Source organism: Scyliorhinus canicula, chromosome 4 (genome assembly GCF_902713615.1).
Source record: "Scyliorhinus canicula chromosome 4, sScyCan1.1, whole genome shotgun sequence".
In the NCBI taxonomy this organism is placed as follows: Eukaryota; Metazoa; Chordata; class Chondrichthyes; order Carcharhiniformes; family Scyliorhinidae; genus Scyliorhinus; species Scyliorhinus canicula.
This window is the reverse complement of record NC_052149.1, coordinates 151762328-151834416: the sequence shown is the minus strand read 5'-3', so window position 1 is coordinate 151834416 and position 72089 is coordinate 151762328. Positions and strand designations below refer to the sequence as shown.

The 72089-nt window shown below is 48.1% G+C and overlaps 1 protein-coding gene across 2 annotated transcripts; it reads right to left on the bottom strand.

Annotated features, from left to right (window-relative positions):
- Window positions 1-30224: 30224 nt before the first annotated feature.
- On the bottom strand, window positions 30225-70292 carry LOC119965081 (GDNF family receptor alpha-4-like). 2 transcript variants are annotated; one of them, XM_038795359.1, is made up of 8 exons: window positions 69785-70292; window positions 50213-50494; window positions 48861-48953; window positions 45648-45993; window positions 36940-37049; window positions 35527-35661; window positions 32091-32242; window positions 30225-30827 (listed from the first exon to the last, which is right to left on the bottom strand). In XM_038795359.1, exons 1-8 carry the CDS (start codon window positions 69822-69824, stop codon window positions 30657-30659), a joined length of 1329 nt encoding a protein of 442 aa, XP_038651287.1. In that variant the 5' UTR covers window positions 69825-70292; the 3' UTR covers window positions 30225-30656. The 2 variants fall into 2 exon arrangements, with proteins under 2 accessions (XP_038651287.1, XP_038651288.1); XM_038795360.1 differs by having other exon boundaries at window positions 45648-45990.
- Window positions 70293-72089: the final 1797 nt, after the last annotated feature.

Below are 72089 nucleotides of genomic sequence, written 5' to 3'. Positions count from 1 at the left end.
GGGAACCCCCACAGGGACCTCCATAGACCCGCCACACATAGACATCACCCTAAACAGACACTGCACCCTAGAAAATGACCCCTGTCTAGAAGCTGGAGAGCAGTTCAGACAGGGGCAGTGGGAAGCTGTAATACTTACCTTGCATCTCCAGGTGTCCATTCCTCGAAGGAGAGCAGCTGGTTCCCACAGATCCACTATCTGCAAGCCATTCATAGCTTTCATTGACAGCTCGTACAAACCATCTGCAGCTTTGATTCATTCATATCCTTTCGCTTCAGTGGTCTCAGTGGTGAAACTGAAATGTTTGTACTATTGACCATATCAGTGTTACGGGGAGGGGACCCTGTGGGGGATCTCTTCACCAGGGCTCCCTGTGGGGGTGTCCCTATCACAGGGGTCCCTGTGGGTGCTGTTCAAGGGGGCAGGCTTGAGTCTGCAGCTCACACTGGGGAAGAGGGTGTCCCTCGTTCCTCACTGCCGACCGGTGGCGGGGAATGGGCCAAGCAGTGAGCAGAGCAGCAGCAAGAGAGCGGAGCTCCAAGCTGGGGCCACCACTGTTTGCCCACATGAACGCCCATCAGCCCCTGTACCCACCCCTCCGTGCGCGTGCCGTGACCAGCACACAGGCCAGCCTCATGCCACCCGCCCCCTGAAACACCGCAACAAATCGGGAACTGCCCGCGGCCGGCAATCTTAGCAACCAGTCGCAGCCATTGGGGACATCTTCCTGCGATCAGGAACGCCACAACCAATCGCTGCATGACCCTCCCAACACCCGCCTGTGACTTACCCACGGGTCGCGACCCTCAGTTTGAAAAACCCTGGTCTAACTAGTGCCTTGTTCAGTTTTAGAAAGACTTCACTATTTTTATACTCCATTCCCTTTGAAATAAAGTCCAACATTTAATTTGCCTCCCCTCTTACCTGCTTAACTTGCATGCTAGCTTTTTGTAGTTTATGCATGCAGACCCCCAAATCCCTCTGAGCTGAAGCTTTCTGCTGTCTTTCTCCATTTAAATAACATTCAACTCCTTTATTCTCCCTTCTAAAATGCACAACTTCCCATTTTCCTACATTATATTCCATTTCCCAAGATTTTGCCCACTTAATTAACCTGCAAGTTCTCCTCCAAGTCAGAGACCATCCTGACTTGGCAATATATCACTGTTCCTTTACTGTCACTGGGTCAAAACCCTGGTACACCCTCCCTAACAGCACTATGGGTGCACCTACACCACATGGACTGCAGCGGATCAAGAAAGCAACTCACCACCACCTTCTCATGGGCAATTAGGAATGGACAATCAAAATGCTGGCCTAGTCAGCAAGGCTCACGACCCATGAAAGAATAATTAAGAATAAACAAGATCTCTTCTGAGTGCAAATGGTTGTTAATCACATATTAGGGAAGCTGACATCCGCATTGCGATTTTTAATGCCTACTTAATAAAGGAGGTGCTGGATTAGGCTGAACCAAGGAGAATTATGCCATGTGCTGGCGTTGGGTGAACCTGCAAAGTTTAAGTATCTGACCCCCCGACCCTGAATTATTTTACATTTGCCATATTATGGTCCATTTTAGACTCTGACTATCAAGCAGATATTGATGCATTGAGCTGATACTGAAGCTGGGGTATTTACATTCTGAAGCGAGGTTTGTGGATTTGAACTTGGAGAAGAAGAGGTCGAGAATTTAAGATTCGGGTTGTTAAAATGGTTGAGCTGCTTAAATGGTTTAAGCAGCTATTTGGATTACATTTTGATTGAATTGGATGACTCAGATGAAAGATTGCTATCCATTGAAGAATGGGTAACCATGGGTAACTCGTGGAGATGTACTGTATAGATACTATGGACATTGGCTTGATTACCTTTTAAGGATGAAGGGCTATTTACTCAGAACTCAAGACTTAAGAAGTAATGTTGTTCGTGCATGGCCTGGGGAGGCAATGGAGTTGGTGAGCAAAAGGACCATTTCCAATCCTGTGCTCCCTTCTGTTCCGGGGTGTTTTCGCCCCAGTCGATTAAAATGCTCTGAACAGAACCAGAGGGAAGTTTTCAGCAGCCGTCCTAATGTTGTTTCTAACTGAGATTGCCACTTCAGTATTATCAGATACCAAAGTCAGAGCATTTTGTGCTGAACACATGGAGCTGGATTGAAACTGTTGATTCATTACACATGTAACTCTTATGGCTGATGGAGATATTTCATCCTGTATCTTGAATTTGACCCATGTCTCAGATGAAAGGATAGTGTTCAGCATATTGTGCTAATCTGGCCTTCCGACAATCTGAAAAATGCTTCACCAGAAATGATTGCATTTTCAATATTTTAAACTGAAGTGCTATTTCTTTTTCACAGTTGCTGCTTCCTTGGCAGTCCAATCAGAGCTAGCAACTTTCATGCATTTTCTTCACTTCACATGGACTAAGAGGCTCTGGTGTGATACTCTATGCCTGTCTGAACATATTTGTGTGCAGGAGCAACCATCACTAAAACAGTGCTCAAACCAGGAGGCCTGTCAAATTATTTTTGCAGCTAAAACTGCCACACGGACAGCCGCAACTGTGAGATACAGTATTCACAGTGGAATCTCAGTCTGGTCGCAATGAAAGAAAGAAGATTCACGGTGTGAGTTCATATTATGTGCAGTTCGATCCAGAATAATGATCATTGCATTTTTGAAAGTGCGCAGAAGCCCAGCAGCCTAGCCTGAGCCGTATCCTGAGCTGTGTGATTGGTTCGTGCACTGCGCATGTTTGTCCAAATTCGCTGTGATGTGTTGGGTAAGCTGAGTCTACGAGGACTGCGTTTACTGCAGTAGTGAGAGAGACAGGGGGCGGAATTCTCCGACCCCCCGCAGAGTCAGGGAATCGCCCGGGGCAGGCGGAAATCTCACCCCCTCTGTGGCCGGAATTCTCCGCCACCCGGGAATCGGCGGGAGCGGGAATCACGCCCCGCCGGTCGGCGTGCCCCCCGCGGCGATTCTCCGGCCCGCGATGGGCCAAAGTCCCACCGCTGACAGCCCAATCCCGCCGATGTGGTTTAAACCACCTCTGTGCCGGCGGGATTAGCAGTGCGAGCGGGCCCGCGGTGTCCTGGGGGGGGACGCGGGGCGATCGGACCCCGGGGGGTGCCCCCACGGTGGCCTGGCCCGCGATCGGGGCCCACCGATCGGCAGGCGGGCCAGTGCCGTGGGGGCACTCTTTTTCTTTCGCCGCCGCCACGGTCTCCACCATGGCGGAGGCGGAAGAGACCCCCCCTACCGCGCATGCGCCGGTGGTGACGTCAGCGGCCCCTGCTGCTCCGGAGCATGCGCGGACTCACGCCGGCTGGCGAAGGCCTTTCGGCCAGCCCCGATGCCGGCCGGCGTCGCGCCAAAGGCCGCTGGCGCCAGTCGGCGGAGCAGGAGCCACTCCGGCGCTGGCCTGGCCCCTAAAGGTGCGGAGAATTCTGCACCTTTGGGGAGGCCCGATGCCAGAGTGGTTGGTGCTCCTCCGCTACGCCGGGGCCCCCTGCCCCGCCGGGTAAGGGAGAAGTTTGCCCAGGCTTCCAACACTTGAAGAGGGGCAACTCGATTTTATTGAACACTTAACTATAATACATGCTTTAACTATGGGTTGATACTATGCTGACTTACTGGAGTCCTGAGGCTAACCTGACCAGACTATCTTACTACCACATGGTGTTTGTTCTAGTTGCTGCTCACGAGCTCTGACTGTCTCAGAGGCTGGATCCCGAGGGAGCGGGAAAACTGGTGCCCTCTGGCTTTATAGTGGTCGTGTCCTCTCTGGTGATTGGCTGCTGTCTTCTGTGTGCTCACTGGTCATCCTGTGTGTCAATCACTGCCTGTCTGCACACCATCATATACCTGGATGTATATTATGACACGCTGTACTAAACGAGAGCTCAGAACATTGGTCCCAATGTCACTTTATCTCTGAGATATCCATTAAAATCCAGCTCAGACTGGATGATGTGGAAAGTGCCTTTGTGTTGCCAGCTGCAAGGGGACCTCTCACAAAATGTTCTCAGTTGGGGGTGGGGGGGGGGGGGGGGCGGGTCACGTGCAAAGATGGTAGATTTAAAGCATTGTGCTAAAGTGTTGTAGGCTTATCTCTGACCCATGTTCATTCCTTACAAACCTCTTGACACACCACCCTCCGTTATCTCACACCAATTAGTACTGACGTACTAATTCCTACTAAAAACTTACTGAATTAGCAGCCTCCCTGGAAGAAACTGTACAGTTGCTGTGAGAGAAAAGGAAAGAGGTAATCTCCTACAATGGAGCATCAGGCACATTGTCTGTTAAAGTTGACCTTGTCTATTTATTCATTAATGAGATGTGGGCATTACTGGTAAAGCCAGCATTTATTGTCCACCCCTAACTACCCTGAGAAAGGAGTGATCTGCCTTCTTGAACTGCTGCTGCCCAGATGGAAAAGGTACCTCCACAGTACTGCTATGTAGGGAGTTCCATTGATGATGAGGGGAACGGCGATATATTCCAAATCAAGATGGTGTGTGACATGGTGGGGGAACTGGAGGTGGTGGTAATCCCATGTGCCTACTGTCCTTCCTTGTTAGGTGGCAGGGGGCAAGGGTTTGGGAGATCATGTCAAAGCAAGCTTGGAGAGTTGCTGCAATGTAGATGGTTCTCACTGCAGCCATGATGGTGGAGGGAATGGGTGTTTAAGATGGTGGACAGGGTGCTGATCAAGCGGGTTGTTTTATCAGAGATGGTGTTGAGCTTCAAGTGCTGTTGAAGCTGCGCTCATCCAGGCAAGTGGGGTCCAGAGTCAATGCTGAGGACGCCCAGGGCCACTCCCTTCCAACTGTGCAGTCCAGAGATGTGCAGGTTAGGTGGGGTTATGGGGTTACGGGCATGAGGTGGGGCAGTGGGTCTAGGTAGGGTGCTCTTGCAGAGGATTGGTGCAGACTTGATGAGCCGAATGGCCTCTTTCTACACTGTAGGAACTCTATGGTTCTATAGTTCTGCCACATCTGGTGAGACAGCACTTCAGAATGCTGATAGGTTTAGTATTTCTAATGATTCTATTGGCAAAAGTATTGCTTGTTTAATTGGATTGGAATCATGTAACTGTGAATCTCCACAATGAGTATGTGAAATTGAAGAATCCATAATAACTTCCAGTCACAGCAACACTGAGGCACGCATCAACCTCTCTGGGTCTTTGTGGCTGCTGTTCTGTAACCAGTCTTATTCAGTACAATTGAGTTGATCTTTAGTTACATGCAATCGGATTCCCCCCTGTGCTTTTGAGACTGTGGAGTAAATCAAATCATTCAATAATTCATAATGGACACCAGCAATTTTGTCAGTAATTGAAGCATCGTAACATAGAAGCTGGTAGGAAAATGAAATGGCTGGGAGGTGGTCTACTGACTATTTCCGAATGGGCAGAGGAAGAGCTGCTGGAGAATTGTAATCCATCTGACAACGTATTACTCAGGAGAAGGGTTTTCCTGTCTGTGGACAGCATTGGTTCTCATGTCCTGTGGAATTCTGTGGTGCGTTTTGGTAAATAATGTGGCAAATGTTTGGTCAAATCTGCAGGACAATTTGACAACATTCCTGAGTATGTTTAATTTTACAACCTTCCCAGTGACAAAATTCAGCTCATTCAATATTCAATTTGTGCCATTTTCACTTCTAAATCAGTAATACAAATTTTTATTTTAAACCCAAAAAGCCTTTAGATATGTATTTTGGCAATGATTTCTGGACAGCTGTTTTCAAGAGAAAATCATTAATTTCATGGGAGATTTTGGTTGAAATGCTGATTGCTTTAATTTTGAAAAATTTATTCTTATATTTTCATGTGGAATCTTACAGAATACAATACAGCTAACTGGAATCATAGAATTTTACAGCACAGAAGGAGGCCATTCGGCCCATCGTGTCTGCACCGGCTCCTGAAAGAGCTACCTAGTTAGTTCCATTTCCCAGCCCTATCTCCATAGCCCTCGAAATTCAAATATATATCCAACTCTCTTCTGAAACCTCCTATGGAATCTGCCTCCACCACTCTCCCAGGCAGCACATTCCAAATCCCAACATCTCTCTGAGTAAAGACGTTTCTCCTCATCTCACTCCTAGCTCTCTTGCTGACCATCTTGAAATTGTGACCTTGAGTCACTGACGTACCAACTAGTGGAAACAGAATTTCCTTCTTTAACCTGTCAAAATTGTTCACAATTAATAACATCTTAATAAGGTCACCTCTTAATCTTCACTGCTCCAAGGAGAGGAAGCCCAATTTCTCTAACCTTTCCTTGGATCTAAAATTCCTTGTTCCTGGTATCATTCCAGTGAATCTCCTCTGCACTCTCTCTAGGACTTTAACCTTCTTCCTTAAATAATGTGCCCAGAATGGGAAACAATGGGCTGGATTCTCCGAATACATTCCCCGATGGGACGGAGAATAGGATGTCGGGGCAAAATGGGGAACGGCGCAGGCCGCTAAATGTGATGCTCCGACACCTGGAGGAGACATCTTGTGATCCGGAGGGGTGGGGTTGTTGGTGAGGCCTCTGCCCTGTGAAGAGCAGAGAACCAGGGAGGGTTCCAAAGGCCATGGTGCAGGAGCCCTCTGGTTGGGATGAGCTCTGCTGATCCCCTTCATCCTCTGCAGTGGGGCAGCACTTCTTAGGAGTGCCACAACCTAGAGGGCCATTGATTGTGCTTGTCCACACCCGTCCCCTTGATGATACAGCTGGGGTATGAGGGTTTCCAGAAGGGCAGTCTGGGTGGGCACCCAGTTAACCAGAGGCTCCCTGAGTATTGAAAGGACAAGCAGCACTCAGCAGTGACCAGCCAGAAGCCTGTCGGGGTGCATTCAAAACACATACTGCAGCAATGGCGGTCTGAGCCAGATCATTCTGATCCTGAGGGAGACATCCCGTGTCTGCTGATTTGGCACCAAGTTGCTCATTGCCACTGCTCCTGGTCCCAGGCATCCACTCCCCAGCAAGCTGGACAATCTTGAACCAGCCTCCCCGAACAGGTGCCGGAATGTGGTGACTAGGGGCTTGTCACAGTAGCTTCATTTGAAGCCTACTTGTGACAATAAGCGATTTTCATTTTTCATTTTCATCTTTTAGGGTTTTTGAGAGGTTTTATCCTCCTGCTCCCCCTTTGCAGCCACGATGCCCAGGCTCCCACTTGTAAATACTTGCATTAATCGTGCCCATGAGACTTCCACTTCAGAGGGGTTCAGCATCGCAGAGAGGTGGAGCATGAAGTGTCTAAGCCATGGGGTGGCACGATGGTTAGCACTGCTGCCTCACAGTGCCAGTGATCCGGGTTCAATACCAGCCTTGGGTGACTGTGTGGAGTTTGCACTTTTTCCTCATGCCTGCGTGGGTTTCTTCCAGGTACTCCGGTTTCCTCCCACAGTCCAATTTGTGTAGGTTAGATGGATTGGCAATGCTAAATTGCCCTTAGTGTCCAAAAGGCTAAGTGGGGTTACTGAGTTAGGGGGTGGTCTCGGGGTGTGGGCCAAGATAAGGTGCTCTTTCAGAGGGTTGGTGCAGACTTGATGGGCCAAATGACCTCCTTCTGCACGGTTGGGATCTAATTTTATTCTATTCTAAAATCCATGCAAATGACGGTTCTGCATGGACCGCCGGTGGGGGGCACAAAAATCGATATCGCCATCAGGGAGGGACCGGTGCATGATATCCGAATCAGCGCTGGGCACAAAACAGAATTTTTCCATTTTGCGCAATCCGCCGCCCAACAGCGATTCTCGCTTTAGGTATCGCAAAGTGTAAAATCCAAACCCAGATCTTATCAGAACAGACTCGATGGGCCGAATGGACTTCTCCTGCTCCTATGATCATGTGATCCTATTAAAATATGGGCAGCAGAATTCTGGCTGAACTCATGGTTATGGATGACACATCGAAAGAGGCTGGCAAGGGGAGCTTTTGATATTTGAGTCTGGAGTAATAAATGCATAAATGAAGGTTTCAGCCGTAAATGGGAGGAAAGCAAAAAATACCCTTTGGGACTTGGTTGTCTTGATAATAGAGATCTGTTTGCTAGCTCAGCTCAGGGTCAAATAGGAATCGGGATACAACAAACCCCCATTGCTTTCTCAGGGCATGATTTAACGGAAAAGGAACAGAGTCCCACATTTAGCTGGGCGTTTCCCGGTGTTGGCCGAGAATGACCCTGCTATTAAATGGGACTTTTTGGGTAGCACGGTGGCACAGTGGTTAGCACTACTGTCTCACGGTGCTGAGGTCCCAGGTTCAATCCGGGTCACTGTCCGTGTGGAGTTTGCACATTCTCCCCGTGTTTGCCTGGGTCTCACCCCTCCAACCCAAAGATGTGCAGGGGAGGTGAATTTATTTTTTAAAATTTCTTTTCACAAATATTTTATTGAGGCATTTATGGTTTGATAACAACAAAAAGTACAATACAAATGTAAACATAATTCAGTACCTAACACTCCACACCCTCCATCTCTCACCAGGGTAAGTGAATTGACCATGCTAAATTGCCCCTTAATTGGAAAAAATAAATAATTGGGTACTCTAAATTTATAAAGAAAAAAAAAGTGGTCTCTGCTTCATTTGCAGTCCTTGGCGTGGAACACTCCGCCAAGGCCTCACTTAGCCCCATTTCCTGCACTAACGAGCTACACTCACCAGTGCAGGAAGAGATCAAATGGCACCCCAGTCTCTGAACACCCCCACTGCAGCCTCTAGACCAGTGGTTTTCAAACTCAACGTCGCGACCCGCCGCAGGGTTGCGGGCAGGTTTCAGGGGGGTTGCGGCGCTCGGTCGAGGTGGTGTGTGCATGTATGCTGGATCAACCAATGCGCAGGCCTGGAACCCAGAGGGGCGGACCACCTCCTCTGATGTCAGCGCACTGTCCAGGGCCAGTTTCTTTTCAGCAAACAGCGGAGTCCTCTCACCAGAAGTGGTGACAGAAAGCTGATCACATGCCCCGTACGCTGCCATCATGTGTTTTTTGCATGCGAGAGAGATTCCTTAATTTTGCAGCTATCAGCAGTGCTGGTGTGAACTCCTGGGCCTCTGGTGAACAACACATGAAGAAGAAGCTGAAAACAGGAACTACCCAAGGGCCCCCTATTGCCTGGGAGATCGCCCAAGTGCTGGCGAACATCTGGTTCACTTTGGTGGAGACCAGTGTTAAACAGCACTCGCTCGGGGACTCCAAGGCACAGGACGAAGATACTGCACCTTGGGTAACTCCGACGAGAGCATATTCAAGTGAGTCTGACTGCACACTTGAATATGCAAATCAGGATCCCACCCATTGAGGTCGGCATCTAGATCGTGATGCCTCGCGAGATCTCGTTACATCTCATTAGATCTCATGAGGCGTGACGAGGCCGGTAAATCTCTCTAGAGGCCTCTTGCAAGATCTTGGGGTGCAATGACGCCGGTAGACCATGGCCTCATTCTAATCTCTTGCCTTTACACTCATCTCTTTATTGAAAGCTGTATTGGTGCTGTCACTTGTTTTCCTGAAGTCATCAGCTTTAAAAATTGCACAGTAAGAAGTCTTACAACACCAGGTTAAAGTCCAACAGGTTTGTTTCAATCACTAGCTTTCGGAGCACTGCTCCTTCCTCAGGTGAATGGCGAGGTATGTTCTAGAAACATTTATATAGACAAAGTCAGAGATGCTGGACAATGCTTGGAATGCGAGCATTTGCAGGTAATCAAATCATTACAGATCCAGGGAGAGGGATAATCACAGGTTAAAGAGGTGTGAATTATCTCAAGCCAGAACAGTTGGTAGGATTTTGCAAGTCCAGGCCAGATGGTGGGGGGTGGATGTAATGCGACATGAATCCAAGATCCCTGTTGAGGCCGCACTCATGCGTGCGGAACTTAGCTATAAGTTTGTACTCGGCAATTCTGCGTTGTCGCGTGTCCTGAAGACCGCCTTGGAGAACGCTTACCCGGAGATCAGAGGCTGAATGCCCTTGACTGCTGAAGTATTCCCCGACTGGAAGGGAACATTCCTGCCTGGTGATTGTCGCACGATGCCCGTTCATTCGTTGTCGCAGTGTCTGCATGGTCTCGCCAATGTATCACGCTTCGGGACATCCTTTCCTGCAGCGTAAGAGGTAGACTACATTGGTCGAGTCGCACGAGTATGTGCCGCGTACCTGGTGGGTGGTGTTACCACGTGTAATGGTGGTATCCAAGTCGATGATCTGGCATGTCTTGCAGAGATTGCCCTGGCAGGGTTGTGTGGTGTCGTGGTCACTGTTCTGAAGGCTGGGTAATTTGCTGCAAACAATGGTTTGTTTGAGGTTGCGCGGTTGTTTGAAGGCCAGTAGTGGGGGTGTGGGGATGACCTTGGCAAGATGTTCATCTTCATTGATGATGCGTTGAAGGCTGCGAAGAAGATGTCGTAGTTTCTCCGCCCCAGGAAAGTACTGGACGACGAAGGGTACTCTGTCAGTGGTGTCCCGTGTTTGTCTTCTGAGGAGGTCGGTGCGGTTTTTTGCTGTGGCGCGTTGGAACTGTCGATCGATGAGTCGAGCGCCATATCCCGTTCGTACAAGGGCATCTTTCAGCATCTGTAGGTGTCTGTTACGCTCCTCCTCGTCTGAGCAGATCCTGTGTATACGGAGGCTTGTCCCTGGATCTGTAATGATTTGATTACCTGCAAATGCTCGCATTCCAAGCATTGTCCAGCATCTCTGACTTTGTCTATATAAATGTTTCTGGAACATACCTCACCATTCACCTGAGGAAGGAGCTGCGCTCCGAAAGCTCGTATTTGAAACAAACCTGTTGGACTTTAACCTTGTGTTGTAAGACTTCTTACTGTGCTCACCCCAGTCCAACGCCGGCATCTCCACATCTTAAAATTTGCAGTGTGGAATGCGCACTGTCAGCTTCAGGAATAGCCCAGCTCCTGTTTATGTGTTTGTGAACCTGGAAGAATGCCCTGAACATTAGCATATAATTACCATTCCCATTACAAGGCCATTAGCTGTTCAATGTTAGGGACTCTTGTACACGTCTTTAATTAACAGGTAGTAGTATCGTTATCTCGAAGCACTCAGCTAACTTTACTCCCCCTTCACCCACTCGCCAATAATTCATCAGCTTCGAGCTAATGAGATACCACAGACAACAGGCAATGGAAAGCAGTCTTTATGTAGAGAAGTAATTGCACAATCTGATGTCTCTGCAGCACTCTCTCCCTTCCTGGACGAGTATGAGAGTCGTCGCACAGCATATGAAATGAAAATGAAAAATAAAAATCGCTTATTGTCACGAGTAGGCTTCAATTAAGTTACTGTGAAAAGCCCCTAGTCGCCACATTCCGGCGCCTGTCCGGGGTGTCTGGTACGGGAATCGAACCGTGCTGCTGGCCTGCTTGGTCTGCTTTAAAAGCCAGCGATTTAGCCAAGTGAGCTAAACCAGCCCCTAGAGAAACAGTGAGAAACAATGCCGACCACTTAAAACCCAGAGTGCAACTGGGGTAAGAATATCTTAATAACGTGGAGCCCAGAGTCCACTCAGGTAGTTTCAATCACATTTTATTAGAAAATATTGCATTGAAGTAGCCAAAGGAGAGGATGGTTGTGACTGCTGCCTCACAAGAGGCTTTTTACAACTGTAGGAATTACTGAAATGCTTCACGTCAGATATTTCAGTTCACCCCACCCCTCAATAAACATAAAACACATACTTCTGAACAACTTGGCAGTCTCGTTAAACCAGAGCAAGAGCTTCGAACATCTTTCATGACTTCAATGCTTCTCAGAGGAAGACCTTTTGAAGTTCAGTAAGAAGTCTTACAACACCAGGTTAAAGTCCAACACATTTGTTTCAAATCACCACACTCGTGAGAGCATCAGAAACGTACAACAACAAATTATTCAGACAGGGACACCTTATGCTCTTTAACCGCCCCCTCAATACCTCTCCACTCTCCTGATGATCTGAGCATGATAGCTAATGGCTCAAAAAAAAATTGACCACATTCCCATGTTCTAAAGAATGACTCCAGGTACTGTGCAAAACTCTTTGCTAGATTTGTGGTGGAGTCTTCAACATTGATCATAGGCTTTCTTATCAGAACGTTCATTTTGACCGTATGTACTCTACCTGCCAATGAAAGCGGGAGAGCAGCCCACCTCTTCAAGTTCCCCTTCACCTCTTCTGCCAGACTGGCCAAGTTCAGTTTATGTGACAGAGCCCAGTCATGCACCAGCTGAATCCCTAAATACTTAAACCTCGTCTTGGTCAGTTTAAACAGTAGCTTTCCCAGATCTGCCCTCCTCCCCAGGGAATTCCCCGAGAAGATTTTGCTCATGCTCATATTTAATCTGTACCCTGAGGAGAATCGGAGCTTCTTTAACAGCTCCATAATTCCTCCCACACCTGTGAGTGCATTCACTGTGGGTCGACACTATGTTAGATTAACTGAAGACCTATGCCTATCCTGACCAGTCTAAACTGTTAGCACATGGTGGATGTTTGTGCTACAAGCTGTGAGCTCTGTCCTTCTCAGAGGCTGCATCCCGAATGAGCGGGAAAATTAGTGCCCTCTGGCTTTATAGTGACCGTGCCCTAACTGGTGATTGGCTGCTGTGTTGTGTGTGTTGATTGGTCTTGCAGTGTGTCAGTCAGTGTGTGTCTGCACCATTATATACTGATGTATATATTATGACAGTATTTACATTTTTTGAAGGATAAATGTTGGTCAGGACATGGGGCAGGGTTAGAGGGGAGGCCAGAATTGGAAGAACTCATAGTTCTCGCAGGGTTGCAAGGCCGAAGAATGTCGCAGGAATGAGGTTCTGGTGGAATTTGAACATGAGGATGAGAACTTTCAAATTGGGGCATTGGTAGACTTTTATTTTGGGGGCTGGGGCACTGTCCAGGGCGGTCCAGGGCGTGTGAGCCGACCGAAGGCGGGGGACTATTTTTGCAGCCGCCGCAGTGCACATGCATGGCCACAGACCCGACAACGCTCCGGGCCATATCGGCAGCTAGCGCTGAGAGCTCTACGCTGCCTGGCTGCTAGTCTCCCCCCTCCATCGGAGCAGGGAATCGGTGGCTGTTTTGCGCCAGTTTTCCTGGCGTAAAATGCCACCGTTTTCACGCTGGCGTGGGGACTTAGTCTCCCAAAAGGAGAATCCAGCCCAGAGTATTCAGCGAGCATAAGGGCGAGGATTGAAGGGAACTGATGTGATTTAGGATGTTGACAACCAAGTTTAAATTGAGTCATGAATGGTGGAAACCACGCCCTGGCTTTACAATCACAGCTCCAGTTTTGAACCCCTATTGGGTGATGACCATTGCACAACAAAGCAAAACATTTACAGTAACCACACAGCATAGCACTCACTACATCATATTCCAAGACCTCAGAAATCACTTTGATATCACGCATTGCTCCAGTCTCTTCCTCTAAATGTAAATATTGTAATTTTTGCATCTTACTGATCAATTAGTTTAATGTTTATTGATCAGACAGAGTGTTGTAGTTTAATGCATGGCATTAGGGCTACAACAGTTACAACTGGAATCTCACCAGCGCATAATCAGTCCTGTATTTTGGTTTAGATAGTAAGCAAGATGAACATTCTGAAGCAGTGAAACCAAAATCTTCAGGTGCTCCAGGGGCGGCACGGTAGCACAGTGGTTAGCACTATTGCTTCACAGCGCCAGGAACCCGGGTTCAATTCCCGGCTTGGGTCACTCTGTCTGGAGTCTGTATGTTCTCCCCATGTCTGCGTGGGATTCCTCCGGGTGCCCCGGTTTCCTCCCACAAGTCCCGAAAGACGTGCTTGTTAGGTGAATTGGACATCCTGAATTCTCCCTCTGTGTACCCAAACAGGCGCCGGAGTGTGGTGACTACGGGATTTTCACAGGAACTTCATTGCAATGTAAGCCTACTTTTGACACTAATAAAGACTATTATTATGGAAAGATTCAGCATTAAAATATTGGCCAGTGCGTAAAATAGTCATGCACTGTCCCACTGCCACCAATTTTGTTCCCTAACCACTGACTCCATCCCTCTCCCTGGTCACTGACTAAGCCTGCACCAAGCTGTCCACAATCTTAAAGTTGTATTTGACTCTGATTTCAGCTTCTGAGTGCCTATCAGTTCCATCACCAAACCTGTCCACTTGCACTCCTGGCTCAGCTCATGTGCTGCTGAAACCCCCATCCATGCTTTTGTTACCTCTAGATGTAACTATTTTGATACACTCCTAATTGGCCTGCCGTCTACCATACTCAGTAAACTTGAGCTGAAGGGAACCTTGGCTGCCCATCTCCTAGCTCAAGTCCTGTTCACCCATCACCCTTGCACAGGGCGAGTGCTAGGAATTGCGGGCCCAATTAGAAAAGTGATGGCGGGGTCCCTACTCTACAAAAGTAAAAATTTATGTATGTTTATATTTCGTGTAGTATGCTCGTCTTTAACCAAAAAAAAACATTAAATGCTTGATATACTAAAATTTTGAAACTTACTTACCCGGGCGGAAGGATTTGGCGGCGCAGGGCTGAAGGATTTGTCGACGGTAATGCGGTGCGTTCCCCAAAAGTAAAAACTACCCTATAGTTCCTCTTAGAATACAGAAAACGCTTCAAACGGTAACTCTGTCGCCGCTGGCGCGGGGCCCCCTTAAGGTGCGGGGCCCAATTTGATGAAATTGGTCAAATAGGCTTAGAACCGGCCCTGCCCTTGCATGCACTTTGCTGCAAAGACTCCCCCGGCCTGCAAATTGATCGATTTTAAAGTTGTCACTCTACTTCTCAAAGCTCTCCAAGACTTCCCCCCTCCCTATCTCGATAAGCTCATGCAGCTCTCCAGTATTCCAAGATCTCAGTGCGGAGCAACGTGTCGGAGACCTACAGCAGACCCGCGCGGAAGCAGGTAGGTCCCCTCCAGATCGCGGGTGCCCGCTGATCGGAAGCCCCCGATTGCGGGCCTGCACCCTCAACTTCAAAAATACATCATTTGGCTTTCTCTTTTAGGAAACAACTGATAGAAACCATTGGTGATATTATAAGAAGATGCGAAGATAAAGTGCGTGATCGCAACTTCACAACAGCCAAACCAGCTAAGAATAATATATCTTGTAACACCATCTACCCCAGTGGAAGCCGACCAAAAAGACCTCTTTTACCAATCCAAAGGTCGCACCTTTGGTTACACCCTGATTGCATGTATGAAGACATACTAATCATAGACTCATAGAATTTACAGTGCAGAAGAAGGCCATTTGGCCCATCGAGTCTGCACGGGACCTTGGAATGAGCACCCTAACTAAGGCCCACACCTCCACCCTACCGTACACCTCCATCCTATCCCTGTAACCCCACCTAACCTTTTTGGACACTATGGGAATTTAGCATGGCCAATCGACCTAACCTGCACCGTGCCGGCCTCCCCGAATAGGCACTGGAATGTGGCGACTAGGGGCTTTTCACAGGAACTTCATTGAAGCCTACTTGTCACAATAATTATTCTTATTCTTATTTCCTGCACATCTTTGGGCTGTGGGAGGAAACCGGAGCACCCGGAGGAAACCCACGCTGACACGGGGAGAACGTGCAGACTCCGCACAGACAGTGACCCAAGCCGGGAATTGAACCTGGGACCCTGGAGCTGTGAAGCAACTGTGCTAACCACTGTGCTGCCATGCTGGGCCACTTTAATAGGTAGACAGTGTCTACAGGTTACACATAATTTGTTCCCAGTATCATAATAGCCAGTATAGGCAAGCCTTGTGGCCAGTGCAGCCTCATACACAGACAGAAAATGCTCAGCTTTTAATGCGGTATGCAAGGCATTTGGCTCCAGAGGATATCAAAATCGTCACTGCAGAAAGAAAGGGTTGAATTCTGGTGCATTCTCCATGGCAATGTTTCTACTAATTAGCCAACCAATCAGCACCTCTTCTCAAACAGTATAAAAGTTGTTGTTTCCCCTGACATTGATACCCTTGTCCTGATGAGTGCAAGATGAAAAACTTTGACAAAATGTATTTTTTCAGTAAAAACTCAAAAACCTGGTCAACGGAGGGATTTACCGACCAACCCACCGTGTGTTTCTCGGTGGCTGAGGCGGTCCGCCAGCGAGATTTACTGACCCCACATTGTCAATGGGATTTCCCAGTGGCTACACCCCTCGTCACCGGGAAACCAATGCGCCGGAATGGGACTGGAATATCCCACCGGCGTGAACAACTGGGAGATCACGCCCAATGAGTTAGGTTTTATGGAGTATCTTAAAGGAGGACAGAAATGCAGAGAGATTTGGGGAGTGATTTCCAGAACTTAGGGTTTTGGCAGCTTGACAGCTGAAGGCAGGGCTGCTATGGTCATTTGATTAAAATCAGAGGTGCTCAAGAGCCCTAATTCAAGAGAATTAGGGGACCGCCGATATCTTCTAAGTTCATAAGATATAGGAGCAGAATTAGGCCATTTGGCCCATTCAGTCTGTTCCTGGCTGATATGCTCCTCATCTGTTACCTACAATGCTGCAGACCAAGAGCTGGATTGCAAAATCAGCCAGAACATCCTGTCGGTTGTAGGGCTATAGGAGATGGTAAAAGTAATGAGGGGCGAGGCAATGGAAGGGATTGGAAAATATGCATGAGAATTTTAAAATCAAGGCATTGTGTATCCAGGAGCAAATGTAGAGCAGCAAGCATAAAAACTTTGACAAAGAGTCATCGAGACTCGAAACGTTAGCTCCCTTCTCTCTCCTCAGATGTTGTCAGACCTGGGAAAATGGCCAGCATTTTCTGTTTTCGATCAGCAAGCACAGGGGCATTAGGAGAGTGGTATTTGGTGTGGGTTAAAAAATGGGCAGCAAAGTTTGAGATGCCCTCAAGTTAGTGGATGGGCGAGCATCTGAACAGGTAATGTCTGCATTAAGTGCACTCAGGGTGAGATCTAGGTTTGCGAGATAGTGTAAAATGGGTGAAACGGTTTTCCGTTTTACACCTCTCTCAAATTTTGGGCGTGATCCACCGGCCGCATTGCACTCTCACTTGAGCGTGGTGCGGCACGTGAATGCCAGGAGAGCCCTCTCACAGACTTCCGGAAGTCTTCATGCATCGCGGGATTCACCCAAGACCCACAAGGCGTCGGAGTCAGAATCCCGCCCACAATGTGTAGACCAAACAGCGTGCGCCGAAGCTGGTTTTAAACCGACTTCAGTGAACTTCATAGAATCATCGAACTTACAGTGCAGAAGGAGGCCGTTCAGCCCATCGAGTCTGCACCGGCCCTTCAAAAGACCAGCCGACCTAAGCCCATACCTGCACCCCACCTAACCTTTTTTTGGACACGGGGGGCAATTTTAACTTGATCAATCCAACTAACTTGCACATCTTTGGACTGTGGGAGGAAACCGGAGTGCCCGGAGGAAATCCACACTCACGGGGAGAACATGGAGACTCCACACAGACAGTGACTCAAGCCGGGAATCAAACCTGGGACCCTGGAGCTGTGAAGCAACTGTGCTAACCACTATGCTACCGTGCTGCCCGGTGTCTACCGGTATCACGGGAACCACCAGCCTCCCCAGCGAGACCGCAGCCGGGCGCCAGTCAGTGCTGGCCCACACAAACATGGATCAGGCAGAAAGGCAGGCGAGGGGTCGCCCGGGCTAGCAGAAACCCTTGGGTGGTCAGGGATAGTGCAGGGTGGCTCTCTGGCTCTCCCCCTGCAATGGGAGCACCTTGGCACTGCCTATCTGACACCATGGCACTGCCATCCTGGCACTGCAAAGGTACCTGGGTGGCACTGCCAAGTCAGCAGGAGCACTGCCCAGGTGCCAGGGTGTCCAGGTGCCAGGGTAGCACTGCCAAGGGTCCAGGCCCATGTGGAGCCATGCCCATGAAAGGAGGTTGGGAGGAGGTTGCAGGGTCGGGGTGTGCAGGGCAGGTAAGCAGGGGCCTCTGGGAGGTTCGGGGGGTGGGTGATAGGTGGGAGTCCTGGAAGGGTGGGGGGCTGTTAGTGGACGTGGGGGGCCTGAACAGGGTGTGTGTGGGATAGTGCTCATGAGTGTGGGGGGTGAAATTGCCCATGGATGAGGGACCCACAAGCTCACTCAAAGATGGGGGCACCCTTTTAAAATGGCGCCCAATCCCTACGTTCAGCTCCCCAGTGCTAAAGGGCAAAACCAGTGAGAAACTCCCCAGGGCCCATAAAAGTGACGAAGTGTCATTGAATAGCGGTGAGGAACACGCTGGCAGAGCCGGCGGGAAACTCCCTGAACAACCCACCACAAATGAACTTTTTTGGGTGACCCGCACCCTTTATTTCCATTGCCATCCACCAACCTTGTGCAAGTCCCTTTGAAGAAATATTGCTGCTTGCGTGTACCAGCTTCTGCATCACCTTGTGTGCGAGTGTGTGTGTGCGCAGGCAGAGACAGAACATGAGTGCAGTTTTTCGTGCCTGAATTCCTGATGAGTGGGTGACAGGGTTATCTCCAGGCCCAGAGGAGTCCTTGAAGAGAGACTCAGATAAACACACATTTCAGCAGAAAAGGTTGGGTTAAGAGGAGACAGGTTTTGAAGCTAATTAAATATCCAGATAAAATTGAGATAACCATTCTATTTATCGTGGACAGTGACCATAATTATTCAGTTTACAAGCCTTGACATACAGAGCAGACTACCATAAAAGTAGTTAATTCAGGGTTTATTGATAACTTTGTAGAGAAACTGGATCAATGTCAGTTGAAATAGTGGATTGAGGGCTATGGAGAGACTAATTGATTTATTCGATTCACAGTGTCAGGAACAGTGTAGATCTAGGTTGGGGGAGGAGTCCATGGTTTAAGAACTGTGTCCAGTCTGTGAACTGTTCAGGGAGCAAGCAGGCTCATGGTCAAATAACTTCTTCACATTCCAAGCATTCCTACGATCTTGCATATCCTGAAGCAATGATTTGCAGGTATGGAATCCAATAACTGCTGTCAGGAATCCCAATGGAAGGGGAAGCTGTTGTTTCACGATATTTTAGTTTGATTTAATTTTTAAAAAGAAATGCAGCTGGAACTTGTGAGCGATGAAGATAGCACTAGTTTCTGATGGCTACAGTGGAACCATGATCAGATTTTTTTTCTTCCTGAAAATGTATTATATTCCAAACGTAATCAATAACAACAAAAAACAGAGTTAGTGTTTGTATGTTTGTACATTTTCTCCCTTTTAATCCCTTCCCTCCCCATCTGGCAACCCCCCCCCCCCCCCCCCCCCCCGCGCCATCCCACCCCCCACCCCCGCGATGAACAGCTCCTCGAATATCGTCATGAAAGGCCTCCACTGTACCTAAAAGTCCTCTTTTGACCCCCATAAGGCAAACTTAATCTGTTCCAACTGGCGAACATTGTGCAGGTCTCCCACCCAAGCTGCTACCCCCGGTCGTGTACCTTACCTCCAATGTAAAAGAATCCGTCGCGGGGCAATCAGAGAATCAGAGAGGGGAAGGCCGCGACATTGGCCTTGTTCCCCTCCATCAGCTCCAGTACCTCCGAAACTCTGCTGATCACCACCATTGGGTTCTACCTCGGCCCCCACTATCCTCGATAATGTCCCAAACACCACGGGCTGGATTGACCGATCCCCAACGCTGAAATGTGATGCTATGCCCCTGAAAGGCGGCGTACTGTAGGAGTACGCTGCCCGCCGTATCCACGGCCTCAGGCTATGGGCCGGGTCCAAGACTGCGTCCGCCATAAAACCACAGCGTGGTCGCTGCAGACTGCCGCCGTGCGCATGCGGGGCCACGGACCCGGCAATGCTCCAGGCCGTATCGGCAGCTAGAGCTGGGAGCTCTACGCTACCTGGCTGCTAGCACAGTTAGTTGCTTCACAGCTCCAGGGTTCCAAGTTCAATTCCCAGCTGGGTCACTGTCTGTGCGGAGTCTGCACGTTCTCCCCGTGTCTGCATGGTTTTCCTCCGGGTGCTCCGGTTTCCTCCCACACTCTAAAGATGTGCGGGTTAGGTGAATGGCCATGCTAAATTGCCTTTTGTGTCCAAAAAAGTTACGTAAGGGTTACTGGGTTATGGGGATAGAGTAGATATGTGGGCTTGAGTAGAGTGCTCTTTGCAAAGCCCACTGCAGACTCGATGGGCCGAATGGCCTCCTTCTGCACTGTAAATTCTATGATCTATGATCTGTGATCTGTGATCTATGACTTAGTCTCCCAAACAGAGAATCCATTCCCACCTCCCAGAAGCTCTGCAACTTTTTGCAACCCCAAAACATGTGAACATGATACGCTGGCCCCTGCTCACAATTTTCACATCCATCCGTGACTCCCTGGAAGAACCCACTCATCTGAGCCCAAGTCATGTGAGCCCTGTGCACCAGTTTAAATGGAATCAAGCTCATTCTGGCATAGGAGGAAGTTGCATAGATATATAGGAGATAGGAGGAGGAGGAGGCCTTTTGGCCCTTCGAGCCTGCTCTGCCATTTATCACAATCATGGCTCATCATCCAACTCAATAGCCTAATCCTGCTTTCTCCCCATAGCCTTTGATCCCATTCTCCCCAAGTGCCACATACAGTGATACCCAGTGCTCTCCACCCCCCTCACAATTCCTCGCCACTCAGCCAAAGGGCTATCACCAAGGGCTCGATCGCCAACCTAAATAACAATGGCAATAGTGGATACTCCTGCCTCATCCCCTATGCAATCCAAAATACCGCAAACTCATCTCATTCGTTCGAACACTAACTATGAGGGACGCATACAACAATCGAACACACGCACCAAATTTCGGTCCAAACTCAAACCTTCCCACAACTTCAGATACCTCACTCTACCTGGCCAAATGCCTTCTCTGTGTCCATGGACACAATCAACCCTGGTTCCCGTCCCCCTTCAGCAACCTCCTAATGTTACTAGAGAGCTGCCTCCCCTTCACACCTCAGGGTTGCACCGCTCCAACCTACATGTCTAAGAGATGGTCTTTTGGAACAGCTTGTGACAGAGCCTACTCAGGAACAGGTAATTCTGGATTTGGTGATGTGTAACGAGGCAAACTTGATTAGGGAATTTAAGGTGAAGGAACCCTTAGGGAGCAGTGACCACACTATGATTTAATTTATCCTGCAGTTTGAGGGAGAAGCTGTAATCAGATGTAACGGTATTACAATTAAATAAGGGTAACTACAGGGAGGAGCTGGCCAGAGTTGATTGGAAAAGAAGCCTAGCAGGGAAGACAGTGGGACAGCAATGGGAGGTGTTTTTTGGGGGTTATTCGGGAGGCACAACAGAAATTCATCCCAAGGAGGAAGAAACATGCTAAGGGACGGCAAGGCATCCATGGCTGACGAGGGAAGTCAAGGACAGCATAAAAGCAAAAGCATACAAAGTGGAGAGGATTAGTGGGAAGCAAGAGGATTAGGAAACCTTTAAAAGCGAGCAGAGGACAACTAAAAAATCAATAAGAGGGGAGAAGATGAAATATGAGTGCAAGCTAGCGAGTAATATAAAGGAAGATAGGACGAGTACTTTTCAATATATAAAAGGTAAGAGAGAGGCAAAAATAGACATTGGACTAATGGAAAATGTGGCTGGAGAAGTAATAATAGGAAACAAAGAAATGGCAGAGGGACTGAATAGTTACTTTACATTGGTCTTCATGGTGGAAGACACCATGGTGGAAGGTCGGAAGGTCGATAAATCACTTGGACCGGATGGACTACACCCCAGGGTTCTAAAAGAGATAGCTGAGGAGATTGTGGAGACATTGGTGGTGATCTTTCAGGAATCACTGGAGCAGGAAGGGTCCCAGAGGACTGGAAAGTGGCTAATGAAACACCACTGTAAGAAAGGAGGGGGGCAGAAGATGGGAAATGATAGGCCAGTTGACCTGACTTCAGTCATTGGTAAGATTTTAGAGTCTATTATTAAAGATAAGATCGCGAAGTACTTGGAAGTGCATGATAAAATAGGACTGAGTCAGCATGGCTTCATCAAGGGGAGGTCATGTCTGACAAATCTGTTAGAGTTCTTTGAGGAAGTAACAAGGAAGTTAGACAAAGGAGAGCCAGTGGACGTGATCTATTTAGATTTCTAGAAGGCCTTTGACAAGGTGCCGCATAGGAGACTGTTAAATAAGTTAAGAGCCCGTGGTGTTAAGGGTAAGACCCTGGCATGAAAATCGCTTATTGTCACAAGTAGGCTTCAAATGAAGTTAATGTGAAAAGCCCCTAGTCGCCATATTCCGGCGCCTGTTTGGAGAGGCTGGTTTGGGAGTTGAACCGTGCTGCTGGCCTGCCTTGTTCTACTTTCAAAGCCAGCGATTTAGCCCTCTGCTAAATCAGCCCCTGGATTGGGCAATTTGACCGGGTGATAATGCTCCAGCCCATGGATAGAGGATTGGTTGACTTGCAGAAGGCAGAGAGTGGGGATAAAGGGGTCTTTTTCAGGATGGTAGCCGGTAACTAGTGGCGTGCCTCAGGTTCGGTGCTGGGACCACAACGTTTCATAACATACATTAGTGATCTGGAAGAAGGAACTGAATGCACTGTTGCTACGTTTGCAGATGATACAAAGATCTGTAGAGGGTAAGGTAGTATTAAGGAAGCAAGGGGGCGGCAGAAGGACTTGGACAAGGAAGGAGAGTGGGCAAAGAAGTGGCAGATGGAATACAATGTGGAAAAATGTGAGGTTATGCACTTTGGAAGGAGAAATGGAGGTATAGACTATTTTCTAAATGGCGAGATGCTTAGGAAACCAGAAGCACAAAGAGACTTGGGAGTCCTTGTTCATGATTCTCTTAAGGTTAACGAATAGGTTCAGTCGCCAGTTAAGAAGGCAAATCCAATGTTAGCATTTATGTCAAGAGGGCTAGAATACAAGACCAGGGATGTACTTCTGAGGCTATATAAGGCTCTGGTCAGACCCTATTTGGAGTATTGTGAGCAGTTTTGGGCTCTATATCTAAGGAAGGATGTGCTGGCCTTGGAAAGGTTCGAGAGAAGGCTCACAAGAATGATCCCTGGAATGAAGAGCTTGTCATATGAGGAACGGTCAAGGACTCTGGGTCTGTACTTTAGAAGGATGAAGGGGGATCTTATTGAAACTTACAGGATACTGCGAGGCCTGGATAGAGTGGACGTGGAGAGGATGTTTCTACTTGTAGGAAAAACTAGAACCAGAGGACACCATCTCAGACCAAAGGGACGATCCTTTAAAACAGAGACGAGGAGGAATTTATTCAGCTAGAGAGTGGTGAAGCTGTGGAACTCTTTGCCGCAGAAGCCTGTGGAGGCCAAATCACTGAGTGTCTTTAAGACAGAGATAGATAGGTTCTTGATCAATAAGGGGATCAGGGGTTATGGGGAGAAGCAGGAGAATGGGGATGAGAAAAATAGCAGCCATGATTGAAGGGCAGAGCAGACTCGATGGGCCGAGTGGCCTAATTCTGCTTCCATGTCTTATGGTCTTATGGTCTTATGCCAACACCTTGGCCAAGACTTTCACGTCCGTGTTTAGCAACAAAATGGACCAATGGTCCTTCCCCTTTTTGGGATCAGCGAAATTGCCTCCTGCACGAATGTAGCTGGCAACTCCCCCTTTTCCAGCACCTCACTAAACATATCCACCAGGTAAGGGGCCAACTCTGCTGCAAACTGCTTAGAAAAGTCCGCCAGAAAGCCGTCCGGCCCCGGAACCTTCCCCGACTGCAACCTGCCAATACACTCTATCACCTCCCTTAACCCTAATAGCTCCTCCAATGCCTGCCTCTTTCCCATCTCCAACTCTGGGAACTCAAATCCATCCAGAAACCACCCCATATCCGCTGCCTCATCCATCGGCTCAGCCCAATATAATCCCTCATAGAGTGCCTTAAACACCTCATTTATCGTCTCCAGCTCCCACCCCACTTCCCCCTTCTCCACACTCACTTGCAAAATTTCCCTTCAACACTGCCTGACGCCGAAACTGGTGGGCCAAATAACGATCATCGTCCCCCCATTCTCATACAGCAACCCCCCACTCCCTGCCCACTGCAGCTGTCTCACGGCCTTGCCCATTATCACCCAGTCAAATTGCCCCTGCAACGTCTTCCTCTCTGCTAACCAGTTCCTTCTTGGAGGCCGCTGAGTATCTTGTACCACCTCAACTATCTCGTCCAATTTCCGCTGGTGCTCCTCCCTCCTCATCCTATCCCTATGGGCCTTGAATAAAATAATTTCCCCTCGGACCACCACCTTCAAGACCTCCCAAAACGTAGCTGCTATGGGCTCACCATTTTGGTTGAGCTCCACGTAGTTCTTAGTTGTCACTCTCACCTTCCCTCACAACTCCTCATTAGCCAGAAGTCCCGAGTCCAACCTTCGCCTGGCCTCTGTGCCATCCAAAACAAAGCTTCACCTGACCAGTGCGGCGCATGGTCCAAGATCACAAATCCTGCGTATTCCGCCCCTACCGTCCCCATCAGCACCGCCCGGCTCACCACGAAAATAATCATTCCTGGAATACACCCTGTACACATACTCCCTTCTTCCCGGGTTCCCAAACTTCCACGGATTCACCATCCCCATCCTTCCCATGAAACCTCCCAACTCTCTTACCTTTCTCGACCTCCCAATCAACTTGGGACTCGCTCTATCCAACCTCGTCTGCATTACACAATGAAAACCCTGGGGCCAGAATGCATTAACTGCAGGCGCACATTGCCTGCAGCAGATTCAGCACACATTGAAACATCAAGTTAATCAGGCCTTGGGCAAATCGGACCTAGTTTGGTTTATTTATTTTTAATTATGCGTTGAAAGAGTTGACATCTATATCAAACTTTGGCGATAGTGTTTGCTTTAAGTTCTTCACTCCCTCAACCTTTGATTTTTTTTTACAACTTTTTTTTTGTATCTTCAACTGTTCTGAATGATACAAAATACTTTTGCAGGTCTCTTCAATCTCCTTGGGCGCAATTCTCCGGATAAAATTCCCACTGCCGTGAGCGGGAATTGTTGCGAGTTTCCCGGCGCTCGGCCCAGCGAGGCTGCCAACACTATTCAACGTTAATTGGTCCACTTGACTAGGCCTCACGGGCGTTTCGCCACAAATGCCGGTTCACCAGCCGATTCGCCGGGACCGCGCTCGCCAGCCCCTAGTTAACAATATCGAGCAGCATCCAAGCGTCACTTGCTCAGCCATCCCCAGCCAGCTCGCAACAATGGCGCCGAGGATACCAGCCCCAATATTCGGGTATGCTGACCTGGTGAGGTACCTGGATGTGGTGGAGGCCAGGAAGGATGTCCTGTTCGAGGGTCCCGGAGGATGAGCCACAGGGCAGCCAGTGCTGCCTGGGATGAGGTGGCAGCAGCAGTCAGCTCGGGGAGTGTGACCAGGAGCACTGGCACAAAGTGACGATAGATGGTCAATGACTTACACCGGAGCACGAGTAGTAGACACCAACGTCCCACCCCCAACCCCCCCCCCCCAAGGGAGCATCCCCCCAGGCGACCCCCAACCCTTCCTCCATCCCCCTTGCCCTTCAGCACTCCCTCCACCCACCCCTTCAACCCTCACTCCAACGCAACACCCCCCTTCACACCTGCCCCCACAACTGTGAGCTACAATAGTGGCTAACGATGGCCTCTCTTGTCCCCTCGGGAAAAGCTCTCCCATAAGCGGCAGGATAGGGCCCAGACTGGCGGTGGGGTGTCGGACATAAGAATACTCAACTCCTTCGAGGAGCGGGCCCTGGAGGTGACTTGTGTGGCTGAGGACAGGGCAGTCACCCACGCGGAGGCTGGCGGAGGCCGCAGAGGTGAGGAACCACCAGGCTCCGCCCCGAGGACCTGTCAACCGTGAGTAGCGATTGCCTCACTGACTGACCCATCCCTCCCACTGACCACATGTCAATTCTCCTGCAGGTCCAGCAGCCTATGGCCCCCTCTCCTGACTCCGAGGAGAACTCTTCAGAGGAAAGTTCTGAGGGTGCAACCGTTATAGTCGCGGCACAGCTGTCATCCCCACCCTCCACCAACACAGATAAACACACCTCGGTGGGAAATGTTAGTGGTCAGGCTTCTGGGGCACAATCTGGTGAGCACCACACTACTGCTGATGTATATCTGGTGTGGGCAGGAACCCCCAGGCGAGACAGCAGTTGGAGGTCTGCTGGACCCAGCTGGTTCCCAGCCTGACGCTGAGCCTCTGGAACAGGGTTACCCGGGGCTGATGGGGACGAACGGGACCAACCTGGACGTCCAGAGGGAGATGTCAGTGTCACTCCAGCAGATCCATAGTCGATTGGAGGAGTCCTGGAGGCTATGGGCGAAGGAGATGTCTTCGGCAATGAGTGGCACTGAGGCCAACACTGCTAGGGTGGCGACCGGAGTGGAGAGCCTGATACATGACGTCAGGACCATGAGTGAAGGTGTCCCAGGCGTCACACAGTCAGTGACGGCCACAGGACGAGGCAAGCAGTTGGCTGCCTCCATCTCAGATGTGCATCGTGGGGAAACACCAAGACGCAGTGGTAGAGCTAGGAGGGCCAGGCATGTTGAGCATCACTGAGGACACCTGGGTAGGGGGGGTGGGGTTAATTAGGGGGTGGGGAGGGGGTGGAGTTGGGGAACGGGGTGTTGGGGGGGGCGGCACTATTGGGAATGGGATATTATACAGCACATTAAACAACCTTTTGCACAAACATTATGCTGCAACTGTCACTTTCTTCCGCAATGTGGGCTGACCCCCGGATCCTTTGCCTGTCTCTCCAGGCAAGCCTCCCCCTTTTCCCATGGCACCCACCCACCCTCCAGCCATGGTCGGTCCCGGGAGCTGTGTCCAATCCCCTGGGTGTTCGGATGTTGGCTGCAGCATGTGTGGTGTTGACTCCCACACAATATTGAGGCATCAATGTGTGATCGTAATGCGAGGCAATGACTCCCATATGCTACATGGTCCGCCTGCCCACTTGGCATGTGCCAAGTGTTCACTTAACTATGATGAAAACTTCCGATTAGCAATAGCCTTCAGCCGCGTAGCCAGAGGCCTCAGCAGTCGGTGGGGGTTATGGGTGATCGTTAGGGCAGACGAGCAGGGACAAGGGTTGCCCCGGAATGGGGTTGGGTTTCAGGGGTGGCAAGGTGGTGCCATGAACGATTGCCCCCCCCCAGTTGCCCACCCTGCACCTCCCCCCAACCCTTCCATGGTGGCTCACCCCTGTGGAGGGTTCCCCACCGCCCGGCGAACATTGGGGCAGCAAGCCCAGCACCCCCGGTATCTTTGCCTGTGAGCAAAGATGGCTACTCCCCTCCTTGCCTCCCCACAGAAACCCTGCCGCCAGGCTCACGTTTTTCAAAAGGATTACTAATCGGCGCCAGTGTGAACACTTGCTGGGGAAACCGCTGAATGATAGGAGGCCATTGGATGATGGATGACTATAATTGTATGGAAATGGGGCTTAAGTGGTGATAATTGGTTTCTCGCCACGCTACGACGAGATTCCCAATTCGCCTACGGGAGCGGGCCGGTTGCATTGTAAACTTTGCGCCTGGCGCGCTTCCCGTTTTTGGCCTCTCCCGCTATTCACCGACCTCGTTACGCTTGAGCGCGAGTGTAACAAGGCCAGAAGATCGCACCCCTTGTTTCCCATTATTAATTCCTCAATCTACCAGGTATTTATTTTGTTTACTCTTTTTTGAAACCTTATAGTCTGCTTTTATAATTCTTCATAATTTTCTTTCATCTCCAATTTCTCCCTCTTGAATTATTTTTTAAACATCTTTGGCTGCATTCCAATGTTTTTATTGGCTGGAGATTAATTTGTAGCAAGAGGCTTTAATACTGCATGCACTTTATAACATCATATTATTGTTAGTCAGCAGAGTGCATCTCTATGCTGCAAGGAATTTCTCTGATTTACTCTGTTAGGCCAAATCTTGACTCTGGATTCAAGCTACACTTTACACCAGAGCAGTATTATTGATTTGGTACAGTTCTAATGTGGATGCACTGCCTCAACGTATTTTGACGCTTGTACAGCCTTCTTTGCATCGACTTCAGCCATTGTGAGGCAAATTTGAGATCGAGTGTCAATTCGGAGTTCCAAGATGAAGCACAATTTGACCTCTTCTTAGAACCCATAGAATCCCTACAGTGCAGAAGGAGGCCATTCTGTCCATCAAGTCTGCACCGACCTTTTGAACAACCCCCCAACTGGGCCTAATCCCCATCCTGTTCCTGCGACTCCACCCTAAGGAGCAATTTAACATGGCCAATCCACCTAACCTGCACATCTTTGGGCTGTGGGAGGAAACCGGAGCACCCGGAGGAAATCCATGCAGACACGTGGAGAATGTGCAAACTCCACGCAGACAGTTAGCCGAGGTCGGAATCAAACCCGGATCCCTGGCGCTGTGGGGAAGCAGTGCTAACCATTGTGCCACCATGCTTCCTCTTCTTGATCCCAAAATGCACAAAAAAGGAAAAACAACATCTGTTGTATCAATATGAAGAGAATTCTGGATGTGCAGGAATGAGATAGAAGCTGAAATCTCATTGACAGATTCAGGTAATTCATATAATGAACAACAGCTGGGAGTGAAGTTTATAAGCCAGGATGATGGACAACCTGAGAGTACGCTAAAAGCTATATTTGAGGAAGTCAGATGGTTTAGAATAACAGCTAGGAGATTGAGTTGCAGAATGGGATCTAATCAAAGGAATCAGAAAGATTATATACAAAATAATGGACAGCTGGAAGTGAGTTCCAGGTTAGATTCTAATTGAAGGGTTCAGATGACATGTAAGGAATACAGGACAGCTGAAAGTGACTTAAAGGTTAGTACATAATTGAGGGGCATGGATGGTTTATACACAGAATAATGATATCCAGCAGCGAATTATAAACCAGAATGTACTTGTGGGTTTCAGATGAGTTAAATATAGAATATAGTCACCTGTAGGTGAGTTACAAGATGAGATCTAAAGATCTTCTTGATCTGGACGGTTCAATGCCACATCTCTGACTCAATATGTGGTGCAAATACTCATCAGGTTTATACAGTGAAGCAATATGGATGGCATAGCTGGAGTATATTTGCAAAGTACCGTAAATTACAAGACGCTAATCCATTCGATGCCGCAAACAAAAATGGTCAATTTCAAGGAGTTTATGAATGGTATTTGAATCCAAATCTTAGATTGGAGCTTTACAATCGTCTAATTTGTTATCACTGATAAAATATATATTATATATGACAGTAAACTTTCTTTTCAAATTGATTTCTTCACCACAGCCGGGCAGTCCAGCTGTCTGTCACTTTTGCCCCACAGTGGGGTTTTCTAATACCATTTCAAGATCACGGCAGCTGCCATTTGACACAGTACAAAATACATTTATAGTAGTTGGGAAAAGACCAGTAATTTTGCCAGGTTATTTCTTAAACATTTAAATGATACAACACAAGGAATGCCATCATTTCCTACATTATAACAATTACAGCATCGGACTCATATACAAACAATGCATAATAAAAGTAGACGTGCGAGGTAAGTGACACCACTGTAGCATCAGTATAAGGTATTCTTACCAACCACCTTGATGAGTAGCTACATGTCATTACTTCAGCCACACTATATAGCTGTTGCAGTGAAAATTGATCTGGATTTAACAAGTAGTACTCACCGTGTAGTTTAACACCGAACCTGGTTTGCTGAGTGGTGGCTGAACACTTAGTGTTGAAATGGCCCAAACTACTTACTGTAGCACAGGTAATGGTTTATCTCCACCACACATTCAATTTTGGGGCTATTGTTCATGGCGTGACTGGTGTCAATGAAACCTGTGATAAGTAGCCGAGCAAGAACCGCATTTGCACACCTCAGCTTCACAGGGTAGGGCACAGGTTTCAAAACGAAGAAGTGATATTCCAAAATGAGAGTTTACCTATTTCAGACTGTGCAGCATTCTGTATAACCTTTGAAATGAAAATGAAATGAAAATCGCTTATTGTCACGAGTAGGCTTCAATGAAGTTACTGTGAAAAGCCCCTAGTCGCCACATTCCAGCGCCTGTTCGGGGAGGCTGTTACGGGAGGCTTGTAGTGTCTCCTTTAAAAGTGAGTGGATCGTCTTTGCTCTTTAATTTCCTTCTAATGGAAAATAAATCAAACACCTAAATTCCCACACAGATATGCCTCAATTGAAAGACAAAGACACCAATTTTCCACAAATATTGAGTTGTCTGAGTATAATCACTGTGTTTAATAATGCTATTTTTTCCAGAATGGAACTGGAAAGGGAATTAAATGGATGCGGTAACTGTATTAGTAAATTCATCCATTTAACTAAACTGTTTACACACTTATATTGGCTGTGATGGAAATTAATGTGAAGAGATTTTGACTTGTTATATATGTTAGTGAATCATACACTTATGACAGGTACACTACAGTGGAATAAACTGTACGACGCTTCCAGTCAATATCCAGTCAAGAAGACAAGTCTGCTTGATATTTTAGCCAACTATTTTCTCAGCTCAAGTTGTATTTCAGGCATTTGTTTTTCTGTTCGAAGCAATCGTTTTTAGGAGGGAGCATGTTGAGAAAGCAAGTATTAGACTCTCTTCATTCCTTTTGTCTCTATAGGAAGTCTCGGGTACATCCTTTCAAATGGCATTTTCTATAAGGAACATGAAGATGTAGAGGGATGTGATGGCACAGGGTACCATGACCGCAAGGCTCTGAACATCAGTTCCTGAATTCGCATTGCAATCAGTAATTTTTTCACGCAACAACTTTTCCTTAGAAGCTGTTAGCTTGTCTCCACGATTAGAGTCCTGCAATGGAATTAGACAATTAAGGTGACTAAAGTTTTAAATGCCTCAGATTGTCGTATTCTGTAATGAGTTAAAACCCTATCATTTGACTGTGCACGAAACCACATCTGATAAGATAAGAATCGACATTCCCTGACTCCGCTTAAGATATTAAAATTGAAGCAAATCCAAACACTCTCAGTGAGTTTTCAGGCAGCTACATGGACTTAATGACTTCCTGATACTTCCGGTGGGAAAGCGTTGGGCGTCTATGTGCAAGGCTGAAGTCAAATCATAGCCTTTGCGGCTGGAGTCAAATTCAGATATTTTAAATGGGTAGTATTCTCGCGTCATATTCATAGGTGCTAGATTAAATGCTTTATACTGATGAGGCATTCCATCACACAGAGAGAAACAACAGGCGGGGAAGTATAACCTGATCCAAGAGGCAAGTTCCGTGAGACACAGCAGCAACCATGGAGATGTTCACTTCCCAGACCATCCTGATTTCCTGGCTAAAGGACAATGGCAAGGCAAGAAGGAAATAGGAGGGATATTCCCTCAACATGGCCCCTACTCAGCCTGAGAGGACAGAGTGCGGATTCGCTCCCTGCCAATGTTGATCAGTGATAAGTCATGAGGAGATGTATAAAAGTGGATGGATTTGTCTTTCTCCAATTTTTCTTTAATTAATGAAGTAAAAAAACTTGCCTCCCGGCATGTGAAGCAGTGGTTAGCATTGGGACTGCGGCGCTGAGGAGCCGGGTTCGAATCCCGGCCCTGGGTCACTGTCTGTGTGGAGTTTGTACATTCTCCCCATGACTGCGTGGGTTTCACCCTCACAACCTAAAGATGTGCAGGTTAGGTGGATTAGCGACGCTAAATTGCCCCTTAATTGGAAAAGATAAATAATTGGCTACTCTAAATTTATTTTTTTTAAATTTAGAGTACCCAATTATTTTTTAAAAACCTGCCTCCGCAGATGATGTGATTGGTATCAAATAACTAGAGTGCAGTTACAACAATGCAAGAAAGCACAGACCAGAAACATCCATTTGATTCACATAACTAATAGCGACAAGCAAGCTCCAAAGAATAAAGCACTTATGCACACATTATCTGTGGTTTTCAACACTTAAAACGGAGTTGTCTCTTTTCAACCTTCTTTTCACTGAAAACAAACCTCATCCTCTCACAATGTGAATGAATGCCCCACACTTCAATTGCAAATCATTTGCAATTATAGCACTGATGACAAAATAGGAGGTCAGAAAAGACTGTTACCTCATTTGAGTCCAAACTGACACTGGCATCATCACATGAACTATCCTTGCTGGGGAGGTTGAAGGATAAGCGTTCAGTCATTGTTAGTGCAGGCTGCTTGCTTTCCGAAGAATGAAACTGCAAAGAATTGGCGTACGAATTTATAGAATTTCCTGGAAGAGACCAAGTTGTGTTAAACTTCAGGCAAAAGGTTGAGAACCTCAGCATGAAGTAAATCCAATATTTTAGTTGGACAAATTTTGTCCTTACTCTTTTCTGAAGATTGGCAGCAGATTTGGATACATGAATGCCACCAGTCTACAGAAACCAGAATTAACAATAGTGATCTTGGGTGCTGAGTCCCCAGTCCAAATTTAAAGACCGCTTTCAAAGATTAAGGCAGATCAAAACACAGTTCATTTCAGCAATTATCAGGTGGTACAGGTGTTATACTAGATTCAGACCCAAGGCCCTGAGGTAATCTCTTGCATAGTGTCACTCATCTCCTTGAATCTAATCCCTCCCTACATGTTGATTGATGATGTATACACTTTACTTCTTTACATACGCTTTTTGCCAAACAAAATGATTTCATTGATCGACTTAAGCCTGAAGTCTTCCCAGTTTATTCTCCTGCCCCTCCCTCTCTCAGCTCTGAGGACAAACAGATCACAAACATTAAGGAGCCTGCTCAATGAAATATGGCCAAAAACTGGGAATGGATCACACAACATGGGCATATGAGGTCACTCAGATTAAACTGAGATTCAAACCTCTATATTTCTCATTGGATATCCAATGCATTTTGTTATAACCCCCACTAGACAGACAGGGTCTGTCAATTAATCTCCTGGGTTCCAAGGACAGTGGTTCAAAAGTCTGGACCGGTTTCGTACCAGGTAAAGACACACAAACGGACGGTGCGGATGCACATTGACCACCTCAGGACCAGGGATCCAGAGTTAGGCCGCACCCCACCAGAAGAGCTGTCTTCCAGTCACATTGCCCTGGCACATGGGGGTGTTGCCCAATGGGGGCCCCGACACCGAGATGCGAAAGTTAGTGGACTGCCTGAAGGAGGCGTCCAGCAATGAGACCTCTTAAAACTGAATAGCTAGGATGCCACTAGAGTAGTTTTACATAAGTTAATTTATTAAGGATTGAGATTACTAATAGAAAGTGTACTGGGTAATCATTATTAACCATTAAACCTGTATTTTAGGACATAGTAATGATAATCATGTAAACTGTAGCAACAAGCAGTGGCCACAATGCATGATGGGATTTAGGCGAGCTAATTTGCCCATGTTTTTGAGACACAGGAGATGTGTGGTCAGCAGATTGCTAGTAAACAAGTTTTATCAGTGGCCTCCAATATCCTCTGGAACAATCCATGAAGTGAAAGGGTAGCCACTTCTGATATCCTGCCCCTCTGAAACAATCCATGGAGTAAAGAGGATGCCAGTTCTGCCATCCTGTCCCTAATGAACAGATGGGTGATCAGGATGTTAGGATGGGGAAAACAACTTAAAATGAACTTAATACCTTTGGTAAACATCAGGTGACAGGATGAGGCTCAATGATGGTTTGATTGCAATTTTATTGGATAAAGTTTGAACGGGACAGCTTCAGGGATTGGATTGAGTCCAACTGGGGTGGGCTATTAATTTTTGGAAATTGTATAATTGATGTGTTTTTATCAAGTGTTTATAGATAGATCTTGGCAAGCATCCAGATCTCATCTCTCGTGTACACGAACTCAAGCTTGGGAAAATAAATCCGTCTTATCCAGATTGTTGATGTGTCTGTTGTTCTCTGTACTGAGTTGAGCCACAGGGAAGAACCCTATGTCAAAGCTGACTCAATACACAGGTCTTGAAAACGCTCCTACACTGCCACTCTGAGAGGGAGACCCAGGCATCCGAGAATTCCGACAACGACATTGCCAAGGATCAGTCACAAGCGGTGCCGTTTCCCCCCCCCCCCCCCCCCCCCGCCCCCCTCACAACGGAAACGTCATTCCCCGACATGTTATACATCCCTTGGTCCAGCCCTGCAGCCACTGGAAGTGCAGCCACGGGCAAAGAGGAGCAGACATCCTCCTGCTCTCCCTTCTTCAGAGGGACTTATGGACTTTGGAGGAGGGAGGATGTTATAACTCCCACGAGACCCATGGAGACGACCCGATTAATCTCCCCGTGGGCCTTGTGGAATATGAGCTCTCCACTGAGGGACAGAGGCCCATTAGTGGGCTCGTTAATTCCATACCATAAAAGCAGGCCCAGGTAGGAGCCGAGCTCCTGGGTAGTCCCGACTGGGACTGGGACTGCTACTTGTAAATACTTTCCTTTTGGAAATAAACTATCTTTTTGACTCTCCTTTCCGACTCTATGACTACTAAACATTTCTTCAACATTACCTCGACCTCCCTGTGAGAAATGGATGTTCCAGTGTTCTGCCATTAAGTCCTGTGATTCAGAGTACACTGAGTACCACTAAAGCTAATTGGGCTCCGTGGGTTCAGGGTCGAAAGTTTCCGATCGTTGACGCTGGCGGGATCTTCCAATCCCGCCAATGGCACACCTCTGCCGTGGGCTTCCCGGCAGCGAGGAGTGCAGTAACGGGGAAACCTCACTGACAATGGGGGGGACAAGACGGTTCCGCCGCCAGCCATTAGTGGGCTGCAGGAAACACACGGCCAGTTGGGTGGGAAATCCTGCCTCAGTGCTCTATCACAGGATTTATTAGGTCTTATATTGGGATAGAAATTCCATCATAATAACGAAAATTCACTTAGCAACTTTAGTGTCATAAAGCATCCTAAGATGCTTCACTGGAGATTGTGAAAGAAAATCTGACACTGAACCACAAACTGAGGTATTAGTGCGGTGGCCAAAAGCTTTATCAAGAGGTAAATTTTAAGAAAAGTCTTTAAGAAGGAGAAAGATGGATAGAGAGATGGAGAATTTAGGGAGGGAATTCCAGAGCTTTGAATCTGAGCAGCTGATTGGTACAGCCACCAATGGTGAAGCAACAATATTTGGAGATGCACACGGGGCCAGATGCAGAGAAACATAGAAATCTCGAAGAGTTGAAGGTCTGGAAGGGGTTACAGCGTTAGCTAGGAGCGAGCCTTTTCTCCTCTTTTAACTGAAGACTTAATTAAAATAACTGCAACAATGTCCAATATCTCCATGCAAAATGGTCTTGCTTACATTCCTTCCATCAGATTCTAACAATCAATAATTAGTCTAAGCAAAAGGTTGGAGCTCAACGTTTCGTGCCTTGGAACAGTAGGACATGAGTTCCTAACTTTACTCGTGTATATATTGGGAGGTGGTCTGTGTGGATTGCAAGATCTTCTCCATGAGAATAGGAGTGAGGATAAATCAAGAGTGAAAATCACGATGGGTTGCTCTTACTCAATTCTTAGCCACTTCTACCCCATCATACTTACTGAGGCAGTTGTTGCTTGTGAAAAGGTTCAGTAGATTCTCACACTCTTCATGTTGGTTGCCGCTGTTGACACATGTGCACCATATGGAGATATCAGAGCTGCTGTTGCTCACATAGTTTGGTGTTAGAACTGTACCTGTAGGGAACATGAGTTGTACAGAGTTCTGTAAAGTACCCCTTGTTGAACATCAAACTCCAAAGAGGGAACGTGCAGGTAATGCATAAATCCCTAACAAGGCCAAGTTCCCACCTTCACTTAGGATTTAGTGTCACTCAGGCACTTATCTCATCAGAGTTTGGGGGTCTTTGCCATCCTCAGGAGGAATTTTGCCTTTAAGAGTTGTCAGTCAATTAGAGGCCGGCAGCTCTCCAGAACCAGCAGAACCGTAGGGAGCAGTGGTCACTGCCAGGACTGCAGTAGACCTCACGCAGGGTATCGCTGATGGAACCCCAGGGGTAAGGTAATTGGGGTGTGTTTGCTGGAGCCAGATAGGGGAAACCCCAGTTATGGGGGAAAAGGGAGAGGGAGGTTGGGGGTTAGCATATAGGACAGGCTGAGATCTTTGTGGTGGGCAACCCATGCCGGTTTGCCTTCAACTCATTGTTCCCGCTGCTGCTGGTGAAATACTAGCGACGACAGGATGAGGTGTGTAAAGTGGTCCTTAAGGGCCTCAATTAACTTCCAGTCAGGAAGATCATCTTCAAACCTTCCCATCCCAAATTGAATCAGAGTGTGATGGGAAGCCGACAAGCTTTGCGCCCAACTGTTCTGTCCACCTTCCTGTCACCCTATCTCCCAGCTACATCTGGGGGTAAAATAAAATTCCGCCATAGTTATTAGGACACAGAAAGAAGCCATTTGGCACATTGAGTCCATGCTGGATTAGAATTTGTCGTTGGATCATCTAAGATGCATCAATTGAAAATGGAGTAAATCCCAACTCAACACGTCCCAACTAATTAGAACATAGAACATAGAACAGTACAGCACAGAACAGGCCCTTCGGCCTTCGATGTTGTGCCGAGCAATGATCACCCTACTCAAACCCACGTATCCACCCTATACCCGTAACCCAACAACCCCCCCTTAACCTTACTTTTTAGGACACTACGGGCAATTTAGCATGGCCAATCCACCTAACCCGCACATCTTTGAACTGTGGGAGGAAACCGGAGCACCCGGAGGAAACCCACACACACACGGGGAGGACGTGCAGACTCCGCACAGACAGTGACCCAGCCGTGAACCGAACCATTGCAATAGGACTGAGAACTTCAGCCCGTTTAGTCGTTACAATATCGGAAACATAGAAACTAGCAAAAATCTTCCAAAGCATTTGTGCCTCTCCTCCCCATGAAGATATTGAGCACTGCTTACTCCTCAGTTTTGGTACAATGAAGTCAGAGCATTTACCAATGAGGCCTGTGTAAGACTGAAGACAGGCATTATAGTTCTCTCCGAAACAATAGCTGGCAGACTTCTTGGACGGTTGGCAGTTGGTTTGAAAATCTGCGAGTCGGGATCTGTCAGAAAAATGAGAGAAAGCAAGACATTACGCTTGGGGACACCAACAGCCAGATTTGCAGGGGGGATTTGCTACAGCAGAATATAATGTGGAACCGTTCACGGTGAGTCAGTAATCCAACTAATAATAGGCTTCACAGTCAAAGTGGATTGCCTGAAGTTAGCCTGCAAATATCCGGATTATTGTTGTATTTATTTATTCATGTGTGTATGGTGGAGCCGAAAGGCAGAAAAGGTATTAATGTGGCAGTGCAGGGATATTGATGTATGTCTGTATTGATGGAGGTACTTATGTGTGTTCTTGTGGTAGCAAAACAAATGTAGCTTTTGGAATTCCATGAAATGGCAATGCAGGGGAATGGTTCGATCTGTTGAAATTCTATATGATTGTGATTTAGGAAAAGGTCCGATCATTGGGAGTACAGGTTCAAAATATTTCTTTTTCCCCTAGTACTCTACTTGAGATTTTCTTAAGGGCAAACTTTTAGTTTCCATGTCTCTTTTCTCATTCTCACTTACACCTTTACTAGGCAATGCAGTCACATGGTATCATTACCCTCTGTATTTGTGCTGAATTTGTTCAGGGTTTCCTTCTTCAGATGATAAGGTCATATTTATATCAAAGACTGTGTATGTATTATTAAATCTAATTAACCTGGAATCTGCTGAAACCCTCTTTCATGCCTTTGTTACCTTGGGATTAGCCTAGTCGAACACACTTCAGGCTGGTCTCCCACATTCCACCCTCACTAATCTAGAGGTTATCCAAAGCTCTGCCACCCATTCCGTTGCCCTATCAACCCTAGGGTGTCGCCCTGCATTGGCTCCAATCAAGTAACGTCTTGATTTTTAAATTGTCATCCACGTTTTCAAATCCCTCCATGGCCTCACCCTTCCCTAACTCTGCAATCTCGTCCAGCTCAACAATTCTCCAAGGTATCTAAATTTGGCCTCCCCAATTGGCCAGCAGTTCTCCAGTCTCTGCAACAACAGGAACTGCAGTGGACAGAAGGGGAAGTGCATGAAGTTGACAGAGCCCAAGTCCTGAGACTGGATGGGAAGGTAGATTTTCGTGGTCCCTGGGGAGGATAGGGAAAGCCTGGGACGGGTGGTAAGTGGGTGATTGGGGTGTTGGGGGAAGAGGCCGGGGGGGGAGTGGGTGGTCAGTGGCCATTGGACATAAAAAATAGGAGAATGGGAGGGGTTTGGATGGTTCTTCCTCCCCCCCGCCCTCCACATCCTACCCTCCCCCCTCCCCCCACACACACACCCCCACCCCACATCCTACCTGAGGCCTAAGCCTGATCATTTTCAGCTATCCCCTTAAAATCCTTCCGGCAGCCTAAAACAAATTGAGGCTGAGTGGGAAATGGCCCTTAAGTGGCCAATAATTGGGGCAAGGGTGGGCTTTGAGGGTAGGCCCAGTGTAAAATCACTTGACAGTCGGGGCGGCGGGAACCCAGATGGAAGCCCATTACTTCTATTTCAGTCTCTACCCCCTTCCCCCACCCCCTGCCTATAAACCCACTGGTGGGGGAACCAGAAATTCAGCCAATAGCTTGTCCACCCCCAAATCGTGAGGTTACCATTCTTGCCTTCAGGCACATTATATTTTAATTAGGTTAGCAAGATCTACAATCACAAAGCTTGATCTGAGAAATCGATAGGACAGTGCGAAACTTAAAGTTTTGTTTTGCCTATTGCATGGTTTTATTACAGTAAACAAGAATAAAATAATCAGCTTCCTGGGAAGTGTAATGTTTGGATTCTGTGCATTTTTTCCCTTTGGAACTGCATCAGTGAAAGAATGGTAATTTCTTTACAAGTGGCTCCCATTGGCTCCAAACCATTATTAAGATTGATGATGCTGATTGGAAGTGTGAGTTCTGCTGGGGTCTGAAGTTGTTGTAGGCACAGGGTGCTAATGGGCCTGTGGTGGTTGGGTCCCTTTGCAATGCTTTCACTGTCAATCCCCCTGTTCCAGACTCAGGAGTCAGGACTGCGAGGGGTGTTCAGTTGGAGGTGGGGGTTTGCTGCAGAACTTGGGAAATCCCATCCTGTGTTACTCAGAGGGAGATGGGATAGGTTGGGAGTCAGAGTGAGAGCAATAGTTCCAGTCCAGGTCCAGTAGGACATAAACTGTTACTGCGAGCACCACTATTACAATGTAGAATGGGTAAACCATAAATCCAATAATCCTAAGGTAATTTTCAAAGGCACCCACGGGATCTGCAAATGGGCTAGTTACTGTCGGCGGATGTCAGAGATGGAGTTATTGCAATGGTGGACTGACCTGTTTCTGATCTGCTCACTTGTTTTTCAAATACCTCTCACTCGGCTAAATCGCTGGCTTTTAAAGCAGACCAAGCAGGCCAGCAGCACGGTTCGATTCCCGTCCCAGTCTCCCTGGCCAGGAGCCGGAATGTGGCGACTAGGGACTTTTCACAGTAACTTCATTGAAGACTACTCATGACAATAAGCGATTTTCATTTCATTTTAATTACTTTCTGCTTCTCTCTCGGTCCATCTGGCCCTGAGTCTCCAGCCTTTACTGTTCCTCCAAACACAGATTCTGACACTGGAGGAGCAGCAAGATCAGGAGAGATGGAACCTGTGATTGAAGGAGCAAGGGCAGTCAGCATGGGAGATACATAACCTGTGATTGGAGGAGCTGGGGCAGTCAGTATGGGAGACACAGAACCTGTGATTGGAGGAGATAGGGCAGTCAGTATGGGAGATACAGAACCTGTGATTGGAGGAGCTAGGGCAGTCAGCATGGGAGAGACTGAACCTGTGATTGGAGGAGATAGGGCAGTCAGCATGGGAGAGACAGAACCTGTGATTGGAGGAGATAGGGCAGTCAGCATGGGAGAGACAGAACCTGTGATTGGAGGAGATAGGGCAGTCAGTATGGGAGAGACAGAACCTGTGATTGGAGGAGCTAGGGCAGTCAGCATGGGAGAGACAGAACCTGTGATTGGAGGAGATAGGGCAGTCAGTATGGGAGAGACAGAACCTGTGATTGGAGGAGCTAGGGCAGTCAGTATGCGAGAGACAGAACCTGTGATTGAAGGAGTGATGTACCATCAATTGGACTCGAGACACGATTAAGATCCAAACTGTGGCTTTAATCAGCTAGTTGTTAGCCCGGTGGTCAACTACAGAGAAAGGCCGACTGCCGGGAACTCTGGGTACTTATACCCCACCTCGGAGGCGGGGTCTACTTGCCTCTCGACCAATTGATGAGCAGTCACATGACTAGTCCCAGCCAGTTGGACGAGAGGCACATGACCAGCCAGAGCCAATGGGAAACCCATGCTCTGCACCAATGGCAGTGCTCATATTCATACCACCACATTCACCCCTTGTGGAGAAAGAAGGCGGGGGGGGGTGTACGTGGAAGAGAGAGAGTGGGGGGGGGGGGGAGGTCCGAGGACTGGTATGAGCAGCGAAAATCGAGAAAGGTGGGCTGCCCACTGGCTCGTGGCAAAAAAAACAATATTACTACTACTACTTAAGGTGCAACAGAATAACAACAAAGTCCAAAATGTCCTATGGTCGCATCAGATGGACATGATGAGCCTGTCGGGTGCCCGTGGTGTTCTAGAGGACCGTCGCAGTGGAACCGGTGACGTCGGGTCGATGGTCGTCCTTGCCTCCGGGAGCGTCGGTCGTAGATCTGTCTCCGTACCCCGGGCCGGTGGTGGAGACGCTGTAATCGGGGGAGAGGGGGCATGTGCGCTGGGTCGTGGACGCGCGGGGGGCGCTGGGGGGAATTGGGGTTGGGGGGGGAGGTGTTCGTGTAGGGGGAGAAGGCTGCACGCCGGCGGGTGCCAGGTCCCGAAGCGAGACCGTATCCTGCCGACCGTCGGGATACTCCACGTACGCATATTGCGGGTTGGCGTGGAGTAACTGGACTCGCTCAACCAACGGGTCGGACTTGTGCACCTGCACATGCTTCCGGTGCAAGATGGGCCCGGGGGTGGCCAGCCAGGTCAGGAGAGGGGATCCTGAGATCGACTTCCTGGGGAAAACAAGAAGACGTTCATGAGGTGTTTGATTAGTGGTAGTACAGAGGAGAGACCGGATTGAATGCAGGGCGTCAGGGATGACTTCTTGCCAATGGGGAATAGGGAGATCTCTGGACCGTAAGGCCAGCAGGATGGTCTTCGAAATGGTGCCATTCTCCCGCTCGACCTGACCGTTACCCCGGGGGTTATAACTGGTCGTCCTGCTAGAGGCTATGCCCCTGCTGAGCAGGAACTGACGCAGTTCGTCACTCATAAAGGAGGACCCCCGGTCGCTGTGGATGTACGCGGGGTAACCGAACAGGGAGAAGATGGATAGGAGGGCCTTTATGACGGTTGTTGTGGTCATGTCGGGACAGGGAATGGCGAAAGGGAAGCGGGAGTATTCATCGATAACACTCAAGAAATATGTGTTACGGTTGTTGGAGGGACCCTTGAAGTCTATACTGAGACGTTCAAAGGGGTGGGATGCCTAGATCAGATGCGCTCTTTCGGGGCGGTAGAAGTGCGGTTTGCACTCGGCGCAGACGTGGCAGTCCCTGGTGACGGTCCTGACTTCCTCAACGGAGTAGGGCAGGTTGCGGGTCTTAATAAAATGGTAAAAACGGGTGACCCCTGGATGGCAGAGGTCCGTGTGGAGGGAGCGGAGGCGGTTGATCTGCGCACTGGCGCAGGTACTGCGGGATAGGGCATCGGAAGGTTCGTTGAGCTTCCCAGGACGATACAAGATATCGTAGTTGTACGTGGACAACTCGATCCGCCACCGCAAGATCTTGTCGTTCTTGATCTTGCCCCTCTGTGCATTATTGAACATGAAAGCTACTGACCGTTGGTCTGTGAGGAGGGTAAACCTCCTGCCGGCCAGATAGTGCCTCCAATATCGCACAGCTTCGACTATGGCCTGTGCCTCCTTTTCCACCGAGGAATGGCGGATTTCGGAAGCGTGGAGGGTTCGTGAAAAGAAGGCCACGGGTCTGCCCGCTTGGTTCAGGGTGGCCGCCAGAGCTACGTCAGACGCGTCGCTCTCGACCTGGAATGGGAGGGACTCATCGATAGCGTCATTCGTAGCCTTTGCAATATCCGCTTTGATGCAGCTAAAGGCCTGGCGGGCCTCCATCGACAGGGGAAAGGAGGTGGACTGGATGGGCTTTGTCGGCGTAGTTGGGGACCCACTGGGCATAATATGAGAAGAAGCCCAGGCAGCGTTTGAGGGATTTGAGGGAGTTGGGGAGAGGGAGTTCCATCAGGGGGTGCATGCATTCGGGATCGGGGCCTATCACTCCGTTACGCACTACGTAGCCAAGGATGGCTAGACGGTCGATGCTAAACACGCACTTATCCTTATTGTAAGTTAAATTAAGGAGTTTTGCGGTTCAGAGGAATTTTTGGAGGTTGATGTCGTGGTCCTGCTGGTCGTGGCCGCAGATGGTGACGTTATCGAGATACGGGAAGGTGGCCCGTAAACCGTGCTTGTCGACCATTCGGTCCATCTCCCGTTGGAAGACCGAGACTCCATTTGTGACACCGAATGGAACCCTGAGGAAGTTGTAGAGGCGCCCATCTGCCTCAAACGCGGTGTACTTTCGATCACTCGCGCGGATGGGGAGCTGGTGGTAGGCGGACCTAAGGTCCACCGTGGAGAAGACTTTGTATTTCGCGATCCTGTTAACCAGGTCAGAAATACGGTGGAGAGGATACGCGTCCAGCTGTGTAAACCTGTTGATGGTCTGACTGTAATCGATGAGGGACGCGAGGCTGCAAACAGTAAGAGGGGGAATAGGGCCGCCAAATTGGAAAGTTAAACTCTGCAGGTTGCACTGGAAATCCAGGCCCAAGAGTGCCGGAGCGCATAGACGGGGGAGGATGAGGAGTTTGAAGTTTTTGAAAACCCTCCCCTGGACCGTGAGGTCTGCTATGCAGCACCCGGTGATTTGGACGGAGTGCGAACCCGAGGCCAATTCAATCTTATGCTTAACTGGATGGATGGGGAGTGCGCAGCGTCTTACCGTGTCGGGGTGGACGAAACTTTCCATGCTCCCGGAGTCCACCAGGCATCTCGTTTTGTGTCCGTTGAGCTGGATCGTTGTCGTAGTCTTGGTGAGCGTGCGTGGTCGTGACTGGTCGAGTTTGATTGAAGCAAGTCGTGGTGAGAGTTCCAGATCATCCTCGGTGGCAGAGTAATCGCTGGCAGGGCCTTCCGTGTTGGCCCAAGATGGCGGCGCCCAGGACCCGCACGTGGAATCGGGGTCCCAAGATGGCGGCGGCCAGGACCCGCACGTGGAGCCGGGGCCCCAAGATGGCGGCGCCCATGGCCTGCACATGGCGTCCGGGGCCCAAGATGGCGGTGCCCATGGGAACCTCGTTGCGGCTGGGGGCAGTGTTAGCGGCGTCTGCGGGTCGGTCGGGGCAGCTGGGAGCGAGGGTCGGGAGGACCGTGGGGCCGTTGCGGGGGCCGGGAGGCAGGCTGGAGAGGTTGGTGCGCGGCGCTGGGCCCTAGGGGGGCCCGGGGGGGCGATCCGCAGTCGCTGCGCAGAACAGCAGCGACCGATGTGGCCTGGCAGACCACCACGTAGTGGCCCTTCTTCCCGCAGCTCTTGCACAGAGCGGAGCGGGCCGGGCAGCGCGGGCTGGGGTGCTTGGAGAGACCACAAAAATAGCAACGGGGCCCCGCTAGTTTGTCGGAGCGACCCGCAGCGCAGGCTTGGGGGGGGGCCGGGGTCCACGGAGGACGGGGTGGCGCGTGCCATGAAGTCCAGGGGGTTGCTGCGTGGCTGGGGGCGTATGCGCGGGCGTTCAGGTCAGCAACCTCCAGGGAGGTTGCAAGAGTCCGTGCCTCAGCTAGGCTGAGGGTGTTCTTCTCCAGCAATCGTTGGCGGATAGAGGAGGATTGCATGCCAGCAACGTAAACGTCTCTAATTAAAAGTTCCATGTGCTCAGTCACCGAAACTTGGGGACATGCGCACATTCTCCCTAGAGCTGAGAGGGCCTGGTAAAACTTGTCGAGTGACTCACCAGGGAACTGTTGTCTAGTCGTCAGGCGATGCCGCGCATATACTTCGTTGACCGGCCGGAGAAAGTCCTTTGAGAATCTCCATGGCCGCATCATAATCGCTTTCGTCCTCAATCATTGAGTATACCGCTGTGCCCACGCATGAGTGGAGGATGTGGAGTTTCTGCTCCTTGGTGGGCTTGCCGGCTGCAGTTGTCAGGTAACTATTAAAACACGCCTGCCAGTGTTTAAAGATTGCAGGCGCATTTGCAGCATGCGGGCTGGTGTGGAGACAGTCAGGCTTGATGCGTAGCTCCATTCCAAAATTCTAGCTGATTAAATTGATGTACCATCAATTGGACTCGAGACACGATTAAGATCCAAACTGTGGCTTTAATCAGCTAGTTGTTAGCCCGGCGGTCGACTACAGAGAAAGGCCGACCGCCGGGAACTCTGGGTACTTATACCCCACCTCGGAGGCGGGGTCTACTTGCCTCTCGACCAATTGGTGAGCAGTCACATGACTAGTCCCAGTGAATCGGACGAGAGGCACATGACCAGCCAGAGCCAATGGGAAACCCATGCTCTGCACCAATGGCAGTGCTCACATTCATACCACCACAAGGAGCTAGGGCAGTCAGCATGGGAGAGACAGAACCTGTGATTGGAGGAGCTAGGGTACACAGCATGGGAGAGACAGAACCTGTGATTGGAGGAGCTAGGGCAGTCAGCATGGGAGAGACAGAACCTGTGATTGAAGGAGCTTGGGCAGTCAGTATGGGAGAGACAGAACCTGTGATTGGAGGAGCTAGGGCAGTCAGCATGGGAGAGACAGAACCTGTGATTGGAGGAGCTAGGGCAGTCAGCATGGGAGAGACAGAATCTGTGATTGAAGGAGCTAGGGCAGTCAGTATGGGAGAGACAGAAACTGTGATTGAAATGAAAATCGCTTATTGTCGCAAGTAGACTTCAAATTAAGTTACTGTGAAAAGTCCCTAGTCACCACATTCCGGCGCCTGTTTGGGAAGGCTGGTGTAGGAATTGAACCCGCGCTGCTGGCTGCCTTGGTCTGCTTAAAAAGCCAGCTATTTAGCCCTGTGCTAAACCAGCCCCTATGAGAGTCAGAACCTGTGATTGGAGGAGCTAGGGCAGTCAGCATGGGAGACACAGAACCTGTGATTGGAGGAGAGGCTCTTCACAGGTTGTGTCTTCCACATACCTGGGCAACCTTTCTTTCATGGTCGCCCTCATCATTGACTCTTCATGGGCTTTTTATACGCTTTCAAAGGCCAATTCACCTCGGCCCCTATTTTAAATCCTGATTGGGAGTGAATGGCAAGGGCTTTTCTCCACTGAGATTCCATAAAATGGCACTGAATGGAATTCCTTACAATGGAAGCAAATGAGAAGGAGTTGATACATTGAGTTTCTCCACAACAGAAGTAATGGACAGAGCTTTGATTCGAACCATTGTATAGAATAAGCCATACAATCGTCTTTCACCAGCTGTAATTCCTTTCATCTTTTTCTTTAAAATTCCCTGGAAGCTCCAAATTAATTCCATTGGTCAGCATTCTTACTTGCAAATAACATCTCCTTTGCATGTGTCCTGTAGACTCAAACAATTCTGTTTATCTGGTTGTTCAAAGGAGCAAGCAGGAACAATGGTCTGGCGCCTGCGTTCAGTACATGCTCTGTCTTCACATGGGCAGAATAGGACTGGGTATTTGTATTCCTCGGGCACAATGTCGAAAAAGCGGCGGAGGCTTTTGTGACATTTATGTCTGTTGCAGCCAGACCTGGAAGCAGGCTTCAGGCAGTGCTTGGCATACTCGGTGCGAAACTGTTTGCAAGTCTCATCGACATTGCACGCTTTTGCGGCGTCTAAGCAGTGGTTAACGTTGGCTTGTTCAACTTTGGGTCCTTCTGGGCAACAACAGAAACATAAAACAGAAACACAATTATAATCCACCCAGGTCAAAGTATGCAATAGTAAATCAATTTAAGAAGCTTACGGATTTAAGTGCTTGTCATCCAAAATCCCGGCAATTTAACAACTTTGGGTTTACTCAGCCATACATTTATTTTGTTCTCTTCGTGGTCCAGAAGGTAATAGAAATTCGAATCGCTCCCCACTCATTTTTAGACCCTCAGTTTTGTGCAGTGTTTCAATGGTAAATTATCCATGCTTCTGTGTGCCTTTACATCTCTTTACTGACTGATGAAGGTGTGAAGAAACATACAATTCCAAAGATGTGCGGGTTAGGTGGATTGGCCATGATAAATTGCCCATAGTGTCCTAAAAAGTAAGGTTGGGGGGGGGGGGTTGTTGGGTTACAGGTGTAGGGTGGGGTTGAGTGGGGTGATCATTGCTCGGCACAACATCGAGGGCCGAGGGGCCTGTTCTGTGCTGTACTGTTCTATTCTATTCTATATGCTTCCCAAGAATGACCCTCATCGTTTCACCATTCGTAGAGTTCCCATGACTTTAGAGTGGCACGGTGGCACAGTGGTTAACACTGCAGCCTCATAGCGCCAGTGTTTGATTCCGGTCTTGAGTGACTATCTGTATGGAGTTTGCACATTCTCCCCGTGTCTGCATGGATTTCCTCCGGGTGCTCCGGTTTCCTCTCACAGTCCAAAGATGTGCAGGTTAGATGGATTGGCCATGCAAAATTTTCCTTAGTGTCCAAAGTTGTTTAAGATACGTTAAAGGGTTAAAGGGATAGGGCCAGCGAGTGGGCCTAGGTAGAGTGCTCTTTCAGAAGGTCTGTGCAGACTCGATGGGCTGCACAGCAGCAGAGTCCCAGGTTCAATTCCCGGCTTGGGTCACTGTCTGTGCGGAGTCTGCACGTTCTCCCCGTGTCTGCGTGGGTTTCCCCCGGGTGCTCCGGTTTCCTCCTACAAATCCTGAAAGACATGCTATTAGGTAATTTGGACATCTCCTTCTGTGTAACCGAAGAGGTGCCGGAAAGTGGCGACTAGGGGCTTTTCACAGTAACTTCATTGCAGTGTTAATATAAGCCAACTTGTGACAATAAAGATTATTTTTTTTAAATTTAAAAAAGAATGGCCTCCTTCTGCACTGTATAATAATAATAATCTTTAATAGTATCTCAAGTAGACTTACATTAACACCGCAATAGAGTTACTGTGAAACTACCCTAGTCGCCTGTTCAGGTACACGGAGGGAGAATTTAGAATGTCCAATTCACCTAGCAAGCACGTCTTTAGGGAATTGTGGCAGGAAACAGGAGCACCCGGAGGACACCCAAGCAGACACGGGGAGAACGTGCAGACTCTGCACAGATAGCGACCCAAGCCGGGAATCGAACCTGGATCCCTGCCATTACAAAGCAACAATGCTACCCACTGTGTGAGGGATTCTATGATTCTCCTTGGAAACTCCCTGTTGGGTATAGTGTTCTGGCCTCCATATTACCAAAAGAGTATGGCAGCACTGGAGAAGATAAGAAAAAGTTTTGCATGATACCAAAATTAAGATGTTAGAAATTAGGAAACACTGAACAGACTGGAGTCCTTTTACTAGAAAGCCAAAAGCTGAGGGGTGACCTAATATAGGTCCTTCAAATTAAAGAAGGATTCAATAAGGTAGATAAAGAGAAAATGTTTCCACTTGTAAAGGAAATTGAAAATTAGAGGTGCTAAATTGAAGACTGTCACTAGTAATTCTAATAAAGAATTCAGATGAAACTTACCTATTTAGAATGTGGAACATGCTACTGCATAGAGAGATTGAGACAACTAGTATAAATACCTTTGGGGGAATGCTAGCTAAGTAAATGAGGGAGAAATGAGTCGAGGAATATGGAGATAGAGTTAACTGAAGTAGGCTAAGAGGTATTGCGTGGGAGAATGAACACTGATATAGACCAGTTGGAACAGATGTCCAGTTTCCATGCTGTAACTGCAATTTGAAAGAGTGGAATAACCATCATGCCCAGAAATCCCACTGCTTGTTAACTGATTACAACTACACATCCTCCAAACTTTTAGTCTCCTAAACTCTTATTACTGGTCTCTTGAACCCATATACAATATTGGCTTCTATGGCAACTCTAATCAAACACTTTAGTTGGAATGAACATTGAATAACGGATACATGGCAGCTAAAATCTAATCAAATGATTAGGTGGGATTTACGTTAGCTACTGAATCCCTGGGAGTGAGTCATGGGCTGGAGTCTAATCAAGGGTTAATTATACAATCAATCAATAATGTAATGGACGATTCCCCTGGTATTATTAATTATAGGATACAGCCAATTTTTAGCACAGGATGTTTTTCAGTCCAGGACTTGTTTTTATTCATTTCTGGATGTGAGCATGGTTGGCTTAGTCAGCATTTACGTTGCCCATCCCTATTTGTCCTAGAAGCTGCCTTCTTGAACTGCAGCAGTCCATGTGGTGTAGGTGCATCCAACATGATGTTAGGGAGGAGTATTGACCCAGCGACAGTGGAAGAACGGCAATATAGCTCCAGGTCAACAAGAATTTTCTTGTAACTCCAGTGGTTGCTGATGATCAAACAGGAACTGTCTGCAGGCCATTGACACACCACAATGTTGACACTGGACATTTAACGATTGCTATATTATTTATTAAGAAATCATCTGAAGCTGATGACCTGGAAATTCTGTCATTCAATGTACAAATGTACTCCTTCTAACACTCCCAACAAAAATAAAGATGCTTGATGCTCTAACTTGGCATTATACCTTTGCAGGGCATGTGTAGAATGATGCATTTAGTGAGGTTTACAGGGTGCAGTACCTGACACCAGAGAGGCAAGTCTACTGTAGTCCAGGCCCCAAGTCGGACCAGGCATCGAATATTCATACGGTGATGCTTCAAAATCATTGTAACCTACAGGAAAGGAAAAACAAGGCATCTCACTCATCATTCAAACAAAGGTGTATGTTCAGCTTGTTGTTTCCAGCGATCTGCTTCAACCCCAATCTCAGAAGCCCAGACAATTAGTACACCAGTTTCATAGTTCAAATTCCTACCTATGGATATGTACTCTGCATTTTGGACCAGAGTACAATTGTGCTGTTGGTTCTGTTTGCTCGACTGAGATTGGTGCCTTCACAGCTATCAAGTTCTGCCCATTCTGCCTGGAATCAAAGCCACACCTTTGAGGTGTAAGACTGTCATCTCTTAGCTCTTCCCGTCTGAGGGTGTATGCCCCCAGTACTGGCACTGAGACCCTCTCTGACCCCGAGTAAAATTGACAACAGTTGTCATGGTTCCAGCTGAAGTCAACTGGAAAGTACTGGTGCTCACTCAGCATCTGGGAGTCCCAACTGGATTTCTGATGAATCTAGTAGACATAGACATAGAATGTATAGTTCAGAAGGAGGCCATTCTGCCCTCGAGTCTGCACCAGCCCTTGGAAAGAGCACCCTACTTAAGCCCACACCTCCACCCTATCCCTGTAATCCAATAACCTCACCAAACCATTTTGGACATTAAGGGCAATTTTGAATGGCCAATCCACCTAACCTGCACATCTTTGGACTGTGGGAGGAAACTGGAGCACCCGGAGGAAACCCACGCAGTCACGGGGAAAATGTGCAGATTCCGCACAGACAGTGCCCCAAGCCGGGAATCGAACCTGGGACCCTGGTGCTGTGAAGCAATAGTGCTAACCACTGTGCTTCCATGCCGCCCCCCCCCCCCCCCCCCAGTAGAATACCAGTTAACCCCTCATCCCAGTAAAATCCAGCTGACACCAGAATGAAACCAGTTATACAGTTCTCACCAGGTCAATTTAGAACTGGTCTGACCTGGTTTTTCACTCTGGGGCACTATATAAGTTCTCAGGATCAACCCATTTAAAGTACATAATAACTAAGAGTAAATGAATCTCAATTCTTGTACACATAGTGCGCTGTGGGCAAAAAGCGGCAATCTCCTACTATCTGGTCCAGTACAAGTTCAATATGTCCTAGTGTCAGCTCTTGTTCAATATAATGTGCAAACTGGGTACGTCTTAATCTTTCTCTCTCTAAGTTTCCCGCTGAACCTCTTCCTCCTTCTCTCACACTAGTATTCTCTGGCTCCTCCATCTCTAAAAGGTTTCCTGATTGAAACCTGCTTCTATATACAGGAACCCAACGTACCTGGGACGTGGCTCTGGTGCATGGTCCAGTATATCCGGAGGCAGCTCTTCTCTTTCTTCATTCCTCTTTTGCACTTGCAAGTGAAGAGCTGGTGGGACTGAAGAGCGCGCGCAGCAATTATACATTCATTCCTGGCAGCAGGTTGTAAGTGTTCTACCCCGCTGCCAGTTGTGCATTGCCCTAGCGTGCGGAGCCTAGTGTTGCAGTCGGGGTCCAAGGCGCACTGTGTTTCAGCTGACAGGCAGCCATCTGGAGTTCCAATTTCATCCGTGAGGACGTAGTCTGTGGGGGGGAAAAAATTGGCTGAAGTTTAAACATGAAGAACACATTGTTAAAATAACAGTCTGCCATCGAGACATATGCTACTCAGTGCCATGTCTCAGCTTCTGGGTGTGTTTGTGGGTGGGGGTGGGGGGGGGGGGTGGGTTAGGAGGTTGGGTGTCAAGTGTATTGCTTGCCACCCCCTCAAAATAAATGTTGGTTCTAACTTGACTGACTTTAAATAAGGCCGCCCAATGACCATTTCATGTTCTGAATTGCCTGACAAGCCGAGGGTCATACTTCAGCCCCTCAGTCAAGGGCAGTTCTGCCCTCTCCAGCTGTTAATCAATCAGATGGGCAGCTTTAGCAGTCCCAGCAACAGCCCAAGTCAGTAGTGGCCGCTGATGGGACTGCAAGCAGACACCACGATAAAGAGGACATGGCCACCGGTGAGAGCTAAATCTGTGGTTTTGGATGGGACCAGTTCAGGGAGCCGAAGGAGATGGAGCGAGGGTGTGTGTTTGGGGGGGGGGGGGGGGGGGGGCAGGTTTTGGAGGTCAAGACTGGAGGCACAAGGAGGTGGGTAACATCTTGGGGGGTTTACCCCAATAGTGCCCACTGAACAATGTAAACCGCTCCTCCTTCCATCTTTTCACCCAAATTGTGTTAAGAAAAGCCTTCTCACTCTCACCCACAATCCACTGGCTGACGTATTATAGCAGTGAAGGTGACCCTAAGTGGGCAATAACTAGCCACTTAAGGGCCTCTATATGCATAATGACAGGTGGGAGTGGAAAGGAGGTGGGTTTGCCAACTGTCAGCAATGCTGATTGGGATTATTTTATTCCGAATTAGGAACTGGGTTTAATGGCTTCACTCCCCAAAATGTCTCAATTTATAATATGAAAATATAATCGGGCAGCACGACCGCACAGTGGTTATCACAGTTACTTCACAGCTCCAAGGTCCCAGGTTCGATTCCCGGCTTGGGCCACTGTCTGTGCGGAGTCTGCACTTTCTCCCCATGTCTGCGTGGGTTTCCTCCGAGTGCTCCGGTTTCCTCCCACAGTCCAAAGATGTGCAGGTTAAGTGGATTGGCCATGATAAATTGCCCTTACTGTCCAAAAAGGTTAGGTGCGGTTACTAGGTTACGGGGATAGGGTGGAGGCTTGGCCTGAAATAAGGTGCTCTTTCCAAGAGCAGGTGCAGATTCAAGGGGCCGAATGGCCTCCTTCTGCACTGTAAATTCTATGATGATTTTATGATGATTCTATGAAGTATGAGGTTTAAAAAAATTCTAATGTACCTGACTCATTGGCATGCCACACATGCTTTATATCTTTCCTCCCTTCCTTCCTTGAAGGCTAATGAGAATAAGAAGCTTAAGGTAGCTGATATTGCAAAAGAAAAAGTATTGGAAAAATTTAAGGGGCAAATCTCCAAGGCCTGATGGCCTACATCCCAGAGTTCTAAAAGGGATATCTACAAAAAAAAGTGGTTGCATTGATTATGATTTTCCAAAATTCCCTAGATTCTAGAATGACCCCGGTGAATTGGAACTTAGCAAATGCAACTCACTATTTACGAAAGGGAGGGGAAATAAACTACAGACCAGTTAACCTGACATCAGCGGTCAAGAGAATGCTGGAAGCCATTGTTAAGACTTCCTTAACAATGAGCCCTGAAATCAAAGAATGTTCAGGCAGTGTTGGTATGATTTTACAAAAGGCAAACAATGTTTCAACAATCATTTGGCAGTACAGTACTTGAATAATACTGAAAAGAGCTACATGTTTCCCAAACTTTTCGTCTCACATTTCATCAGGACAAATGCAAGAATGCCAAATTTCAAAGAATCACCGCAATTTATATCACAGGAGAAAAAGGGGCTGATTGGTTAGCAAGTCAATTCTGATTCGCTGAGGCATTGTCATGGAGAAAGCACTGGGGATGTATAAAGTTTGACAAATTTATTAGAGTTCTTTGAGGAGGTAACTGGTAGGGTAGATAAAGGGGAACTAGTGGATACATATACTAGGATTTCAAAAAGGCATTTCATAAGGTGCTGCACAAAATATTAATATGTAAGATAAGGGTGCATAGGGTTTGGGGATAATAAATTAGAATGGATAGATGATTGGTTAAAGGGCAGCAAGTAGAGAGGCATTTTCAAGTTGGCAGGCTGTAACTAGTGGAGTGTCACAACCATCAGTGCTGGGGTCTCAGCTATTTACGATCTATATTAATGACTTAGATGAAGAGCCAGAGAGTAATATATTCATGCTTGGTGATGATTCAAAGCTAGGTGGAAATGTGAGCTGTAACGAGGACACAGAGAGAATGCAGAGTGGTTAAGTGAGTGGACTACAAGGTGGTAGATGTGTATAATGTGCAGAGTATGAGGTCATTTGTTTTTGATGTGAGAATAAAAAAGTGGAATTTTTTTTTAAAGGTGTGTGGCGTTTAAATGGTGATGATCAGCCAAACTTAAATAAGTCAAACAGAAAGTTAGCATTCAGGCACCACAACAATTAGGAAAGCATATTGGCCTTTATTGCAAGTGGATTGAAGTGCAAGTACAATGAAGTCTGACTACCGTTGTATAGGACTTTGGTGATCCCACTCCTGGAGTACTATACACATTTCTAGTCTCTATATTTAAGGAGTTGGTTCCGCAAAGGTTCAATAGATTTATTTCTGAGATGAGAGGGTTGTCCTATGAAGAATAAATCGGGCCTATAGCCTGGAGTTTTGATGAACGAGAGGTGATCTGAATAAAACATATAGGAGAGAGTGTTTCCACTAGTAGGAAAAACTAGAATCCTTTAAAACTGAGATGAGGAGAAATTTCATCAGCCAGAGGGTGGTGAATCTGTGGAAATCTTTGCTGCAGAAGGCTATGGAGGGCAAATCATTAAATATATTTAAGACCTAGATAGATAGGTTCTTGATTGATAGGGGGATCAGGAGTAATGGGGAGAAAGCAGGAGAATGTGGATGAGAAACATATCAGCCATGATTGAATGGCGGAGCAGACTCGATGGGCCGAATGGCCTAATTCTGTCCTATGTCTTTTGGTCTCATAGGATTCAGAAGGGGCTTGACTGGGTAGACATTGTTTGCCCTGACTGGAGAATCTTGGACACTAGGGTACAGTCTCCAGATAGGGGGTTGATCATTTAGGACTGGGATAGGAAATATATTTTATCCCAGACGGTTGTGTATCTTTGGAATTACCACTCCTAGAAAGTTGTGAATATTCCATTGTTTAGTACATTTAAGTCTGAAATATGCAGATTTTTGGTCTCTCGGGGAATCAAGTGATTTTGGGAGCAAATGGGAAAGTTGAGACAGAAGACCTGCCATGATGTGAATGGCAGGGCAGGCTTGACGGGTGACATAGTACCTGCTCATATTTCTCATTCTACTAGGCATCGCTTCCATGCTGGAGCATATTCCATCAAAGGAGCAAGAGTTAGATGCTGCAAAAGGGAGGCAATGGGACAAATCTGGATGGATGAGTTAAGATGGGCCCAATAGCCTACCCTTGAAGTATTATGTGATTTAGAGAAAAGAAATGTAAGTCTAAGCTTGCTATAGTAAAACACCAGGTTTAAAAAAAATTTAGAGTACCAAATTATTATTTTTTCCAATGAAGGGGCAATTTAGCATGGCCAATCCACCTAACCTGCACATAGAATTTACAGTGCAGAAGGAGGCCATTCGGCCCATCGAGTCTGCACCAGCTCTTGGAAAGAGCACCCTACCCAAGGTCAACACCTCCCCCTATCCCAATAACCCAGTAACCCCACCCAACACTAAGGGCAATTCTGGACACTAAGGGCAATTTGTCATGGCCAATCCACCTAACCTGCACATCTTTGGACTGTGGGAGGAAACCGGAGCACCCGGAGGAAACCCACGCACACACGGGGAGGATGTGCAGACTCCGCACAGACAGTGACCCAAGCCGGAATTGAACCTGGGACCCTGGAGCTGTGAAGCCATTGTGCTATCCACAATGCTACCGTGCCATGTAGACACGGGGAGAACGTGCAAACTCCACACAGTGTCCCAGGGCCGGGATTCGAACCTGGGTCCTCAGCGCCATAGGCAGCTGTGCCACGTGCCGCCCTCTTAATGCACCAGGTTAAAGATGAATCCAAAGTTAAATGAGCCGGGTTGAGGGGAGAGTGGTGTGAAAAACAAAGCAAATTTCAGACAGAAGCAATACTGTCGACTGCAGCTAAACGGTAAGAGTGGTACATAAAAGAGGGTTCTGGAAACAGGACTGAGTGATGACTAATCACATTGTTCTTTTGACTTTGGGTGACAGTCTAAAGCAGGAGCTATTGGATAAGCCTCCATTATATATCTCAATGTCAAAGGAAATAAAAATTGAGGGAGATACTTAACACGCAGATGATCCAACGTCTGGTACTTTATACCTTCAGGCAAAGGTCAAAATTACGTATATATAATAAATTGGGACATTTATAGCAACTCAAAATTTAATCTCATGACTTGCTGTTAAAATGTTGGCTGATCATAATTACAAGATGGTCTGAACTATTCTGACAGTAGCCCACAACAAAACCAGACATAACTGATACTGTAATAAATTAAGGAAACTTTTCTGGAGTTCTTTTACTTCTCCACATCTGATAACAAGCCAGCGAATGTAAAATTAGTTGCAGCGGTTTACTCCTGAAATAAAAAGATAGGTTTATAGCTGATCGGCCTAATATCGTTCAAGGAATAAACACTGGGCGAAATTCTCCGACCCCCACGACGGGTCGGAGAATAGCGGGAGGGCCTTCCCGACATTTTTCCCGCCCTCCCGCTATGCTCCCCCCCCCCCCCTGCCCAACTCCCGACACGAATCGCTGCCGCCGTTTTTTTACGGCCGGCAGCGATTCACAGCTGTTCGATGGGCCAAAGTCCCAGCCCTTTACGCTGTTTTTACGAACGGCAAACAGACCTGGTCTGGCCGTTCGTAAAAACGGCGGGAACAACTCGCTTTTTATAACCATGGCACCGATTGGCACGGCAGTACCACGGCCGTGCCAAGGGTGCCATGGGCCCGCGATCAGTGGGCACCGATCGCGGGCAGCGGGCCTGATGCCCGCGCACTATTTGTCCTTCCGCCGCTCCGCAGTATCCATTCGCTGGGCGGCTGAGGGGCATCCCGGCCCGCGCATGCGCGGGATTCGCGCAAATACGCGATGACGTCATCCGCGCATGCGCGGGTTGGAGTCTTCCAATCCGCGCATGTGCGGCTGACATCATATGACGCGTCAGCCGGCGCTAACTCCGGCAAGCGGGCTTAACGAAATTCGTTAAGCCCGTGATGCCGGAGCTTGCGGCGTCGGGCTGCTAGCCCCGACCGGGGACCAGAATCGGTTCCCGGTCGGGACCGGGCGCGCTGCCGTCATACCCGCCCGGGTTTGACGCCAGCCTTATGATTTCTCCCGTTTTGTGAGAATCGCGCCCACTATTTTCTTGAAATCTGTCATTGAAGAAAACAGCTTCCTAACTGTCAATCTTGTTCCATGACAAAGTCCTTGTTTAGGATTTGAGTCACAACTGTTCCCTGAGCCCAGGTTTGTGGGTATAAACTCGGGAGAACATCGACTGTTATCACCTTTTTCCTATAGAATCAATGCTGATGCATTCTTTTAATTCGCCAGACAACTTTTTGAAAACAAATTCCATTGAAATCTAGTGAAACGCCACCTCCAGGACAAAGAATGGGCGAAATTCTCCGCCCCCCACGACGGGTGGGAGAATAGCGGGAGGGCCTTCCCGACATTTTTCCCGCCCTCCCGCTATTCTCCCACCCCCCCGCCGAAGTCCCGACACGAATTGCTGCCGCCGTTTTTTTACGGCCGGCAGCGATTCACAGCTGTTAGATGGGCCGAAGTCCCAGCCCTTTCCGCCGTTTTCACGAACGGCAAACACACCTGGTCCTGCCGTTCGTAAAAACGTCGTGACAAACTCGCCAAAAATAACCATGGCACCAATTGGCATGGCAGTACCACGGCCGTGCCAAGGGTGCCATGGGCCCGCGATCGGTGGGCACCGATCGCGGGCAGCGGGCCCGATGCCCGCGCACTATTTGTCCTTCCGCCGGCCCGCAGTATCAATACGCGGGGCGGCTGAGGGGCAACCCGGCCCGCGCATGCGCGGGTTTCGCGCAAAAACGCGATGACGTCACCCGCGCATGCGCGGGTGGAGTCTTCCCACCTGCGCATGCGCGGCTGACGTCATATGACGCGTCAGCCGGCGCTAACTCCGGCAAGCGGGCTTAACGATTTTCGTTAAGCCCGACTTGTCGGAGCCTCCGACGTCGGGCTGCTAGCCCCGACGGGGGACCAGAATCGGTCCCCCGTCGGGAAGGGGCGCGCTGCCGTAAAACCCGCCCGGGTTTTACGGCAGCTTTACGATTTCTCCCGTTTTGGGAGCATCTCGCCCAAAATCTTTCATACAAACATACAAATTAGGAGCAAGTGAAGGCCATTCAGCCCTTCATTAAAATCATGGGCTGATCTGATTGTAACTTCAACTCCACATTTCCGCCTAACCCCAATAACCTTTCGTCCCCCTGCTTATCAAAAATCTATCTACCGCTGCCTTAAAATACTCAAAGACTCTGCTTCGACTGCTTTTTGAGGAAGAGAGTCCCAAAGGCTCACAATCCTCTGAGAAATAAAAATTCTTCTCATATCTGTCCATACTTTGGTTCTGTCTTCACAAATGAGGGCACAAATCAGATCCCAGAAATGGGAGAATGAGGGAGATCAACATTAGTAGAGAAATGGTGCTGGGAAAACTGACGGGATTGAAGGCGGATAAATTCCCAGGGCCTGACAATCTGCATCCCAGAGTGCTTAAGGAGGTGGCTCTGGAAATGGTGGATGCATTGGTGGTCATCTTCCAGAATTCTATAGACTCTGGAACTGTCCCTGCAGATTGGAGGGTAGCTCACATCAAAAAGGGAGGTAGAGAGAAAGCAGGGAATTATAGACCAGTAAGCCGAACATCGGTAGTGGGGAAAATACTTGAATCCATTATCAAGGATTTTATTGCGGAACATTTAGAAAGCAGTGGCAGGATCAGTCAGAGTCAGCATGGATTTATGAAGGGAAAATCAGGCTTGACAAATCTGTCGGAATTCTTTGAAGAGGTAATCAATACAGTCGTTAAGGATGAGCCAGTTGATGTGATATATTTGGACTTTCAGAAGGCGTTTGACAAATTACCGCATAAGAGATTATTGTGCAAAATTAAAGTGCATGGGATTGGGGGAAATGTATTGAGGTGGATAGAAAACTGGTTGGCAGAGAGGAAACAAAGAGTAGGGATTAATGGGTCCTTTTCAAATTGGCAGGCAGTAACTAGTGGGGTACCACAGAGATCGGTGCTGGGACCCCAGCTATTCACAATATATATTAATGATTTGGATGAGAGAACAAAATGTAACATTCAAAGTTGGCAGATGATACCAAATTAGGTGGGAGGGTGAATTGTAATGAGCATCAGGATCCTACAGCAAAATCTGGACAGGTTGGGTGAGTGGGCAAATCAATGGCAGATGCAGTATAATTTGGATAAGTGTGAGGTTATTCATTTTGGAAGCAAAAACAGGAAGGCAGATTACTACCTGAATGGTTGTAAATTGGGAGAGGGGAGTGTGCAGTGGGACCTAGGTGTCCTTGTGCACCATTCACTGAAGGTAAGCATGCAGGTGCAGCAGGCAGTAAAGAAGGCTAATGGTATGTTGGCCTTCATTGCAAGAGGTTTGAAGTATAGAAGCAGGGATGTGTTGCTGCAATTGTACAGGGCCTTAGTGAGCATTGTGTGCAGTTTTGGTCTCCTTCTCTGAGGAAGGATGTTCTCATTCTCGAGGGAGTGCAGCGAAGGTTTACCAGACTGATTCCAGGGATGGCAGGACTGTCATATGAGGAGAGATTGACTAGGTTGGGATTGTTCTCGCTGGAGTTCAGAAGAATGAAGGGGGATCTCATAGCGACTTATAAAATTCTAACAGGACTAAACAGGGTAGATGCAGGGAAGGTGTTACCAATGATGGGTCCAGAACCAGGGGTCACAGTCAGGATTCAGGGTAAACCATTTTGGACAGAGATAAGGAGACATTTCTTCACACAAAGAGTGGTGAGCCTGTGGAATTCATTACCACAGGAAGTAGTTGATGCTAAAACTTTGAATGTATTCAAGAGGAGGCTAGATATAGCACTTGGGAAGAATGGGATCAAAGGCTATGGGGAGAAAGCAGGATTAGGCTATTGAGTTGGATGATCAGCCACGATGGCCGAGGGCCAAAAGGCCTCCTCCTGCTTCTATCTTCTATGTATCTATGTGTCTATGTAAAAGGGCAATCCCTTATTTTTAAAGAACAATTTCAAACAACAAGTTGCACCAAATAATGTCCATGTTTTGCCATACTTGACCAATTCAATCATCTTATTCTCTCCCTCCCATACCATCCCCATCCCAACCTTCCTATGCCAATCGTCTCATCCCGATCACATACCTTCCTTCCCTCCCATCAACTCCATCACATCCGTCAAGGGAACACTCTTTCCAGCCAGAGCAACCTTGTTGTCGGACCCCACCTCGTTGCCACTGCTGCCTTCAACCATTTGCAGCTGCAAGTTCATCGTGCCCTCCAGTCCTCTGAGTGCACCAGGCACTACCCAGCAAATTAAACCCACCAACGTCCCTTATAATTACCAATCAAAACAGTCCACATAGACAAAAAGCAAGTATTGTTATAGATTGTTTATTTTACACATTCTCACCTGTATCCCCAGATTTTACTGCTCATTCCACTCTGGTCACTTGCAAATCCTGTATTTAATAATATAATAATAATCGCTTATTGTCACAAGTAGGCTTCAATGAAGTGTCTGTGAAAAGCACCTTAGTCGCCACATTCCAGCGCCTCTTCAGGGAGGCCGGTACGGGAATTGAACCCACACTGCAGGCCTTGTTCTGCATTACAAGCCAGCTGTTTAGCCCATTGTGCCTAACCAGCCCCTATTTCATCTGCCAATCTAGGTAATTCATAGAGCTCAGCACTTATCTGCTGAGATCCAGGCTGTTTATATAAAATTTTCAAAAGAGAGCTAGACCTGTTTCTGCTACAGCACCACACTGGCACTGCCAGGGTGCCCAGGTGACACCAGGGTGCCACCCTGCCCAAAGAGGCATGCACCTGGGGGCCTCCGATCCCCTGGGAGACTCCCACAAGTGCCGTTCTGTCTGGTCCCCATTTGTGGAGGCCAGTACTGAATGGTGCTTGCCTGAGGTCTCTGAGGTGATGGGGAATGATCCCATGCCACGGGTGCCTCGGGAATCTGCACATTAAAGTGAGGCTAGCTGTCTCATTTTAATATGCAGATTTGCCAAAAAGTGATCCTGCCCACAATGGTTGGTATTTTCATCGCAGCGTCTCATGAGATCGCGTTAGGTCTCGCGAGGCGTTGCGATCCGGGTAGATCCCGGAGTGGGGACTCCCGGCTTCTATCAGCCATGCTACGCTGCAGATAGCAGCCTTTCAGATGCAGAATGTCTGTACAATCGCACCCATGATGGCACAGAAGGGAGCTATTTGTCCCATCCAGTCTGTTGAGCAGTCCAGTATGTTCCACTCCCCCACTTTATCCCTATAACCCTGAAAGGCTATTTCTCTCAAATACCTATTCAATTTTCCTTTGAAATCATTTATCTTCTCTTCCATCATCCTTTTGGACAGGGCACTCCAGGTCCTTACTGCTGGCCGTGTAAAGAAGTTCTGCCTTCATCCCCTGCATCTTTTGCCCCAAACCTTCAATATGTGTCTCCTTGTTCCGTGTACCACCATTAATGGGGGGCAGGTTTTCTTTGTCTACCTTATCTAAACCTGTCATTATCTTGCACGCCTCAAGCAGATTTCCAATTCACCTCCACCTCCTTTGTTCTAATGTGAACAACACCAGCCTCTCCAACCTAACCTTGAAGCTAAATCTCTCTTCCCTGGAACTATTCTGATAAAACTCCTCAAAAAGAGCCTTGCATTCATCCTGAAGTGTGGCGAGCAGAACTGAATGCAGTCTCCTAGTTGTGGTCTACCCAGAGGTCCAACATAACTTTCCTACTCTTTAAATGAATGCCTTTATAAACCCCAAGGTCCCATTTGCTTTGCTCTCAATATGTCCTGTCACTTTCAGTGGTCTATGTACATGAATTCCAAGGTCCCTGCCCACCCTTTAGAACTATGCCAGCAAGTATATTTGTTGCACCCCCATTTATCCCATCCCAATGCATCACCTCACACTTCACTGCATTAAATTCCATCTGCCCCTTGTCAGCCCTTTCTGCTAGACCATGCCCTGTTGCAATTGATTAGCATCATCCTCACTGTTCACCACCCTTCCAAGTTTGGTATCATTAGCAAATTTTAAAATTTTAACTGTATTTCAATATCCAAGTAATTCATATTTATATCAAAAAGCAGCAGTCTTAACATTGACCTTTGGGGGACACCATTGTCTACCATCCTCTGGTCTGAAGAAACATGATTCTGGTTTGCATAAAATTAGGAATGGACCATTAAAATTCACTTCTTGATCGGCAATGTCTGAATTGTGCTGCATGCCATATTGGTTTGGAAAGGCACCTCCTTGGAAAAGGTGTTAAGCTCTCAAAAATACAAGTTGAAGACCTACACTGGGGTAGCACGGTAGCATGGTGGTTAGCATAAATGCTTCACAGCTCCAGGGTCCCAGGTTCGATTCCCGGCTGGGTCACTGTCTGTGTGGAGTCTGCACGTCCTCCCCGTGTGTGCGTGGGTTTCCTCCGGGTGCTCCGGTTTCCTCCCACAGTCCAAAGACGTGCAGGTTAGGTAGATTGGCCATGCTAAATTGCCCGTAGTGTCCTTAAAAGTAAGGTTGGGGGGAGTTGTTGGGTTACGGGTATAGGGTGGATACATGGGTTTGAGTAGGGTGATCATTGCTCAGGACAACATCGAGGGCCGAAGGGCCTGTTCTGTGCTGTACTGTTCTATGTTCTACTGGCTGGAGGACCTCAATTGCAAACTTCAGGTACAAATGGGTGGACCTACCACCCCACCTGCTCGGTCTAGCTGCACCGTATGTTGAACTGGGGGGGCAATCTAGCCATGCTGTACCAGGAGCACCAGCATTTACCTCACAACATGGAAAATGGCCAGGTCAAATCTATCTCAACCAGTTATTGCACCATCATTCTACTCCCCTCAATCATCAATAAAGTGATGTTGTCAACAGTGCCATCAAGTAGCATTTACACTGCAACGCCCTGCTCACCGATACTTAATTTAGGTTCTGTTAGGGCCACTCAGCTCCTGACCTCATTACAAGCATGGACAAAAAAGCTGAGCTCAAGGTGTTTGCTCGGAATTACTGCCCTTGATATCAAGGCAGCTTTGGATTTGGATTTTGTTTATTGTCACGTGTACCGAGATACAGTGAAAAGTATTTTTCTGCGAACAGATCAAGAGATTATTAAGAACATGAAAATAAAATAAAATACATAATAGGGCAATACAAGGTAAACAATGTAACTACATAACACCGGCATCGGGAGAAACATGCAGGGGTGTAGCGTTAATGAGGTCAGTCCATAAGAGGGTCATTTTGAAGTCTGGTAACAGCGGGGAAGCAGCTGTTTTTGAATTTGTTTGTGCGTATTCTCAGACTTTTGTATCTCCTGCTCGATGGAAGAAGTTGGAAGAGTGAGTAACCCTGGTGGGAGGGGTCTTTGATTATGCTGCCCACTTTCCCCAGGCAGCGGGAGGTGTAGCTGGAGTCAGTGGATGGGAGGCAGGTTCGTGTGATGGACTGGGCAGTGTTCACGACTCTCTGAAGTTTCTTGCGGTCCTGGGCCGAGCAGTTGCCATATCAGGCTGTGATGCAGCCAGATAGGGTGCTTTCTATGGTGCATCTGTGAAAGTTGGGCAAAGTTAATGTGGACATGCCGAATTTCCTTAGTTTCCTGAGGAAGTATAGGCGCTGTTGTGTATTCTTGGTGGTAGCGTCGACGTGGGTGGACCAGAACAGATTTTTGGAGATGTGTACCCCTAGGAATTTGAAGCTGCTAACCATCTTCACCTCGGCCTGGTGAGACTCACAGGGGTGTGTACAGTACTTTGCTTCCTGAAGTCAATGACCAGCTCTTTAGTTTTGCTGGCATTCAGGGAGAGATTGTTGTCGCTGCACCAATCCTCTAGGTTCTCTATCGCCTTCCTGTATTCTGACTCGTTGTTATTCGAGATCCAGCCCACTATGGTCGTATTGTCAGCAAACTTGTAGATGGAGTTTGAACCAAATATTGCCATGCAGTTGTGTGTGTACAGGGAGTATAGTAGGGGGCTAAGTACGCAGCCTTGCGGGGCCCCGGTATTGAGGACTATTGCGGAGGAGATGTTGTTGTTTATTCTCACTGATTGTGGTCTGTGGTTCAGAAAGTTGAGGATCCAGTTACAGAGTGAGGAGCCAAGTCCTAGGTTTTCGAGTTTTGATATGAGCTTGACTGGGATTATGGTGTTGAAGGCGGAGCTGTAGTTAATAAATAGGAGTCTAATGTGGGGGTCCTGATGTGGGTGTTGTCGAGATGCGCTAGGGATGAGTATAGGGCCAGGGAGATGGCGTCTGCTGTGGACCGTTTGCGGCGGTATGTGAATTGCAGTGGATCAAGGCATTCTGGGAGTATGGAGGTGATGCTATTCATGACCAACCTCTCGAAACACTTCATTACGATTGAAGTCAGGGCCACTGGACAGTAGTCATTGAGGCATGTTGTCTGGTTCTTCTTTGGCACTGGTATGATGGTGGTCTTCTTGAAGCAACTGGGGATCTCGGAGCGGAGTAGGGACAGGTTAAAGCTTTTGATGGAATATGGTATCAAGGCAGATTTAAAGCCTTTGGAAATCAGGAAAAGAAACCTCCACTGGTTGAATCATACCAAGCACCAAGGAGCATAGTTCTGACTGTTGGAGACCTTAGCCCCAGAACATCACTGCAGGAGTTCGGCAGGGTAGTGTCCTAAATCCAACCATCTTCAGCCCCTTCATCAATGACCTTTTGTCTATCATAAAGTCAGAAGTGAGGATGTTTGTTGATGAATGTACAATGTTTGGCACCATTCACAGCTCCTCAGCTATTGAAACAGTCTGTATCCATATGCAGCAAGACCTGGACAACATTCAGGCTTCGGCTGAATTTATGCCATGCAAGTGTCAGGCAATGACCACCTCCAATGAGAGAGAGAATCTAACTATCTTCTCTTAACATTCAATGGATGAATTCCCAACTATCAAAATCCTGGGGGTTACCATTAACCAGAAACATAACTGGATCAGCTATGTGGCTATAAGTGCAGGTCAGAGGCTGGGAATTCTGTGCAAAGTAACTTACCAGATTCTCCAAAGCCCTGTCCATTATCTACAAACCTGTCCATCATTATTGAGGGTGCAATGGAATGCTCCCCACTTTCCTGAATGACAATTACTCAATAAGCTTGACACAATCCAGGACAAAGTCACGGCATCCAACAACTTAAAAATTCATTCCCTCCAACATTGACACACAGTGGGAGCAGTCTCTATCATACATTCTATCAAAAAGCAACTTCCAAACCCACAACCTCTACCACCTAGAAGGACAAGGGTAGCAAATGCAGGGAACACCACCACCTGCAACCTCCCCTCCAAACCATACACCATCCTGACTTGGAACTATATCGCTGTTCCTTCACAGCCGCAGGGTCAGAACCCTGGAACTCCCTGCCGAACAGCACTGTGGGTGTACCTGTAACACATGCTACAGCAGATCAAGAAGACAACTCACCACCACCTTCTCAAGAACAGTTAGGGATGGGCAACAAAATGCTGGCCTAGCCAGCGACGTCCACATTCCATGAAAGCATTTTGAGCAACTCAAAAATGAAAAATTCAGTTTATATTTTTCCAGGCCTCTGAGGATGACCCCCCTGATTCCACAAATAAAGCTTTCCTGCCCACTTGTGTGTGCCTTCTGGAAACCTTCCAGGAATCACCTGCCTGGCATTGCTTCCCATCCACCCCATCCCATCCTAGATCCATGCTGACTGTCAGTTCAGTGTAGGAATCAGCCTATTCCCCATCATGCTTGGTTTTGAGCTGGAGTGAAACTTCTGGTTCACCTCCACACCTCACCTGTGATGTTTAAGTCAGGCCCAGAGTTGAATTTGACTCAAGCCTCAAGCCTACCATGAGCCAGCACAGAGTGCCGTCGCTCTTCTTACGATGCACCCATTTTTGTAGATCATTTTTGGAAGTCAGACAATAGTTTATCTCTCCCTCTCCCTGATGCCAAGATAACTCTGAAACTGGTAGATCCTGCTCCCTTGAGAATAAACTGCTGCGATAAAACCGTAAGACATAGGAGCAGAATTAGGCCACTTGGCCCTTTGAGTCTGCTCCGCCATTCAATCATGGCTGATATTTTCTCATCCCCATTCTCCTGCCTTCTCCCCATAACCACTGATCCCCTTATTAATCAAGAACCTAACTATCTCTGTCTTAAAGACACTCAGTGAATTGGCCTCCACAGCCTTCTGCGGCAAAGAGTTCCACAGATTTGCCACCCTCTGGCTGAAGAAATTCTTCCTCATCTCTATTTTAAAGGATCGTCCCTTTAGTCTGAGATGGTGTCCTCTGGTTCTAGTTTTTCCTACAAGTGGAAACATCCTCTCCATGTCCACTCTATCCAGGCCTCGCAGTATCCTGTAAGTTTCAACAAGATCCCCTCTCATCCTTCTAAACTCCAACGAGTACAGACCCAGAGTCCTCACACGTTCCTCAAAGAACAAGTTCTTCATTCCAGGGATCATTCTTGTGAACCTCCTCTGGACCCTTTCCAAGGCCAGCACATCCTTCCTTAGATATGGGGCCCAAAACTGCTCACAATACTCCAAATGGGGTCAAAACTGTGTTTAGTTACAGACTAGTATATCATATGGGAATTTAGTTAACAGATATATAACAGCCTCAGCTCCAAGTCACACACCATTCCTTCATTATCCAGCGAATTCCGCATCTAACCCTGCTGTTGATTAAGCACATACATGGACTGCAGTGGTTCAAGGTAAAGGTCCAGAAGGCCCTTCTCCGGTCAACCAGGGATGGGAAATCAATGTCAACCTTGTTAGCATTGGCCACATCCTGAGAACAATGTTTTAAAGAAATAACCAAGATATGTGAAAACAACTCGATCCGCCATTTGTATTTGAGTTGCAGAAGAAAAAGGAGGCTTTGACATACCTCTCCACTTTAATTCAATGATGACCCATCCAGGTATCAATAAGACTATTGAGAATAATGGAACTGTGGGGAGTGAGGCACAGGTTTGAATCTATGTGAGGGTTTTGTGTGGTTCCTTTACAGGGTCATGGAGAGTGAATTACAGGCTGGAGTCTAATCGAGGGGGGTTAAGATGGGTTATTTTACCATGGAGCACTATTGTCCTGAACCTTCATTTTGTGCATCACTGCCCTCAGCACCACTGCATCATCCATTGACAAACCATTATTATTTCATGCTAGCACAATGTCAAAGTAATTTTCTAGTGCGATTGAATTAGCACAGGGGTAAATGGTTCCCCGCCTGCAATCAGATTTTTGATAAATTCATTCCTCGTCTATTCCTTACTTGTTGAAAAGATGGACGTGACCACAAAAGCATACAAATAATAATTCTGTCATCAAGCACCACGAAAACTGAAAGTATATAACTGGATGTGGGGTAGTTAATACATCTTGTGTTGTGATTTTTTTTTAAAGACAAATTACTCCAACATTGCTTCACTTCGCAGCTACATCCCGTATTTTTGAAACAGAACTCAAGACACAGGCAGTAACTGTTGTCGGTATGAAACACAAACGCCATCTTTCCACTCATCTAGTTTTCATTTCCACTTCAGCGGCGAAAGGTATCGAGCTCACCCCAAATGAAACCTTCCATCTGTTGCTTTGCCTGAAGCGGATCAATAAAAGAAGCTGTGCTGAGACACTTGAGGTAGAACATGCTTTCTTACAATTGACTGCGGGCCAAGTTCTTGAAGTTTGATTTCAGAATATTGCTGGCAAGAGCTTAAAGCAGATTAACAACATTTTAAGTAGGGATCGATTGCCTGCCAAGTTATTCAAATAGCCAATCGTGCAAATTCCCCTAATTATTCTCTTTATTGCCCGCAATTGTATGAAACCTTTTTGTTGTTGACTACATTGTAGGGTTGGTATTATACTGGTGGTGTACAAGCAATATTGCTCCGCAAATTTTCATGTGCCATAGTACAAGCAGCATGGTATTGACAATACTCTTCAGGCATTATTATTCAAATGTGGTTGTACATGTAGCATTATATAGGTGGTCTACAAAACTGATACTGTACTAATGATATCATAAAGATCATATAAGACTGACCTCATTGATCAAGCAGCATTGTACTGCTGATGTGGTACAGAACATCTGTATAAATAGTACAAGTCAAGTCACATCACAGGGGTATTATAGTACAAGTGCATATTGTGCAGGTGTATCAAATAGAAAGCATGATGCAGATGACAGGGTAAAGGCAGCACTGGGCAGATTGCGGAGTTAAGGCAGCACTGGGTAGATGGCCGAGTTAGGGCAGCACTGGGCAGATGGCTGGGTTAGGTCAGCAATAGGCAGATGGTGGACTAGGGGCAGCAATGGGCAGATGGTGGGGTACAGGTATCACAGGGCAGATGGTGGGGTACAGGCCGCACACTGGGCGGTTGGTGGGGTACACGCAGCACTGGACAAATGGTGGGGTACAGGCCATACAGGGCTGGTTGGTGGAGTACAGGCCGCACTGGGCAGATGGTGGGATTATAGGCAAAACTTGGCAGATGGTGGGGTACAGGTAGCACTGGGAGGATGGTGGACCTGGACACCATTGGGCTGATGGCAGGGTTGTGGCAACACTGGGCAGATGGTGGAGTACAGGCAGCATTGGGCAGGTGGTGGAGTACAGGCAGCATAGGGCAGATGGTGGGGTAAAGGCAGCACTGGGCAGATGGCTGGGTTAGGTTAGCACTGGGCAGATGGTGGGGTACAGGCAGAACTGGGCAGATGGTGGGGTACAGTCAGCACTGGGCAGATGGCTGGGTTAGGTTAGCACTGGGCAGATGGTGGGATACAGGCAGCACTGGGCAGATGGCTGGGTTAGGTTAGCACTGGGCAGATGGTGGGGTACAGGCAGCACTGGGCAGATGGCTGGGTTAGGTTAGCACTGGGCAGATGGTGGGGTACAGGCAGCACTGGGAAAATGGTAGTGTACAGGCAGCACTGGGCAGATGGTGGGGTACAGAAAGCACTGGGAAGATAGTGGGGTACAGGCAGAACTGGGCAGTTGGTCAGGTATGGGCAGCACTGGGCAGATGGCGGGGTACAGGCAGCACTGAGCAGATTGTGGGTTACAGGCAACACTGGGCAAATAGTGGGGTATAAGCAGCACTGGGCCGGTGGCTGAGTTAGGGCAACACTGGGCAGATGGTGGGGTACAGGCAGCACTGGGCAGATGGCGGGGTACAAGCAGTGCTGGGAAGATGGCGGGGTTAGGGAAGCACTGGACAGATGGTGGGGTACAAGCAGCGCTGGGAAGATGGTAGGGTACAGGAAGCACTGGGCAGATGGCAGGGTACAGGCAGCACTGGGCAGATGGTGGGGTACAGGCAGCATTGGGCAGATGGTGGGGTACAGGCAGCACTGGGCAGATGGATAGGTTAGGTTAGCACTGGGCAGATGGTGGGGTACAGGCAGCACTGGGCAGATGGCGGGGTACAGGCAGCACTGGGCAGATGGTGGGATTAGGGCAGCACTGGGCAGATGGCGGGGTACAGGCGGCACTGGGCAGATGGTGGGATTAGGGCAGCACTGGACAGATGGCGGGGTACAGGCAGCACTGGGCAGATGGCGGGGTATAGGCAGCACTGGGCAGATGGTGGGGTTAGGGTAGCACTAGGCAGATGGCGGGGTACAGGCAGCACTGGGCAGATGGTGGGGTACAGGCAGCACTGGGCAGATGGCGGGGTACAGGCAGCACTGGGCAGATGGCGGGGTATAGGCAGCACTGGGCAGATGGCGGGGTTAGGGTAGCACTAGGCAGATGGTGGGGTACAGGCTGCACTGGGCAGATGGATGGGTTAGGTTAGCACTGGGCAGATGGTGGGGTACAGGCAGCACTGGGCAGATGGTGGGGTACAGGCAGCACTGGGCAGATGGTGGGGTACAGGCAGCAGTGGGCAGATGGCGGGGTACAGGCAGCACTGGGCAGATGGCGGGGTACAGGTAGCACTGGGCAGATGGTGGGGTACAGGCAGCACTGGGCAGATGGCGGGGTACGGGCAGCACTGGGCAGATGGCAGGGTATAGGCAGCACTGGGCAGATGACGGGGTACAGGCAGCACTGGGCAGATGGCGGGGTACAGGCAGCAATGGGCAGATGGCGGGGTACAGGCAGCACTGGGCAGATGGCGGGGTACAGGCAGCACTGGGCAGATGGCGGGGTACAGGCAGCACTGGGCAGATGGCGGGGTACAGGCAGCAATGGGCAGATGGCGGGGTACAGGCAGCACTGGGCAGATGGCGGGGTACAGGCAGCACTGGGCAGATGGCGGGGTACAGGCAGCACTGGGCAGATGGGGTACTGACAGATACTATTGGGCTACTGGTGAACAACGAGTATCGCACAGGCAGCAATGCGTTGAAACTACAGTTTATATCACATTTGTGTAATTTCTTTTGTTCATTTCTCAAAATCGAAGTCATTTAGTCGAATTAAAGACAAGTCCAGAATAATTCTGACAATGTTACTAATCAGTGTCCCTTTGTGTGGCGACCTCGGTCTTCTATAGACTCCCTATGGCTTTGATCACAATCATCAGCGTTCTGACACCCTGCGCTGCTGTTTATAAATTAGCCACATTTAAAAAGCACGTTTAGATACTTCCTAATCTTATCGGGTTTGTTCCATTTATTCCGTTTTACACTTCTCAAACAGCATCAACAACTGGGCCACAGGAAAGACCAGAAAGACACAATTCTAAAAGAGGCAGCCAATCAGAAAAGGAACTTAAAGTGGATTTCAGATGTAAATGTTCCTGTTATTTTAAGATAGTATAGATTTCATATATCGATTCTGCAAATAGTAAACAAATGACAATGCGGTCCAGCTCTTTGATCAGGACGGAAGGTGTTTTACTTACCGACAAGCGCCAGGAGGAGGGAGATGCTGGGGACCATCATACTGGAACAGTTGACACTGCGCTGGGTCTCCCTGTCAGCTTCGTGCAGCTTTCACTGGCTGGCTGGCCGGCTCTGGGCACCGAGAACAGCGCCGGCACTGGCTGCTGCATCCAGCTCCCTCCACACAAACACACGCTGAACTTTCCAAATCACCAACTTAGTCGGGAAGGAGGAGAGAGCTCTGGGTGTCAAATCAAAACGCCCTCTTCAATTTTCTTCCAGTTGTAAATATCAACCCCCCCAATTCTCATTTTCCAACACAAGGTTACAAAAGATCGTCAAGTGGATATTGGGACTGGTTTTCCATCGCGTCACTCCCTCCTCACTTTGCCAATTCCTGGGTGCTCAGGAAACAGCCCGTCCGTTCCTGGGAAGCCGATGTGTCCTAAACTCGCTCTCACTCTCCCCCTTTCTCTTTGTGTCTCTGGTTACTACCGGCGTTTGACAATATCACGCCCACCCACGTGCCGAGGCAGCAGCAACAGATATTTAGACAGTGGACAGCGTTATGATAATAGACAATCTCACTATACACACACACACACTCAATCTCACTACACACACAGCACACACACACTCAATCTCACTACACACACTCAATCTCACTACACACACAGCACACACACACTCAATCTCACTACACACACAGCACACACACACACTGGCATTCAATCTCACTACAAATACAGATACACTCAATCTTACTACACACACACACATTCAATCTCACTACTCACACAGCTCACACACACACAATCTCACTACGCACACACAACACACACTCAATCTCACTACACACACACTCACTCTCACTACACACACAGCACACACACACTCAATCTCACTACACACACAGCACACACACTCAATCTCACTACACACACAGCACACCCACACTCAATCTCACTACACACACAGCACACACACACACTGAATCTCACTACACACACAGCACACACACACACTCAATCTTACTACACACACAGCACACACACACTCAATCTCACTACACACACAGCACACACACACACACTCAATCTCACTACACACAGCACACACTCAATCTCGCTACACACACAGCACACACACTCAATCTTACTACACACACAGCACACACACACACTGGCATTCAATCTCACTACAAATACAGATACACTCAATCTTACTACACACACACACATTCAATCTCACTACTCACACAGCTCACACACACAATCTCACTACACACGCACAACATACACTCAATCTCACTACACACACACACTCAATCTCACTTCACACAGCCCACTCTCACTAACACTCAATCTAATTACACATACACACTCAATCTCACTATACACACAGCACACACACACAGACTCAATCTCACTATACACAGCACACACACAGACTCAATCTCACTATACACACAGCACACACACAGACTCAATCTCACTATACACACAGCACACACACAGACTCAATCTCACTATACACAGCACACACACAGACTCAATCTCACTATACACACAGCACACACACAGACTCAATCTCACTATAGACAGCACACGCACAGACTCAATCTCACTATACACACAGCACACACAAACACAGACACAATCTCACCACACACACAGACACTCAATATCATTACAAACACACACAGCCACTCAGTCTCACTACACAAACACAGACACTCAATCTCACTGCACACACAGCACACACACAGACACTCAATCTCACTACACACACAGCACACACACAGACACTCAATCTCACTGCACACACAGCACACACACAGACACTCAATCTCACTACACACACAGCACACACACAGACACTCAATCTCACTGCACACACAGCACACACACAGACACTCAATCTCACTGCACACACAGCACACACACAGACACTCAATCTCACTGCACACACAGCACACACACAGACACTCAATCTCACTACACACACAGCACACACACAGACACTCAATCTCACTACACACACAGCAGACACACAAAACTCAATCTCACTACACACACAGCAGACACACAAAACTCAATCTCATTACACACACAGAAATTCACAGACATTCACTCTCACTGCGCAGACACTCAATCTCATTACACACATAGCACATATACACTGAATCTCATTACACACACTCAAACTCACCACACACACAAAATTACTACACACACAGCACACTGACGCTCAATCTCATTACATACAGCTCACACACACACCATCTCAGTACACACACAATCTCACCAAAACACACAGCACACG

Excerpts from the sequence above, each read along its gene's own strand:
- LOC119965081 (XM_038795359.1), bottom strand. The coding sequence starts at position 69,824 with ATGATGGTCCCCAGCATCTCCCTCCTCCTGGCGCTTGTCG. Across the intron at positions 50,495-69,784 it reads CCTCCTCCTGGCGCTTGTCG|ACTACGTCCTCACGGATGAA; the intron begins GTAAGTAAAACA and ends TCCCCCCCACAG. Across the intron at positions 48,954-50,212 it reads GCACCAGAGCCACGTCCCAG|GTTACAATGATTTTGAAGCA; the intron begins GTACGTTGGGTT and ends CCTTTCCTGTAG.